At 36.8% G+C, this 72,089-nt stretch overlaps 2 protein-coding genes across 2 annotated transcripts; both read right to left on the minus strand.

The window, feature by feature from the left end:
• Positions 1 to 9,767: 9,767 nt before the first annotated feature.
• Positions 9,768 to 11,556, minus strand: LOC105438792. Its single transcript, XM_030978990.1, has 2 exons — positions 11,052 to 11,556; positions 9,768 to 10,142 (listed from the first exon to the last, which is right to left on the minus strand). Exons 1-2 carry the CDS (start codon positions 11,528 to 11,530, stop codon positions 10,001 to 10,003), a joined length of 621 nt encoding a protein of 206 aa, XP_030834850.1. The 5' UTR covers positions 11,531 to 11,556; the 3' UTR covers positions 9,768 to 10,000.
• Positions 11,557 to 14,262: 2,706 nt separating this feature from the next.
• LOC105438791 lies at positions 14,263 to 50,003 on the minus strand. Its single transcript, XM_030978769.1, has 15 exons — positions 49,940 to 50,003; positions 47,535 to 47,798; positions 45,408 to 45,488; positions 44,417 to 44,659; positions 43,792 to 44,009; positions 40,808 to 41,042; positions 38,530 to 38,706; positions 37,974 to 38,180; positions 37,428 to 37,706; positions 36,567 to 36,836; positions 18,377 to 18,715; positions 17,142 to 17,549; positions 15,707 to 15,796; positions 15,052 to 15,102; positions 14,263 to 14,288 (listed from the first exon to the last, which is right to left on the minus strand). Exons 1-15 carry the CDS (start codon positions 50,001 to 50,003, stop codon positions 14,263 to 14,265), a joined length of 2,952 nt encoding a protein of 983 aa, XP_030834629.1.
• Positions 50,004 to 72,089: the final 22,086 nt, after the last annotated feature.

Consider the following 72,089-nt stretch of genomic DNA (forward strand, 5'->3'; position numbering starts at 1 on the left):
CTGAATCGCTTAAAATCACGGAAATGTATGTGCAGTTGTGGCGTTCATATGAATATTGACGTATATGAAGTTTTAAATATGAAATAAGAAGTAGTATACAAAAGGAACCTGTACATTTGGCTGTAACACAATGATTTTAAACTTCTTTTTAAAACTTACCCTTTCCATTTCCAAGGAATAGGAGGTACATGTTTATAGGACAGTAAAGATTATGTAATGTTCAAAGTTTGGCAAGTTCAGATGGATATCCACTAGTGTCCACTTCTTTAATAATCAATCTCATATCACACACATTGTCATAATTTGAGGGTTCACCGCTTATATTAAAGGTCTTAAATCACGATACTTTTTATGAAACTACACTCCGTGCCCTGGCCCATTGAAAAGAATGTGAAGAAATGTAAAAGGTTCTTTTGTCTGTGATGATGCGTGATTACATAATCAACACTGTCGAGTCAAATGAATGTCCTCATCATCAGGTGGCGGTGTTCATGATGTGATCAAAGTGAGACTCTCATTATTTTTCGATCTGTAGTAGGGTCTATGCTTCAACAAAAGTATTCGACCTGATGTTGCATTGTTCTTGATTTTCTATATCGCCCGTGAGGTGGCGCCATTCAAAAAATTTCTCCAAGCCATTGACTAGGAGAGTTGAGCCAACCCTTTCCGAGTTTGGCACAATAAAGTGAATACTGCTTCGTTGGGTAAGCGCTAAACCAAACTAATATACATCATGTTGTGATCAAGTGAAAACAGGTTGGTCCAACTGTGTATATAGATGGGTTTAACCTCTTTACATGTTCATATAATCCCAAGTAGGAGAAATTGAGATGAAGAGAAAGAGAGAGAGAGAGAGAAATAGAGAGATAGGGAAGAACAGGATCCCAATTATTTTACAAATAAACTCAAGGGTAAATTCAATACCCTGTTGTACATCCCAAAGGAATGATATTCTTTACATGATATACTACCGGTCTCTTGTGATTAAAACGTGTAACTACTCATTATTCTGATTCACATATAAAACTAACGACTCGTATCACTATCAGTGCTTTTTCTTTCCCAACGTAAGCGCACGCGCCGCACAGTCACACAAATACACACAATCACACACACATATACACGCACACGCACACCCACATACATACACACACACACATACTCACAACAAACCTAATACAAACAAAGAAAAACAAAAATATATCAACAGACCACCAGTTTGTGTGTGTGTGATCGCGTGCGCGTGCGTGTGTGTGTGTGTGTGTATGTACATATTTTTTTTGTGGGGACATTTGTCCGTTCCACACCCAAGCTGTGGGGATTTCGTACAAAGTGGGTGATATCCCCACAATGAAAAACCGTCTAAAATCATAAAAAGGCAATTAATTTAATAGCGCCATCTAGTGACCTATCTGGTATTTTTGTTTGTCGCCCATAATCAATGTGTACAGTCAAAATGGAGTGTATACGTGTGTATGACATGAAATCGGCGGGCGTACGCAAATTCCTTCATTGTGGGGGACATTTGTCCCTTTTCTGTCAATTACACATCCTTATCCCAACGTTGGACCTTTAATCTTTACGTGTGTGTTTGTATGTTTGATGTGGGGGGGGGGGGGAATAGTATTTCATTTGGGCAATTGTCTTATGGGTAATTATACCATTATCCTAATGAGGGGGTAATTTTCAATAATTCTGAAAGTTCACTTCATATTTATATCAATGAACATAACGAATTATATTCAACGAATTAGAGTCCAAGCTCTATTCTTGAAACTGAATATTCTCCCAATATCATTATTACATATTACATTTTCAGCTCTGTGTTGTTATGTATTCATATTATCATAACCTACATGTATTACCAGACATTTGTTGTAATATAATTCAGAGCAATAACGATATGCATAGATATAATACCAGGACTTCAACAGACACTCATGTAATATATGGTCATGCTTCATTTTCAAATAGTATCTTTTTATACCATATGTACAATTACCCATAAGCCATAATAATTATTAAAGCATAATCTAAAACTTCACCTGATACAGAAATTTTAAATTTTGACAAACGCAATTTTTATGTTTCTAATTACCATTGTATTATTGTACACTGTCGCTCATAAAGGTGGAATTTTTATTTTTTTACCCCAATTTATGGAATTATTTTAAAAATAATTTAAAAATAATAGATCTAGATAATAGTATATATTCTCAGATTTCATTGAATGATAATTTGCCAAAGTGTGTTTTGCGTGACTGCTAAAGCATGTGTATGCTACTATGCTTATCAATTAGGGGACCTACGCCCTTAAGTCATAAATGACAGTAATGAGGATTAATGCCCCACACAAGGGCACTAATATAGCACATCGACACGGTTTTGATCCTGGGACCTCACAGTTACGAGGCCATTGCTTTGTCACTGAACCATCACTGTACGCAGCGGGAGCTAGGGTAGGGGGCAGTTTCCATAAATAAAAAAATACACAGAAAATGCAATAAATTTTCAATAATTTATTGTATTTTACCCCGGTTCCCAACATAAAAAAATCTTCTGTGTGCCCATGCCTTGGGCCATTATGCATGGCCGTCCATAGGATTTTTTTATGTTGGGGACCGGAGTAAAATGCAATAAATTATTGAAAATGTATTGCATTTTCTGTTGTTTTTTTAATTTATGGAAACTGCCCCCTATCCTAGCCCCCGCTGAGTACAGTCATGGTTCAGTGACAAAGCAATGGCCTCGTAACTGGGAGGCCCCATGATCAAAACCGTGTCGATGTACTGTAGTAGTGCCCTTTTGTGGGGCATTAATCCTCATTACTGTCATTTATGACTTAGGGCGTAGGTCCCCTAGTTGATAAGCATAGTAGCATACACATGCTTTAGCAGTCACGCAAAAACACATTGGCAACTTATTATTCAATAAAATCTGAGAATGTATATTATCATCTAGATCTATTGTTTTTAAATTATTTTAAAAATAATTCCATTAATTTGAGTAAAACTAAAATATTCCACCGTTATGAGCGACAATGTATTTTCTTTGTCGTTTTTTTGTGTGTAAATTTCTAGGATCATCTACTTATAAGTTTGTGTAACTTTTTTGATGATCCGACCACTTCATATTTCCTTTTAATTTAGTGTATTTTCCATTTCATTGGTTTATCTATGTTTGCAAAAAACTATTGTATTCTTTGCCTTTGTATGTTTTTATGAAAGTGGTGAATAAATTCAATTCAATTAATTTCAAACTAGGCTCTATCCTAAGAAAGCCGAGCTATATTCCGAATATGTTGATATCAATATCATTATATCGATATTGTTATTATTATTATGATTTTCATTATTATTATTATCATTACCATTATCATTATCATCATCAATATTATTGTTATCATTATTATTTCGTCCTTGTTTTCACGAAGTGACGGTAGTGAGGAAAATCGTAACGCAAAGTGAATGCAAATTTTTTTCACTACCGTCACTTCGTGAAAACAGCGACGATTTGTTTGGATATTGTTATTATTATTATTATTATTATTATTATTATTATTATTATTATTATTATCAAAACTATCATCAATAATAGTAAGAGCAGTAATAGTAGTAATAGTCGTAGTTTCATCATCATCATCATGAACATCAATCTTTTCTTCTCATCAATTTGTGGTTGAGAGCATTGCCATAGGTTGAAAAGAGTGAAATGTATCAATTCAGACTTTAAAGACACCTTTGTTCCTTAATTACCCGCAAGTAATCTTTGTTCGAATAAATGGCATTGCTAGGCCCGTAATTCCGATATCAACTCCTTACGCTGCCGATAATTAATTTAGTGTAACTGCTTTTAAAATATAGAAAGTATGCTATACTCAATTCGAACAAACGGAACAAACCATATGATGACATTTATTTTATTTTGAAAAAGAATATAATGTATGAGAAATTCATAAAACGTTGAAAGACATACGAAATAAAAATGAGTTGAATGGTTCAATCTGTCTGAATATTTCTGTTTAGACTTGAATCATTTTACACAGAAATCAGCAATTCACAAGTTTCAAAAATCTGATTATTAACCAAAAACCCTGAAATAATGATTAAAATGTGCATCGGAAGTTACAACACTGTGAAAGCTATTTTGAACCCAGATTTATAAGTTCGTCGTGGATTGTCATTTGCTCAATCGTTGTTTCAAACTTCATTTTAAATACTTTTTCTTACACGTGAATGTGATATATTATTTCCCATTGGTTTTTATAGGTAAGTTGTAACACTGTATCATTCCATAAATTACATGATATTTGATATATTTTCAAACATATTTCCATATAAATGGTGGCATTTCAAAGCTAACACTACAGAATCCAATGGCAATTAAGGACACATTTATTAAAAATTCACAGAGATTTTGCAATGATCTGATGATTTTGTCTGCATTAAAAGTCGTTTCCTATCGTGTCATTCTAAAACAACTCTATATGAAATTCAATATTTCATCGATTTGATGAAAGGTTTATAGAAAGTACCTCATTTCAGTTCATATATTGTTCCATTATGTTGTAAGTATTAATCTTAACGTTCATGATTTTATCCATATTTTGAACGTGAAAATTCGTAGTGAATGTCACTTTGTAACGATGGAAGTTGCCTGGAGTTTCCTATTCAGCAACTGCAAATTTCCCATGTACATACATCATCAAGAATGTGTGAATTCGTAACCGCCCGTAACCCACTTTTCTTTGATGCTTAACCTCTCTCAGCCTCCCCCCCCCAAAAAAAAAAGGTGGACACTATTTATAATTAAGATTTTCAAAAAAATATTTCATATATACGTATCTGTCCTATATATATTTGAAAAACAAGATTCGTTAAGGTGACGTGTAATTTGAATCATACCATTCACGCATGAGTGAGCATAACCATTTAACAATAAATGAATCTGTGGGGGAAAAGGGAAAATATGGTGCATTTGGCCATTCAAATGGTGATAAGAATCAAATTAAAACGATGATATAACATAAACCAATCACGAGAAACAAGAAAGAAGAGGCACCTTGACCCACATTGTCAAAATCATGTTGTTCGGACACTACACACATAGAAACCACGTTAGTATTATTCGTTTACTAGGAAATGTACAGATAATTAGTAGTAGAAGTAGCAGTTAACATTTGTATAACTCGATAGCAAGTGCATTATGTGACCCGAAAAAGATTTTACCAATTTTGTCGATCAAGGATATATATGCCTTTTGAAACTACAGTAACAATTCCGCCACCGTCGCTGTGAGATGGACCAGTTTACTAACAAATTCAAATTGTATGCATATTTTGTTAATTTAGGTTGTTCTTGAAAAATCGAAGGCTTGTCTGAGGCTTGTCTAACATGAAACAAAATAATTTATGCAGACTGGATTCCGAGTAATGTATATAGTACATTTATTGATAAAAGGTGAATAGTAATAATTTTTTTCACGAGGCCCCCAGGAGAGAATCATAGACACAATTTAGATACGTTAGTAAACTGGTCTATTGCCAAGTTACTGTCATCTGAATATCATTTGTTTTGAATCACATCAGTTAAGAAAATCGTATCATCATCCAATATATATATATATATATATATTCATAAAAAGGACTTTTAAAGAGAAAGAGAGAGAGAGAGAGGGAGTCGTAGTACAGAAATCGAAACAGAAGGAGAAAACTAATTTTTCACACGTCGTAAACGTAGCACAGTTGATTGATATTTGTATTTTATAGAACGAAGTTATTACGTATCTTAATTGCACTGTTATCTAATAATAATAATAATAATAAAAACGTTACTTATAAAGCGCTTACCACCGAAGTCTCTAAGCGCTATACACACAAAATAGACTGATATACAATTACATCTTATACAAAACTAAAAATGCAAATAAACCTACAAATTACAATACATATGGAATACACATCAAAGTGAACAGAGTTAATTAATCATCGAACGCAATTTTGAATAAATGTGTCTTGAGACTAGTTTTGAATAGGTTAACGGTTTGACAGTTTTTTACATTTAAAGGTAATCTGTTCCAAAGTTCAGCAGAAGCTTTGCGAAAGGAGCGATTACCATAAGAGAGAGTTGACACAGAAGTAGATACGAGGTTTAATTGTGAAGAAGACCGTAAATTGCGTGAGGGTTTGTATTCATCGATTAATTCTTGCAGATAAATTGGTGCCAATTCATGAATGCATTTATAAGTTAAAACTAAGATTTTGTACATAATGCGGTATGTCACCGGCAACCAATGCAATTCGCGAAGTACTGGGGCGGTGTGTTCACAAGAACGCGTGCGTGTTACAAGCCTGGCAGCAGAGTTTTGGATTCTCTGGAGTTTTGCAATGTGCGACTCCGGAAGGCCATAAAGAAGGCTGTTGCATTGATCAAGACGGCATGTAATAAATGCATGTATAAGCGTTTCGGTAGATTTTTTTATCAAGACAATTTCTAATACGACCTATCTTGTACAAGGCATATGAAGCTGAGCGACAAATATTTTTTATATAATCATCCATCCTAAGATCATTTTCAAAGATGACACCAAGGTTACGTGCACTTTTGACAGGTTGTATCGGAACATTAGCAATTTCGACAGATGGTAAATGGGAGGACTTTCTGAATCGAGATGTTACATGTATAACCTCAGTTTTATCCTCATTCAACTTCAAATCATTAGCAGTGGACCAAGCTTTGATATCATTTATACATCTTTCAAGTTTAGTAATAACAGAATGAGTGTTATCTTTAAAATTCGATATCAAATAGTATACTGTTTATACAATGACAAAGTTTGTTTATTTTAGCTGGCCTAACGTTATTAGTATGCTGATATTGCCTTCTGTCCCCGTCGAAATTTAATCAACATAGAAAAAATAATTTTGGACTGACGTGAGTAACCGACGAAGCCTACAAGAATATTTGATACATAATTATAATTATGAACATTAGGAAAATATTTGACTGTTTCGTTTGTTCTTTTGCGATTAGACATTTTGTTTCGAGATTGATCCAAGCATCTTAATGTTTGCATATTTGTATATCCCATTTCATAAACATTTACACAAAGTTGTATTCATCTATATTTGTTAACTTCTAATTAATATATTATGTAGATCTCTGCCAAAATGAATTGAGTATTATTTACAATTTTGATAGTATCACAACTTTCAATTTTTCACAAAACAGACAAAATTAAATGGCCGGGGAGGGGGAGCTTTAAAAAAAAAAAGGAATTCCAATATAAACATGAGAAGTGCGATGAGAAGTTTATAGAATGGGACATCGTTTTCATTGTTTTTGTCCTCGTTTTAGGATGAGCAACGGGTAATCATAAAAAATTCATTTGAAATAACATTTGTAGTAATTATGTACCTTTAATGACTTAAATGATTGGTCGGTGCTCGAATCCACGACCTCTTCAAGTCCAGTCATAATAGATTAATTCCATCGATTCAAACACACTTTTTAAAATAATTATCTACTATTCTTCACAGTCTATGTCCATGACGCCAATTATTCTTTCCGTGAAGTTAAGCCTAATATGATGTCCATCTCTCTAAACGAGTACGTACTTTTTGCTCTTTGGTAGGCTGGTGGGTTCGACATGCTTCACATGGTATGATCTCTTAATCTTTGCTCCCTGTTTGGAAAATAGATAAATTATATAGACATAAATGTATAATATGTATAACATAAATATATATATATTTTTTACACACACACACATTAAAAAAATATATATATTGAAACTCAAGTTTGATCGACTATAGCTCTGTTTTTAATGGCATTATCATCGCTTTGATTATTTTCATTACAAAGTGTCTTTATTCCTATTTAAAATTATACCATATTTTTATGATTTTTGCAGCCATGGAGTGAGCAGTACATCAGAATAAGAGATAGGGTCAGATATGAAAGTTGCAAGATATAAGAAACCCATTTTTTAATAATACTTAATAATTATAGCGATGATTTTGCTATGACGAGAGGGATACAATTGATCATACCTGGGTTTCAGATTTCTTTTGACGGCTTTGTATAGGTGCCGTGGATTGTAAGTGATAAAAATGACACAGGTTAAACAATTAGAGGTACAAATGCCAGAGGGAAAAAAAAGTGTTATCACTGTTCTAAATAACAGCCCTTAGCGTATTAGCGACATAGCTTCATAGGCCCGAATTAACAAAGGAGGTTTGTCGACAAACCGAGGTTTATGTACGTCATATGACGCGTTTTTTTACAAACCTGGTTTGTAAAAAAACAAAAGGAGGTTTGTCGAAACAAAAGGAGGTTTGTCGACACACCTCCTTTGTGAATTCGGGCCATTGTGTCGAAAAGGCCGGAAGGGTATGGCGTAGAAACGCTAACACCTAGTGCAGTGGTCTTTTCTCAATTATAATGTTTTTTCGTTTTTTAAATTGATCTAAGAAAACGAAAGATGAAATCCAAATGACAAACACGTCTGGCAGTTCTGGCATTTTATTTCTCCATGGCATTTTTACCTTTGACAGTTTTCCGTCAACTTTCACCTTGCCTAGGTTAACAACTGTTGATAAGGTTCGGGCAGTAGGGCAATTTGAATGAACAGTCAAACAAGAGCAGTGTATTTTGAAGCTTTTAACTTTCGACCTTGCCCCCTATTTTTAGCTCCTGCACGTTCTGAAAAATCATTACAACTGGGTGTCATTTTAAAATGAAACAACCATATTTGTTAGTGATACTAAACCAAGCAATGATTATGCCATGACAAGATTGATACAGTCAATCATACTTGAGTTTCCAAACTTTTTTAAAGCAATTATACAGTATATGTAAATATATATATACAGAAATCTGAAGCTCTGTTTCATTTTGTGCGCATAATTTTGAGTAATTAGGTATGGTTACTGGCGGGTATTGATGCGTGCAACAGTTTCAAATGTCAAACATTGCTATGAAATCAATACGTCAAGTGTATACCAATTAATGCACTTTGAAATGTTTATGCTCGCGTTTTTCCGTCGACGTGGGCATACACACGCATTAAATAAAATGATTTGGAAATTATAAACATCAAAGATTTGTCAATGTAATATTGTATTAGATATCTCTTATCACGCCAGAGGGCTAATCCCCATTGTACCAAGCCCGAAATCCCCCCAGTGCCAGCTTTATTTTGAGCTAATCTGATTAACGCGAAGGTTCTATGAATAGCGCATGCGAAATACACAGCACAGTCCAATGAGCATGAACAATAACTGCTATGACGAATGCGTGCAAAGGCGCACATGGCAGTGAAACAGTGGTTTGCTTGCATGTACAAAGCACTATATAGGTAGCGTGCATGCAGCCTTATGGCAGGCTATGAGATATGTAGGATCATTGACACGCGGAAAACTTCAAGTTTAAAATCTCTTGAAATATGCCCAAAGTGGATTTAAGACCATCAAGAACATTTTGAAATTGTCTGCGCCTCATTTTGCTTACGCAAACATCACCTTGTTATGTTACCATTTTCCATGTCAGCAGTATGGTTGAAGCTAGATATTTTCAAATAATTAACAAATTAATCCCAGGTGGCGTACAATTCTCTGATTGTGTTGATAGTGTTGCAGTGCCGAAAAATAAATAGCTATATCTTTGTGCCAATTTTCATGTACACCTTGCTAGTTTCATAGAGTATTATACATGTTATTAACAATAATGCTTAGTCTTAGTAAGCCCTACAAAATTTGCCGTCAGATCACTTTAGATTTAAATGATGACTAGCAAGATATGATACTAATACTACCAATACTAAGCTGCTGTGGAGTTTAAAAAGTAATTTAATATGCCTAACCCGGCACATAAATTCATAAGACGCCAATATGTATGCTATCTTCTAGCACAGTTCTGATATTGAAATCCAAAATTCTGGATATTTCTTGATTCTGTATCTTTAATTTGATAATGTCTTTGATACCAAATGATGTATGAATCTATTGTTTCTGCAATGGTGATAATACTCGTACATATTCTAAAGAATGGTAGACAGTGATGATAATTCCACCTCCAACTTGGCATAAGCTCTGCAGAAGGGTATCAAGTGCGCCACCGACGCGGGATCCACAAAGTCCGATTCTAAAATTGGAAAGAAACATTCAAGATAGCCACGATGATTCAAAGCACTTATACAAAAATGGCGCCAATTTTCTGTGAAAAAAACATTTGAAGACGTTAGCATTATATTCGTATCGTTTTATACTAACTCATCTTTTAACGCTTGACAAAAGGTGCGATTTGGTGTTTATTCAGGGGGTCTGACATCCTCTTCCGATGAAAAATTATGAGGAGTTTTTTATTACAGTTGTATACGCTCCTTCGAAAATGTTTAATTAAGTGCATTGGCTAACTGGGGTGAAATATATATATATATATATATATATTTTTTTTTTTTTTTGGGGGGGGGGGGGAGGGGGGGGGGGGTAAGAGTGGGGAGTGGGTGTCTCTCCCCAGGGACTTAACTTAAATACGGTCAGCCTGGTTGATTTTTACATCGATTTATATAGTCTTAGCAACGTTAAGTGATCAAATTTTCAGTGTTTGCTTCGGTGACTATTTCGGGTCAGGTATGCAGAAAACAAAGACAAAATATTTTATGTAACATAAAAAAAAAAACATACGTTTGATGACAACCCCAACGTGAAAAATCCATAAATCAAACCCAACACAACATTCCTTAACAGTTGAATTAATCGGAAAGGGTAACTACTTTTTAATGTTAAGAAATGGTTTTCATCATTTTGCTCGCAAATCGAATGATAATGATAATGTCAATGTAATAATAATAATGACAATAATAACTATTTATGACAATACCACTCGGACCCTCTTGTATATCGCTCATGTCCGTCACGCTATGACGCTCCTGGCGAATCAACATCTCCCTGTTTTTCCATTGTCTTCCCGAATTTCCATTGTCTGAAAATCGTCCGTAAGGCGTTCGTAGCAGTTCGTAATGGCATTTTTACCGAGGCTTTATTCACTAACCTTATTTCCTTAATGGTGGTGATCTCCAGACATTTCTCCACGATGGCGATCAGCGCTTTCTCGTTCATGTCCACCCGACACAGTTCCAGCACCTCAAGATGAGGAAGATATCCAACCCTATTAGCAAGCTCTTGACCAGTTTCGAAGGAAACTACCCCTGAACCAGCATATCCATCTACGGTGAGTTCTTTCCATGCGACCTCAACTGTAGTGAGTTCTTTCCGTGCGTCCTCAAGTGATTTCGCGGCCGCCACGATTCCTCGCGCTATAGCACCCACAACCCCATCGCGCTCGTTGTAACCCATGCCCACGTTAACAGTTGTGGCGCTGGGAACGAAGCCCAAAGCCTTGGAGTAGGACATGGTATCAGCCATGAGGTCGATACTGAAATGCCTGACGGAAAAAACTGGGGGGATTGTCGATGGAAACGATGCCCAAATAATCAGTACTTCCTTGAGGTGGTCCAGGTGTTCCAGCATAGTTTGTGTAGCAGTCAAAGACAAGTAAAAACTTCTGATACTCAGTTTGGTGATCTGTTCATGATTGAGACATAAAGCACTGGCATAAACATACGTCCTACGCATTGCGTATATAAACAAGAGTATACCCAACTTTGGTAGATTATCTTTTAAAAGTTAAAAACTTTTTGACCTTGAATTCAATTAACTTTTAAAGATACTATGTCCCTCTTGCAACCAACATCAAATTCTGTAGAACTTTACAGGAATTATGAATATGTCATGTATGTCCTATCTGTCAAATTTAAACATTAGCTTTCAAGTTGTCGTGTGGAATCGTGCAATGGACTAGTAAGCAAAAAATATATCTTAAATATCATGAGACAAGAAGTTAGTAGGCTGTTTAAAATAATTTAAGATATTCGTGCGGATTGAAACAAACGTGAAAGCCTAGATACATTGATCACTTTAAACAATGAAGCACTGAAGCATGAAGCAGGATTTAGAATTTAAAGGAATTAAAGACCAAGATAACATGTATGGATATTTCCTGACCCATATTGGAGCATCAGCCTGTTACAAAGATATTGTGACGACACTTTAAAACAAAACATCTGGTGCTCAGTCATCCGGGCGGACAAAATAATGAATAATGTATTATTAAAATCAGGATTGCACCCAACTTAAATTGTGTTGGTTAACATTGCAACCGAAAGAAAGTAAATCCGTCCCGTTGATTGGGTTGTGAATATTTTAAGTTTATAATATTATGAACGAGAGCTCTAGAGTTATGAAAGAACAGAGATACAATCGTGTTAAAACAGTATGCGTGCATTCTCGCTTATTACAATTATTTTCCAACTTTCAACGCATGAATAACCAAAGCAATTGCACGGTCCTAATATTTTATTTTAGTAGATAAGATCACTTTGACCATTCAAATCTCCACGTCAAATTTCAATTGGACCAAAAAAGTGAAACATGGTGTATAAGCTTAACGTACATTCCCAGCTTTATTGAGGAAAACGTCTTTGACAGACGTTTTCTATAACGAACAATAATGTAGGATTCACTGAATAATTTAATTGATTAGATGTTGATAATGGTTGTGTATACCTTTTTGTATGTAGGCCTATCCTATGTTCACTACTTTAGGAAAAAGGTGATAATGCCTACAAACCTTTTGGTTCTCATACTACATACCTTTGACGTTTCTGGAAACTTCGTCAAGCCCGTAATAGCATGCTGTGAAGTCCTTTGAAGATAAAGAGTCTGGTCTTCGAAGCACTCCTTCATACAGTCTACTATTCCCTGGTCATCTACATTGCCTTGGCGTTCCGCCAGGAGGTTAAGCATGATTCGATGGAGTTTACTGTTTCCTTTACGTTTCCATTGTTTAAGTACATGTTCCATAATCATCAGACACGACTCAGTTGATGATCCGCAAGCGAATCGCAGGAGCGTTTCATATTCCATACTTTGCTCCTTCGTGGTAATCGTGTTGTCAAGAAAAGCCTGCAGTATCTCGGGCTCAGAGGCCAGGTACGCACCAGCACATTGCGAAAGGGCCAGTTCATGGTAGAATTGGTACGAGATACGTGACGTGTCACCATGTGCTGATATATCATTTAACAGTACTGTTTTCTTGGATATCAAGCCAAGGTCGCATGCTTTCCTCAGAGCCTGGATGATAGGTGGTTCTCTGCAATCTTCACTTGGAAGACTTGCAACTTTATTGTTCTGTTTCATATTTTCCAAGGCAACTTTCCCCAGAAAACGTGTAGTTTCAAAGAGTTCCGTAACCTGTATGTTCCGTGAAATTGTACGTTCGTGTAGAAATCTGGATAGAGCGTACATGTTGAACTTGTTGAATAGCTCTGTCAGAGAACCCACACTAGCCATTCTGTCAGCTTCCCAAAGAGCACAAACCACCATGCAGAAAAATGGAATTGAAATGATATTGCGTAATAGCATATCATACTTCAAATTATCTTGGAGACTCTTCACCTCCCTGCTATGAGAAAAGTATCGCCCAATGTAATCTTTGGAACCCAGGTCGCTAAAACCTTCAATCTGGACACTCAAATACATGCGGGACATTTCTGTAGAAGCAAAGAAGTCCTCGAGATTGTTTCTAGTTGTCACAATAACGAGACAGTCGGGGTACTTCTCTCCGCGCAAGATTTGCGCGATATTGTTCATGGCACCTTCATCTTCGACCCTGAATTGACTTTCGTCTAGTCCATCGAATAAGATGGCACAATTCCTCTGATTAGCCTCGATATATTCCTCAATATTTTGTCCAGTGTATTTATGACCTTTGAGAAGCTGACTCGCGATAGTATTTCCTACTGCATTCTCACTCAGGATGCCCATATTTAGGGAAAACAGGGTAGAAACACCCCATTTTCTAAGGCTTGACACTCTTGATTCCTTTGCCCAATCTAGAACCAGCTTGTTCAAGACTGTAGATTTGCCGCTTCCGGCTGCGCCTACGCAAATTATTCTTTTTGGCTTTGTGTCATTGTTCTCGACGAAAATACTATCAATGGATTCGAGCTGTTTTCGTACGACACCTCCGTCAACCGGATTAAGTTTATTCATGCTGATGACAGGGCTAACATATTGGTCCTCAAAAGGTCTGGTGTCGTTATCATTCCAGGGCCTGATATGAATCTTGCTATTGTGTAATACGTAACGCTCTCGCAGTTGCCTCTGCATTGTTTCTATACGGAAAATTAAAACAAAGTGGTTCAAGGCTTAGCCACACAGAGGATTTCTTATGTTGGGGATTGGGGCAAAATGCAATGAATTATTGATAGTTTATAGCATTTTCTCTGTTTTTTTGTGTATTTTGGGGGCGGCGACGTATTAACCTAGCCCCCGATGCGTACATTCATGATTCAGTGGCTAAACAATGGCCTCGTTACTATGAGGCCCCACTATCAAAACCGTTTCGATGTGCTTTATTAGTGCCTTTTTGTGAGGCATGAATCCTCATTACTGTCAGTTATGACTTAATGACGTAGGTCCCCTAGTTGAGCATAATAGCACATACATGCTTTAGCAGTCACGCAAAACAAACACTCATACATTATTATTCAATAAAATCTGAGAATTTATTCTATTATCTAGATCTCATTTAGGAATAAATCATTGTCATAATCATTCTATAAATTGGGTGAAAATAATAATTCCACCCTTATCACCAACAGTGTACTATATTATAAAATGAATGGAGTTCGTTGATTGGTTAAATTACCGCACTTGATTATTTCTAAATCACCCAAAGTCACTTCGCTATCGCGAACCATGATTTTAACTAACGCACTCACATCCGTGAGTATAATGTGCATTTGTATTATCATATTTAAGAGTGTTATAATTTACAATAACGTTACTTTTCCGTTTATGCCATATCACCTTAGGAATATACTAATAATGCAATTTTCTATTCTAACAATAATCACCAAATTTTATTTCTATGCTTTGCACCTGGATTGGATTCTTAATTTTGTTCATGATATTAAAAAAGGAAATACCTTCTATTTGTGGGTCTGGACGTAGCGGCATGGATTCCGGGTCGTCTTTTTCTGTAGGGAAACAAAGTTTTAGAGGAATACAGCTCGAGATATTTTCAATTGAATCTATTTTCCTTAGGGGCGCCCTACATGTTGTATCTTATTCCTTGCAAACGGCATTGAAAGTAAAACATGATGCGATATTTAAAGGTAACATTCCTTTTCACTATTATTTGTCTATAGTATAACATAATTCGCAATAACTGTACAATTATTTCGCGCTGTGCGATCTTACAGTATGAAAACGCTTCAAGAGATTTCTCTTTAATGTATTCCATTGTATAGCATTGTTTGTTGGGTACTCGTGGAAGTTTAAGTACTTCACTTAATATGTGTTGGTCTTTTGATAAGTTGTTTCTTTCAGATTTATTACGTGATGATCAATGGTTCACCAACTACATCGTAACAGCTTAGGATATCTCTGCAGGTTTCAAGCTTCGTCGCCATATTAAATGACAATATAGTCATAGCAAAATTTGAAAATAGGGCTCCATAAAAAAATGAAAAATTATCATTCGTTTTTGCAATGGGGTATTTTCTTTTCGTTGAAATACCGATGACGATGAGTGTTCATAACTCAACCCAGTGATTACGAGCCATATGTATATAAACATACCTTGATTTCTCCGTTGTTTCCTCCGACTCCATAATATGATGACAACACAAGTCGCAGCCAATATAAGAATGCCAACGATAACTGGTACAACTACATTGGATTAAAGAATATAATCAGCGAATTTAACTTCTCGTCGTCCTCTTTTCTATGCATGGTGAGCGTTCAAACAACAATTATTTTGTTCGTATGTTGTATATCCTGCTTATATTCAGTCACATGCAATGTTAAATCAATCTGAAATTAAACTCAATGTCTGATATTCAACGTTTGCATTTTTGTAACGGGGGAGCTAATCACAATTATACAATTATGACGTATATCCTAATGGCCCGGTCCCACTGGCCGATGGACACAACACGTATGCATAAAGGACACAGCGGACGAGCAAAATTTCGCGGGTGGCTCCATCCGTTTTCATCCGCTCCAGAAATGGACAAAATTTGCGAAAATTTGCGAAAACAGAACGGAAAATAACGGACGTGGGTAGTATGTAGCGGGGATGTTAAACGGATGTTCATCGGGAGCCTAGCGAATGAAAGCGGATGGAAGTGGATGACAGCTTTGAAAACGTTATATACGAGATGCATACGCTTACATCCTTTCTATTTCCATGCTACTAACGATGTATAGACGTTCCGTGTACCTTATCTTTCCTCCCTCTTTCCGTTTTCAGCTGCAGCGGATGTGAGTTGCGAGGATGCCCAGAGGATACAGCGGACGTTTAACGGATGATAACGGACATAGAACGTTTGTTGCTCGTATTTGTCGCGGATTTACATCGTACACGGCGGAAGTTCATCCGTTCTAAAAGTTGTGTGCAGCTCAAAACTTTTTGCGCGGATGAAATCACAATGGACGGATGCTCGATGGATAGAGCGTATGAAACACGTATGCAATGAGTACACAACGGATGCATAGCGTTTTCCAACGGATGGCAAGATTTTGTTACGCTTTACATCCTCTTTGCATCCGTAAGTGCAGTGGGACCGGGCCTTTAGCAAATGATTGGTTGAGGGCGGACTTGTGACAAAACATCATTTTTTTTTCCTATCGAAAAAAAATGCTAACCATCCGTCATTAGCATTTCTTCCTGATTGGTCGGTTATTTGTCTGGATCAAAATTTGCTGGTCGACCCAGGACCTAAAGAAATTGGTATGAGTGCGATTTCCCAAATCAAAATGAAACTATTCCCGCTCTCCTTTTTCTTAAAGCACATGATACACATGATCCTGAACTAGGATACATCAAAAATCGGGACCTTAAAAACAGTCCAAACACCATCGGCTAGTTCCTTGATGTTGGAAACATTCAGAGGTACCTTGTGTGGATAATATTTACTGATACCCAAGATTATAGCAGTTGTATACGATCTATCAACTTTCGAATACCGTTCGAACGAAAAGACAACAAAGATAATTCGTGGGAAATTCTTACCAACTGTGACTACAACCCCACTCGAACTCGTAGACAAAGTGGTTTGATATAGGGATGTTGTCATGGCAACAGACGATTCTAGCAAAGTCACGGTGACGGTCATTGTTCGTTGGGCTTGCGATCCTGGGATATCAGAAGCGACACAAACATAGGGGCTTTCGCTGGGTTCAGCGACAGTGGAGATTGATTTGTTTTTCGTCCCGTCCATATTTGCATATTCTGTGATATTTGTTGCACCCATCTTTTTGGATTCGTATAAGAAGAAGAGATCGATGTCTGGAAAGTAGCTTGATGCTGAGCAGGTGATGGTGATTCTATTAGAGGTTGAAAGGCTACAGGTTTGTTCAGCATAGCTGGGAAGTATTCCTCGACATTCATCGATAAGGGGAAAGGGTTCCACCGGAGGAGCTAAACAATGAAATTGACTTATCATGTGACGCATACAGCTATATCCTTAAATTTCAGCTTTTAAATTGAATACATTAAACAAATATACCATGAGCTGAGAGGCTCTAGTTGAAATTATGGATCGAGGAGGCAGGAATAGCACTATTATTTGAGGGGCGTAGCCCCGAAGAAAATAGTCAAATTATGTTATGTTTACCAATCGATGAACAGGATTTCATTGATCAAAAATAGTGCTATTTCTGTCGCCGAGGAATCCATATTTTCACTAGTGGCTTGAAAAAGTGCATTTTATATTTGTTTTATATTTTTAAAAACCAACCTTCATACAAAAATATTAATAATAATGTGAACTGTCACTGAAGTAATGTAGTACAGGTGCTATGGCTGGTGAGAGCACCGCAGGCGGACAAACTGCGACCGCGACCGATAGCACATTGATCTAGATCGATCGCATATATATGACGTCATCCATGGTATAGTGCCATGGTATAGTGCACTATAACATGGGTGACGTCACGGTTACATTATAGCAATGTTATGTTGGGTCAAATGATGCTATGTTGACCAATCGATGAACAGGAGTTCATTGATCAAAAATATAATAATATCTATATTAATATAATAATACAATTAAATGAAATAGTATAGTAAATATAAAAGCAATATTTGTTCATTCTTCATGATTTAAAACAAATATGCATTCTAAAACTGTTAAGATAAATATAAAGGTAGTATAATTTTATAGCTCGAAGATAGTTATTAAATGATGTTCGTCAGGGTTAGTTCTCAGTCATACTGTAACAAATAAAACATAATTTTATACTCACAAAAAACGTTTACTTCTGTGAAGTTGTAGATCAAGATCCCTTTGTAATTCATAACTCTGCAGGTATATGTTCCTTGATCTGAAACTGTAATGTTTCTGATGATGAGAGAGAATTCATCGGTCATATAGCAAGATCCTTCAAGAACGCATGGCCCGGAAGTGAATCCCCCTTCCACCCACTTGATCAGGTTTGGTGGCTTCGTGGACTCACCTCCTATCTTCCAGTTAACGACAGATGGCGTTCCATAGAATTGGCATTTCAGAACAAGCTCATCTCCTTTCTCCGCAGTTTTGTGTAAATCGGTATAAACAAGGCCATCTGGTACATCGCAATTCACATCTGAATTAAACAAGAAAGAAATATTGACATAAAGACTGTGGTTTATTTAATTCGTGACGTTAAACTGTTAGTCCATACAGTAATAAAACTAGCATACTTACAAAAAGAGCACATGGGTGGTCTACCTTGACTGCAAAGTATTTGCAACCGCACTGATGTGAAGCAGTCTAATATAAGCAAGTTTGCCTCGTAGTTCATTTGTTCAATCTACGTATATTTCCGCTAATATTTTACAATAATGAAAGATTTTAACGATTTAAAAAAATTAGTTTGCCATGATAATTTGTTTTTCTCTAATATTATTTAGCAATCCCTGATTATGTCAGGGTGTTAGAGCAGATGATGGTAATTATGCCACTGACTTTCGAGATTTGATTTTCTGTTTTTGTAATATCTGAAACTGTAAAACTTCTGATAATGAGAGAGAAGTCAACGCCGATTATAGCAGGACCTGTCACTAACAAATATTGTTACCAAATATTGTTAAATGCGTCATGTTATTAAGCATAACAGGAAAAAAATACCTTGATATTCATTTATAATCTACAGCTAGATACACTTTGATCTATATTATTGTAATTACGAAGCTATAAACCCATTTTCTCTTTGGGCACGTTAATTGGGATTGCTTGTTCTCACATTCACAATTCCTTGGAACCTTTCCTTGCTCAGAAGATTTGTGGATATACAGGGTCATTCGTATCTTATTTTAAAACTCAGGGAACTATTGATACTTGGGAATCAAAACCGAGGGTCATTTCCATGGTTTGAAGAAGTTGATTTGAACGTGAAGGGATGAGTACATTTCTTGGCCTCGCTACCAAAACCCCAGTGATAATAGCAACTCCCTTCGCGCTCGACGGTCTTGCTTTTGATGCGATATTTGCGCTTTAATACATGTCTTGCATTTTCAGGAAAAGAGTAGGGTGTAAATGAAAAGAAGAAAAAGAAGACGACGAGGAAGAAAACAGATTGGAGATAGGATGACAATTAGATGGAGAATTTGTCTCGTTTATTTTTACGGCTAAATCAGCGATTTTCCCGATCTCCATTGAGTCCCGAGTCGATGCTAAGATGAGCTTAACATTTATTTTGTGGGCAACCTCTGGAGAAATTGCTGTTTCAGAATGTTCTCCCTCAAACTTCTCCGTCCAGAGCAGTTTTCATCTTGCAAAGTAACCGGGAGGGTTTGCGATCTCTCAACTCTTCATACATTAGCACCCGATGAAGGAGTTTTTTTTGCTCAGAAGCGGAGGTCCCCTGTATCAATTGTGCTTTCAGTTTAACGTAGGGCTATTCTTGAGGAAGAGAGATCAGTAAGTCCCGAATTTCTTGGCCATATTCCGGCTGCAAGGAGGCGACGACGTTGACAAACTTTATTTTCTGTTGGGTGATGCCTCAGGTCATGAATTGTGCCTGAACTTGGGCAATCCAAATAGTAGGATCATTGTGCTAGAAAGGAGGAAGTTTTAGTTGAACATTGGAGACAGATGAAGGGCTAGCAGAAGTTGAAGAAGTTGACATATGAAGGAAAGTGAGACAATAATTGAAACAGTTTTGATGAAGGGTGTCTGTCACTCAGCACGTTGGTAGCGTTTAGATCACGTCGAGTCACCAGTGAAACGATGCTCTGCAAATGCGAAGGCGGATGAAGCAAAAACATTGACAGCAACGACTAGTAGAACATAATGCTGAAAATGTATGGGCACAGACCAAGATTTAAACATAATATATCGAGAGAACTGTTGTGCCCAGTTGAGCTTACTGACTATATAACCGGACACTAACCATGACAGTAATCACTTCTAACCAAAGATTCCATATTGGAACGCCTACATTGCCGTTTTAGATTTATTTGTTGTGCCCAGTTGAAGTTTCTGATTAAATAACTGGACATAAACTATGACAGTTATCAATTCTGACCAAAGATTTAATATTGGAAAGCCTGCCTTGCTTTTTTGTATCTGTCTTTATACACAATTGTGAAACTGTAACTATTTTAGATGAACAATATGGAATAGACAAATCAAGCAAATTATGATTCTTTTGGCGGGACACCATTCACTAAGAACATAAATGAAAGAGAGAATAAAGCCAACAGAAATCAAGAGGGTTGTTTTAACCCCGGCCCCCCCCCCCCACTCAGAGGTCGGAATGACCGCATGCGTGTTGCCAAAATGTCCGGTAAAGGGGTACTTTTCGTGCGACAAAGTCCGGCCCGAGAATTGTAAAAAAAGGGGTGTATTTGACTTTTCACCCGGAGATTTCTTTAAAAAGGGGGTGTTTTTCTTTTTTTCTCTCATCTCTTTGGACTCCTGAAAAATTATTCCGAATTTGGGGGTACATTGAGCATTTTTCCTGATTTAGGGGGGTCTCCAAGGCAGGAAAAGCCTGCGAAAAGCCCGCGAAAGGGGGGTTCGGAAATGTTGGCAGTCCTCAGATAGGGGGTGCTTTCAAAAAGAGGGTACGAGCATATGCGTACCCTAAATAGCACTGAGTGGGGGGGGGGGGGGGGGGGGGTGGGGCCGGGGTTTTAACATACATGTTATGATTTTATGGATAGATAATATAACCCAGGTAAAATGACATTATATCAGTTCATAACAATTCATCAATATTTATACCACAAAATACCTATTGTTGAAGCCATGCCCATTGTCTATCATGTTTTAACTTCGTAGACTCAAAATTGACAAGAATATTATTTCCATACGATAAACAGAACTGACTAAATGTTAATGCATGGCTGGGATGTATGTGCATGTGTGTGGTGTTCGTGTGGTGTTCGTGTGTATGTAACTAGGGTTAACTAATGTATGTCAGTATGTTTATGTGTGCATTTTAACCATTAATATAACCATACAATTAGTTTTTATCCAAATACTACATCCCATAAAAAAGAAGAATATTTAAGTATACACATCGTCGCATTTGCCCGTATGGCAGCCATATTGGATTTGATCATTGTAACCGCGGCAAATGAGACCTTAAATCTATGACAGAACATTCTAACCAGATTCTCTGACCACGAAAAACCCATAAATATATTAACTTTTATCATCCTATCACACTTGATCTTTAGCTCAGATGGCGGCTATTTTGGATTTGACCAATATGACAGCCCCAATGAGACCTCACTATGGTAACATAACACGATAATCAGATTCTCCGACCCTGAGAACCCCATATATATATATAAAGACTGTCATCATACTAGCCCTTTTTCTTTTGAAGCTTCACTTCTTTAGCTCAGATGGCGGCGATTTTGGATTTGCTAAATATGGCGGTTTCTTGGCATTTTGGGCTGTTACAATGATCATATCCAATATGGCTGCCATACGGGCAAATGGGACGATGTGTATACTTAAATTTTCTTCTCGTTTGTGGCCTTTTTTGGCGCCCGGCAACAATCGTAATAGTATAGTATGAGCCACCTTTGGGCAAAATTTGGTGCTTTTAGAAAAATCTGCACCAAAATATTCCTAACAGCTCCGACTAAAATAAAGCAATTGATAAAAAGTGAGGACATGACGACACAAACTGAAAACAATATTGGCAATTTGTGTTGTGATTCTCATTGTTCCATAGTTTTTACATACTTTTTCAAAAATTCATAACTTTCTTATTATATATCTGATTTTGCTCAAACTTTGTTTGATTGGTTTGTCTGATTTTTCTGCTTTCATTGAAAATAACTTGTTTGTTTTAATAGTGGACTTGCCCTTTAAGTTTAAGAAATCACACTTAAAAACATAACATTTACAAGGGTTATGAACAATTCTGTTGTTAACTGTGAACGATATGTACATCTGATAAAAGCTGATAAGCTGAGCCTTTTCATTGTAATATTACTAACAACCAGAGTAAGAAGTCTTTTTAGACGGCAAATGAATATCCATCCATGGCCCAGAAAGGGTTTTAGGTCTGTGACAAACTGGAGACCAAGCGATATTTCTGATATACTTTGCACACGCGTTTGATAGAGAGGCTTTGACCAGCAGAATAGCTCATATATAAAAAGTAGGCCTATGATTCCCAATGAATATAACTGTTATAATTAAGTATGTGTACGAACAGTAGATTGCCCGTGGTTGGTCAGATTTACTTGTACTTGATTTATAAACTAATGCCATGTCGTTATTGTAATTTATGCTTAAACTCTTTGAGCGTTTGCCAGTAAACCCCCTGTGTGTTGCATTAATTTGCAGCATGTATGCATAGCACGTAGTGTGATTTGTGTACAGATGCGAACGAAAAGCAGGGCCGACGGTGCACTGGGTCGAAAAGAACGCATAAAGAGTTAAAATCTCGACATTTCGGACAGTTATGGAAAAAAATTACCCACCTGAAATGAAGCAAAGAAACGGAACAGAGAAGAACAGTATCTGGATAAACAGAGGCGCTCTTGGATTCGCCATCTTAATAGTTGCTGGTCTTAGATGTCTGTCATGTCGAACTTAAGCAAATAGTGATTGATAAGTGATTGATAATAGTGATTACACGCAATCCGTATACCTGGTACAAAGGTTTCGCCTGTGTACATTGAATATTAATAATTAATTTTCTTATAACGTGTTCAAGCCACTACACTTATTTTTTATTTTCGTTAAACTTGTAAACCGATGATTCCGGCGATGAAGTGTTCAGATCCAGGAATCTCAGGCAGGGAGGTGAAAAGTCTAACAATTCTATGACAAGGCATTTCCTCCCCATTCCCAATGAAAACAACATGTAAATAAACACAAATTAAAAAAAGAGAGACCCCCCCCTGCATTTTCAGTTGGCTCTGGGGATGCTAATTTCCCGCATTGGGGGCGGGGGGGGGGGGGGAGTACATATTGTTCCTGTATACTTCATGCGCAATTAATATATGCCACAACAAAATTGGCCTTAGGAACGTTCACCACTTGGGGACCGCTTCCGACAGTACACCAGTTTGTAATTAAGGGCACAATTTTGTACTGGGATACGGATGCCGATGTCTTTTGCCCAACTCCTAACATTCAGTCTCTATTCCCAATTACTGCAAAAGCGAATTTTCATTTTTTTAATTCCTTGTGATTAAACTATATATAATAATGAATTTACAAATACCAGCTAATTTCAACAAGACAATCACTCCAGTGTGCTAGTAAGATATAGGTCTCACAAGCGACACTTTTAGGTTTGCACTTACTCCACCCCATAACGTCATCAAATCAGGCCTCAATATTGTTGAGAAACTTGCGATCAAACATGTTTAAGATAAGATTTTCCAATTAGCCGTTCTTCTAAACACAACTTTTTAAAGTGATAAACTAAACGATATTGTTTTGTTTTTCATTGACTAAGCTTGAAAAGGGTGAATACTGATTTTTTTCTTTCGGTTTTCCCCTTTAAAACATCTATTTTTTCCTATATCAGGACGCAAATTTTAAGATTCAGAATAAAAACATGCGAGGGGGCGAAGCGACAGAGTTTTAGAGCATTCTGCATTTTTAACCCACATCATTTCATATCTAATGCCACTTACCCGGCACATTGTGGCGAACATAATCGTAAATATAACCATATCCTTTTCTTTTCTCACTCATTTTTTTTTTCCATTTAGCTTTTTGTTTTGCCCCTCTCTCTTTTTGCATTAGTGTCGCTCCTCCAAGTGCCGCCAGGGGCATATGTCCCCTCTGCCCCTCCCCCTTAGATACCCTATTGATACTATCCGAACTTTTGCATTTGCCTCCGTTTTTTAAAAAAGATAGAGAGAAAGAGAGAGAGAGAGAAAGAGAGGGAGGGAGAGATAGAGAGAGAGAGATAATAGTTAAATCTAGCGTAATAAATTCAACATGAAACCATATCGTTGATTTATTTATTGCACCTGCATAGACACTTGAACTTGACACCCACGTGATCGCGGGTAATAAGTGTCAATGATTAACTTTATTTGCTCACATCATTCACTGCTAGATCGCAAGTTAAAATATGAACCCTACGAACAAATTCATGAAAGGGCGTTTGAATTGCATTGTTTATCTAAAGTGCTTTAAAGAAGACAATTTGTATTAGATACCCGGTATAAAGGCATCAAACAAAATACTACTTTTCTTGCCACGTTGGGTTCATTCATCTTGTAAAGGAGCCTAAAGAACACCCTCGAAAAGTTAAACTATTATACTAAGCAGAATGAGACGAGAATTCGTCTTGGAATTCTGTATTCCATACTCTAAGCACGTATTTTTCAGCGGTAAGTTCATATTGATACTTTGCTGGTTCAATCACGAGTAGAATATTGAATGAAACAGATCAGTGCAAATTTGAGCAAAATCCGACGAAAAATAAGAAACTTGTAAATTTGAAGGACTAATAATCGATCGAAAGCAAAGTGGCAACTCCATGACGAACCTTTTGCCCCTCTCCCACTTGCTTTTGTATTGAAATTGTCATAAACTTCCATTTTCTTAGTTAGATAAGGTATATTTATGTAATGAGTTGTGTAAAATGAAATGTGCAAATTCGGCATACATGTGTAAATAGTTTTTGTCGCTTGCACGCGCCTCGTATCTGGCTTGCTTCGCTCGCCAGAATTTACGGACTCCCACCAGCGACAGGGTCATCGACAAGACGCTAGGCTATTTGAAGTCTTGATACGGCCAGGGAGGGGGGGGGGGGCATTATGCCCCTCCCCCCCCCCCCCCCCCAAGATCTTGGCCGTGAAACGGCCGATCGCCTCAAAAATGTGCACGCATGTCAAGTGAAGTGTATAGAATACTATGGTAAATATATTTTTATTAAAAAAAATCACTTATTTGCATATTCATGGTAATTTATGCAATTAAGGTCATCAAATTCACCCTTTTACCCATTAATCATATATTCTATATATTTAAGCATTCTTTTTACTACAGTACATGTATTCTTAAGATAATTTGAAACAACAATACGACAACAGAAATTGGAAGAGCTAGGTTATTCCTTATGTTATTTTGATGTTGTTTTGGTAATTTGATATGTATTTCAATGTTTTTTTCTACTTTTTTTGTAAATATATATTTTTTTTTTTCTAACTACAATTTAACTATTTTGACTCCCAAAACAAACACCTAAACTTTAAACAAAACCAAATAACCAATATTTCATCTCTTTTTAGTAAAAAAATGACATTTCCATATGTTTTGTACACAAATCACGAAAATGAGCGATTATCGGGCTGACATGCAAAGACAAAAGATCACGTGACCTTGTAAACTTCACCCCCGATTTTCATTTTTTTTTTTTTAAAGATGTGCAAGACTCGAAAGAAAAAAGTCAGCGAGCAGCGGGGTGCTATCGGTATGCGTTCAAGAACAATCAGTAAAATCGCGGAGGGGGGGGGGGGGGGGCATAATGCCCCCCGGTCTTATTAGGGTTAAACAGAACTGGCCAGGGCTCCAATATAATCGAAGCTTGATTGCCTTCTGAGCCCGGAGAATCAAATACATGTACAAGCAAAACACATAATTCAGGGGTTCCTGGTGATGCAAAAGTTTAGCAGCGAGAGGACATTACACTGTACTTATAAATCACATCATAGAAAGTCATCTTTGTCAAGTCAGGAGAGAAAATATTGTTAAGTTAACGTATATCTAAGACTTTTGTCCTTTATTAAACGCTACTTTAAAGGCATCGTTTAACAATTTTAAATCTGACATGCACGGCTCCACGAACTACCAGTGTCTGTGATATGGTGTAATATTGAAGCCCTAAAAACAAAATTGCGCTTCAAAATGATCAAGAAGTGCCTCAAAAAGTAAAAATCTTTAAGTGACCGGTTTTACCATACTCGTTTTTGCCAATAGACTGTACTGTTATGAAAACCGTTTGGCAAACGCAAAATTTGGTTTCGATTTCCAATCATAAATATCTTGATAACCATAAAGGCGATCGGCTTGTAAAAGTCACGGAGTTACTGTCAGACGTAAATGTTTATAATTATCATTGCAGCATAAGCTAAATCCAGGATTTTGTTTCAGAATCTGAGACAAAGTTACCGGATCCCTCTAAACCAAAGCCTAAACCCAGCGTCGGATTTAAAGAGGAATTCCAATCTGATATAGTAATAATATCCAGTTAGTTTTAATAGAAACATGAAGATAAGAGAAAGTGGTCAGTTAAGGTTTGAAGAAAGTTATTAAATTGGCCACTCTTTGACATATCTTGCGAACTCCGCTCCAATTTGCCCTAAACTAAAAAGACAACAACAAAAAATCACTTAGGAAATGTTCAATCATACATGCACCCTACATTTGCAATGATTACAAATATGTTTTCATATAACCAGGCGCGGATCCAGGATTTTCCAATAGGGGGGGGGGGGGGCGGAAATTAAAAAAATTGCGCAGACCGTTTTTCAACTCAACATACCAATACTGACAAGGTCATATTAGAAGCACCATACCGGTATTTTTTGTTTACATTTTCATCGGGGGGGGGGGGGGGCTGAAGCCTCTTGCCCGAAAAAGTAATTTTCTGGTTTCACAATTTGGCTAGTGAGCGAAGCGAGCGAGCAAAAATTTGGGGATAATATGTATTTTGTGAAAGTGTTATTTATTACCAAAATATACGAGAAAAGAAATAACAAATTCATATTCGGGCAGCTCGCTGTTCCCCTCCTACCCCCCCCCCCCCCATTACGCGCGAATCGCAGAAGCTTTGTTTCGTGAAATTATTAGAGAAAGAAGAGGATTCGTTGCACCATTCTCGACTCCTAATCCTTGTCTGAATTTAGTTCCTCCTCCCCCCTCCCGCGCGAAGCGCGGAAGTTCTGACCTTTCATTAATTGATATTAGAGAAAGAAGACGATTTGTTGTACCATTCTCGACTCTTATTCCTTGTCTGAATTCAGTTTTCCCCCTCCCGCGTGAAGCGCTGAAGCATTGACCTTTCATAGTTTAATGAAATTATTAGAGAAAGAAGATAATTCGTTGTTCCATTCTCGACTCCTAATCCTTGTCTGAATTTAATTCCTCCCCCCCCCCTCCCGCGCGAAGCACGGAAGTTTTGACCTTTCATTAATTGATATTAGAGAAAGAAGACGATTTGTTGAACCATTCTCGACTCTTATTCCTTGTCTAAATCCAGTTTTTCCCCTCCCGCGCGAAGCGCTGAAGCATTGACCTTTCATAGTTTAATGAAATTCTTAGAGAAAGAAGATAATTCGTTGTTCCATTCTCGACCCTCAATCCTTCTCTGAATTCAGATTCCCCCCCTCCAGCGCGAAGCGCGGAAGCTTTGACGTTTTATTAAATTATTAGAGAAAGAAGACGATTCGTTGTTCCGTTCTGAGTTGTTAATCATTGTCTGAATTCAGTTTCCCCCCTCCGCGCGAAGCGCGGAAGCTTTGACGTTTCATTAAATTATTAGAGAAAGAGTACCGTTCTGAACTCTTAATCCTTGCCTGAATTTAGTTTCCCTCTACAGTGCAAAGCGCAGAAGCTTAACGTTTCATTAAATTATTAGAGAAAGAAGAGGATTCGTTGTTCCATTCTCTACTCTAAATCCTTGTCTGAATTCAGTTTTCCTCGTCCCGCGCGTAGCGCGTAAGCTTCTTACGCTTCATTAAATTATGAGAGAAAGAAGATGTTTCGTTATCCTATTCTCGATTCTTAGTCCTTGTTTGAATTCATTTTCCCCCTTCCGCGCGTGGCGCGGAAGCTTTGAACTTTCATAGTTTAATGAAATTATTAGAGAAAGATGATAATTCGTTGTTCCATTCCCGACTCTTAATCCTTCTCTGAATTTAGTTTCCCCCTCCAGCGCAAAGCGCAGAAGCTTAACGTTTCATTAAGTTATTGATGATGATGATTTGTTGTACCGTTTTAGACTTGTCAAAAATGTTTCTTTGTCTGTTCCTTTTTTCGTCCTATGTCCTCTTACTGCCCCTACCGCCCCTAGCTACGCATGCTTTAAAGGGAAAATGAAACAATCATGATTGTGATAGCATACAATTAGGTCAGTAGAAATGAAAGGGGAAAAAAGATATATTTATACACCAACCATGAAATAATCGCGACCGGGAGCGTCATATCTTAGTTTTGTATTATCGGGCGAGGGCCGGGGCGTAGCGACCAAGCGAGATTTTGCAATGTAGAATGCTGAAATTATGCATTCTAGTAAAATCCTTTAGTCCAATATGTACGTTCTTTCCGCTACATGTATATTTCTTTCTAGCTATATATCTAAATTTCCGGGAGACGTGTCCCTCTATCGGGCCCAGGATCGCCGCCGCTGTCCGTTATCACTACCAACATGAGTTCAAATATAAGCATAAGCGAGTTGGTATGAGCTGAATCCAAATGAAGGGCAAAATAAGAGTTGTGAAGCGGCCCTACCGTTAATTTAAATATTGACTGTTTAGTATATAGCTTCTATTTGAAAGACATCCAAAATATTGTGCCCTTTTCAATTTTTTCAAAAAGCAGGGGCTGTTTATAACGTTTAACTTTGAATCCGTGGCTCGAGATTTTATGCGGCCGGCCCGGCCCCCTCTATGCAATAACGTTTCCCAAGCCTTCTGGAATGACCCCAAATCTCCCGATTACAGTTTTTCCCTTATTCGTCGTTACTGTCACTTAGCGCCATTTTCTTGTCTTTCCCCCTTTCTCACCCTACTTTTCTCTTCCCCCCCCCTCCCCCCACCCACTCAGTGTTATCTAGGGTATGCGCATGTATGTTCCCTTTCTTAGTTTGAAAGCACCCCTTTATCTTCGGTGTGTAAAGTCAGTGCGGGACGGATTTGTGTGTATTACGGGCCGGACTTTGTTGCGTGAAAAGTAACCCTTTATCGGAAATTTTGGGAACACAAAATCGGTCCCTCCGACCCCGGAGTGGGAGTGAGGTGGGGGGGGGGGGGGAATCTTCTTCTTCTTTTTATTTCTCTTTCTCTCTCTCATCTTTCTTTTCTCTTCTCTTTTTTCTTTTCTCTTCTCCTTTCTTTTCTCTTCTCCTTTCTTTTTCTCTTCTCCTTTTTTCTTCTCTTCTCCTTTCTTTTTTTTCTCTTTTTTTTGCGCCGCCAATAGGGAGGGCCGCGGCCGTTTCGGCCCCCCTGGATTCGCCACTGATATAACCCCTGTATGAAACAAATCTATTCCGTCACCAATAACTGAGCAAATGGAATAGTTTATGTACAAAGCAAAGTGGAGAGGAGCTTGCAAGAAATGCTACACTGTTGAAAATTTGTTTGGCACTGATGATAGCTTCGAAAATTTATAAGTTCTATTTTAATCGGGTGTTGGTCAAACTTTCACTAATTTTTTTCTTCTCATTTTCCTGATTCTATTAAAACCAATTTAATATCACAAAGAACTTCCCCTTTAAATTTCGGTAGAATACGGGCCGATATCATTAAGTGTGTGTGTGTTTGTGTGCGTCCGGGGGGGGGGAAGGATCTTTTGTGATGAGAAAATGTAAATTGAGAGATCTAAATATTACAAACTTTCAAAATCATCTTCACAATTTTACCCCTGAATCATGTGAAGCAAGCTAGTTTATTAAATATCAATATGACATAGTGGTTTGAAGTGCTACGCTGATTATGTGATTACGGCCTTTAATCACAACTTATTCTCTTATAGGATTCGTTCCCAGACCACTCAACAAAACGTGATGAAAATGTCATCTGAGAGAAGGAACAAACTGCGCTTCTTGCATCCATCGATAACACTAGTCGTGCGATCAATATGTTGGTTCACCTTTATGGTTACACGTGTTTATAGTGGGAACTACTTCCCCCTGTTTATTGATTGACGGGTTTTATTGAAGACAATTCCAACTGAATTGACTTAGATAACAACTGAATAATTCACACTCCTTGTAAATATGATGTGTTTCGAGTTTTGTGTAACTCAAGAATGAAAGGTGGACCGGCTGAATAAGGGCCTTTGCTAAATACGTGTAGACGCAATCTTTGATATGTCACATTATCAACAAACATAAAAAAGGGAACAAATAATTGTTTCTACACGTTAAATTCTGAGGTGCATTGCCCTACGTGTTATCACCAGGGCTAAAATTATTTTTTTTGTCCACGGGGGCTCTTCCCAAAAAAGAGCCCCCGTGAGCCTAAAAGCATGCTACTGCCCCCTCAATAGCATGGACCCATGCTACTTTACTGTGTATATTAACATACATTATGTGTAGAGGCAAATTGGCATAGAATCGCGCTTCTTTCCAGCTGAAAGGATTATTGCATACACACAAATGAAATAGGATATGTATTGAAAGCCCCTCATCTCGTGCATGCACGCTTTGCAACTTGGGAGCGAAGTCCACCTCTTCAGTTTTCGCGATGTTTCTCTCATTAAGTTGGCACATCGCCCAGTACACAAATTAATTATACATCGCCCATGCATTTCACGCGATATGATTATATCTACAACATTAATTTTAAAATGATGTGGACATTATTACATGTATATCATTCAAAAACATGTTTATGACACTGACGACATATTGCGCTCACTCACCATAATGCACACTGACATTAAAAACAAGGGTATGCAAAACGGAACTGATTTAATTTTGAATCATAGATTCAAACTAACAGGAATATATGATTAAATCTAATTGATGACAAATTCTTCATTTAATAGGTTTATGTATTGAGTGGGACCATTTTAATTTAAGAAAAAAAGAAGAAAGGGAAAAGAGGAAGAAAGAGATCACTTAACTTAAAACTCTACAACTTCTGTTTCCAAGAATTCACCGAATTTTTAACACATGTTTGTATGGAAAGGAAAATTTAGTTTTAACACTTTTAACCGTTAGAGAAGAGGTCAACCTATATTTGAGATATGGTATAGTTTAATTCGGGTCAAAACTATAACATATACACAGATCAAAATAACAAGCTTGTTATCAATTCACCCTGTACCATGAAGTAGTTATGTCTTCTGTCACATGGTAACTCAAATAATTGCACTTACACAAATGCTATTTACCATACAGCAATAACCTCACTTTATTCTGGGTTTAAAACACATACACCATTCCCTGCTAAAGCAAAGTCAATAAGTTCTGACATTTCAACAATAAAATATAAACAAGGCCCAAATAAAAATTCATCAAAACTTAATCTCTAGGGTTACACTTCACATAACATCGAAATCAGATTATCAACTGAAGACTTGCAAGTCTAAGCACTTCTACTTCTCCTCTACTCCTTCGACTCTCTGCAAATTGGTCCTGTAATTGACCAATTTTCCCTCACACTTCTCTAGCACCCCTATGCATGTGTCAAACATAATTCAATTCTTTGAGATTAGGTCCTGAACTACTCTAGCAATATCCCCTATCAATTCAAGTCGCATCCTTTGCCATTTTAACATGTACAGACCTGAGGAAGGTACATATCTCAATATTAAAAAACTGTACCTTCTGAGAACAACCTTTTTTCAACCCGAAAAACTCTGCTCCAGAGTGTCTTTAAGACATATTTCACATGACACTCGTTAAACTATGTTCAAGTCAGTCAATTGATGGCTATCAAAACACTCATTTGGATGTATTCCGAATTATTCGTACGACTTATTCTAAATATTCAATGTGACATCTTTTAATTTTTAACTTTCTTGTCCATATCTCCATTCACCTTGTCTTAGTCAAATTGCCCTTAATTAAGCATTCAAAGTATTAACTTATACCTTGCACCAATATTCAATACATATAAATCGAGGGAAACACACATGTAAAATTAATGTCCTGCCAAAATAAAGTATGTCCGCGACTATGCTCATATGGCAAACACGATCCACCATATCAGAATGCAACATATGATAGCAATGCTTTTCACAGCAACAGTCGTTTATTTATTTAATGTCAATTCAATCCGCCTTAACGCTTAATATACTCTCAGAACTACGTGCTCTTTTCGAACTCCTCATGGATAGACCAATCTCCCAGGGAATCTAGGGTACACAAGTAGCATGATTTTCTCTGCAAGTTAAACGAAATCCTGTCTTAAAATGTTCGGTAATTCAACGTTCAAATTCTGGTCAGGCTGGCGGAAACGTGAAAAAATGTGCGTGTATGGGACATTGGCCAAACGGTGAGATTTCATTCTCACCATCAGTAAGAATTACTTTCTTATATCAGTGTATAACAGGTAATGTTTACAATTCAAGAAGATAGTGTGGAGTTCGGAAAGGAGAATAATACGTTAGTGTTCGGAGGAACTGGCAATAGTTACTATTTTTTCCTCGGAGTCAGTCCCTCCTCAGATAAATAATTACATTTCAAGAAGAAAGTGTGGAGTCAGGAAAGGAGAATGATTTGTTTGATATAACTTCAATTTTGACACTTAATACATTATAGTACGAATCATTAAAAAACTTAATAACAAAGTCTTAAACTAAAAAACAATGTATAGACAATGTTTACCATAATACACTGTTAGTGGATCGAGAATCCACTAGTAAAACGATTTTGAGTGTCAAGTCTGTTTTGAAGTATTTTGAGTCTTTTCAAAGTCATGGAATCCACTTTTATCTATACAGTGTTACAATAATAGAAGTGAGGTTGAAATAATTGCTCTGTATAAAATAGCTGCTGTCTATGTATGGTCTTACTTTTCTCAGTATACTCAAGTTTAGAATTGAGGATACGTCCTTGTTAATCATGTTCGGCATATCCGTGTCTTTCGATGAAACATGCAACAAGTATGACGAGGACAAAGTGACACTTTTTGATTTGTATAGTTTTCGGAAGATAGTACATGTAAAGTATAAAGAACAACGGCCCTTAAATACTTCACCTGTGCAGTTTAAAAGTGTACAATTGATTCACACGATACATTAGCACTTATAATTGCTGTTAAAGATTTTACTAAAACAGAATCTTTGACCCAGCATGCTGAAGATAATAGTTAATATAAAATTCGGTGGAGCCAAACGAGTATAGTATAGGCCTACGTCAAGTATAAGCTTACAGGGTGCTGCATTTTGTAAATTTTACAATAATAACAGTTGGGAAGTCAAGTGTAATACCAAATACTAGTTGAAAAGATTATAACTGTACAAAGGCATACATTTTTTCTTCTTCTGTGGCGGGTAAAGTATTTGCGGACAATGTCTAAATTACTTCAGTGTGTTGTCCGCAACTATTGACGGCTGGTGCGCAGTAGTTTTGATCTCTTGTGATCTCCTCAAGCACACCTGCTTAATAACATCCTCTTTATTTATTCTGTTTAAGTTTTTTATTTATATCTAACCAGAAGAGAAATCCATATAACAAAGGTTGGCCTTTTAGGTGGCTCTAATAAGCATCACAATTATACACAGTGACAAGGATAAAATACAATCAACGTAATATAAATAGAGAAAATAAAGTATTACACATTTAGAACAAAGTCAATGAACTTGTACACAGTCTTAGGGATTTTATCTGTTCTAGTGTCAAGTTTATCATGGCATGTGCAACTCGTTTTGCAGCACTTTTTTCTATTAGTGTAATAGGGCCCATATCAAGTTACTTTGTAATGATTTATTGTTCTATTTGGAGTAGATACAGATGGTAATTATGCAATAAATACCATAAACTACAATTTGAATAGTACTAATTTTGATTAAATTCCTAGAAATAATAATAATAACAGTGATAATAATAGTTTCATTTGTACAGCCAACACATCCTTCCTACGTTACACTATTACTATAATTACTATGTCTTTAAACAAGCTGCCCTTGATAAAACCTTCAATTACTTACCTTGCGTACATGTAGTGATAATGTAACACAAGTATTGCTAATTATATGACCATAGTTTACATTTTCCCATACAATAAGCTCAAATTTAATCCTATTACGTTAATTAATATACACAAGACTATATTAATGTTATAACTTCCGGAGCCTATTACTTACAAACATCCGCTGTCTTTAGGCTCCATCATTTCTCCCTTTATTTAACTTTCATTTAGTCGCATGTATTATTCTCGTCGTTTGTATAAAACAAAAATGTAACATGCCAAATGTAATAATGTATTATACAACATTTGAAATATGAAATAAACTGAAACTGAAGCTGAAACTGAAACATTCCACCATCAAGACCAGGCCTCGGTATTTAATACATATGAATTGAGGGTAACAAACATGTATATTCATGTCATGCCAGAGTACATTATGGCAGCGACTGAGTCTCAAATCTCGAACTAAATGATCCTAGGGAATCTAGGGTACTGGAGTAGCATGATTTCCTCTGCAAGTTCGACAAATCCTGCCTTGAAAAGTTCGTTGTTCTCATGTTTTCGAAAACTGAATTCGTTCTGTACTATTCCTTGCAGTGTAGGAATTTTGTCAAAGCGTTTCACACAATTCCTCACCCACTCCACGACGGTCGTTATTGTAGTGGTTCGATCCCCCTGACCTTCCGTTTCATGTAGTCCTAGGTGTTCATATAGTCTGTGCAGTTGATCGTCCTCGAGACTGTTGCAAATGTGTATTCCTACTGCTAGACTCATTTTCATCATTTGGTACAAACCTATTAAGAGAAAGAAAACACTTAAATTACTCACCTCAGACGGTTATCACGTTTAAAACCAGATTTAAAATACTTTATACAGAGCGTCCTAGAGAAAGTGCCCTTTCATAAACTTGAATTGAATTGAACTGGTTGATTGAATACAAACATACATTCAAAATAGAAAGCAAAGGCTAAAGCAAATTGAATACACACATGATAAATACCCATGCATTACAAATTGGCTAGATACAATACAGTAATATACACAATGGGAATAACATTGCATGAAAACTCAACAAGGAACTGGGAGATAATAAGAAGAACAATTACTAAATAAAGCTTGGAATAGAAGAAGAGGGAGAAATTTAGGAGAAGAAATGGGAATAATTCTCCGGATGAGGCAATATAAAACAGCATCGTCTTGTTTTTGTTGCAATTGCTTCACTTAAAATTACAACACGAGGGGCATTTGATAAATAATTGTGGTTTATGTGAAACGTGAGCGGAGTATTGAACAAAAATTAAAAAAATGTTATAAAATTGAAAGTATAACTCGAGGTGTTGTGCAAACGTTCAGCAAAGAAAAACGAAACTTCAAGTTTTGAAAAAGAAAAATTAGCATGAATCACTGTAATACCTGACACAGATTAAAGAAAATGGGAGACCTCAAACAAATATGAACACATGTATGCTGATTCTGATTGAGATTAGAGAATTGATATGAGCGTAAAAACAACCCGTGCCCTGTCACACAGTTGACCACTGCAGTTGCATTTGGTGAAAATCATGACCTTTATTTAACTTTCATTTAGTCGCATGTATTATTCTCGTCGTGACCGGCCTGTAACTAGAGGAGGAGGAGGGGGAGGGGGGGGGGGGGGTATGGTGCGGTGCACACCCAACAACCGCCTGGATAGAGACTAGTGGTCCTCTTGATGGTATGATCTAGGCTATTATTGCTTTGTCCGTGTGTATGTTACATGTCAGATATCTTAATCTAATACATTTGGTTTATTGTAATGTTTCGCTGTACCCAAAAGTCAAAGAAAGGTATCATTGAAACCTTTTTGGTCTTCAACATTTTAACTAAAGCGCAACTAAAACGTGAGTAACTGATAGAAAGATGTCTAACATTTCTCAACCTTGTTGTAATACTACCCCTCCCACCCCCGCTAATTTCAAAACCTAGGGAGAGCATCCATGTCGCAGGCTTAACAACGCCATTTTCTGCACAAAGTGTCTATTGCCCTTTACATTGAGGTCAATGAATCGCAACTTTGGAAATAAATGTCAAAACAACAATGCCTGCAACACGGAAATTTCGTTTAAATGCCTTTTTTCTGACGTGTTTTTCATTATGGCTTGCCGATGCGTCACGTACCTCCAATGACTTCATCTGCAATTCCTGTTCGCCCAATTGCTCGAAGACCGTGAACGAGCTTTGAGCTGTGGTGGAAAGGTTCTGGTCTGAACTGATTCCTCCATCTCTTCATAAGCGTCAGGTTGTCGTATGTCCACCCGCTTTGCTCTCTTGCCGGACCTATGGACAGGACTGCTCTATCAGAATCAAGATGCTTCATCAACATTTCCATTTCCTGTTGTGACAGGTTTGAAGTAACGTTGTAGAGTACACTGAGACTTTCATCGTAATCTGTATGCATAAAACAGGACAAAAAACTACAATCATTTAATAAAATCATTAGCATACCGAAGGAATAAAAGAAATTTCCCATCAAAACCTTAGAAATATTGTCACAGAAATATATAAAACTCTATTACTTCTATTTCCTGTAAATTTGAGGTACTAGATGAAGCTGTTTCCATAGATCAGGTATAGATTTTTTTTTTTTAAATCGAATCAAATTTACAGATATCTTTTTACAGAGTGGTTGTTAAGGCGAACTATTGCTTGTACGTACCTGATTCGAAATAACTTTATACTTATGATCATTAGACCTCTTCATGTTCGGAGAATCTTTGGAATGATGATATTTATGTCATTTTCGAAAAAATCCTATACTTGCACTGATCACAGGGTTGGATGGGAAGAATATCTTTCTTTTCATTTACCGTTTATAAGGTCAGGCGTAAACATTAAATAATCAGCGCACCAACTGAATCCAGTCCCTATATGCAGACATCTTATTTGTACTTCGCGTGAAAAATAAATAGGAACACTTTGGTTAATGATATCGGACAAGCGGCTAAAAACAAATTGCCCCCACAATGTATGTTTCCTCACCGAAATAGGCTAATCGAGCAACATCCAGATAGCCGAGATCTCTAATGGCGACACAGAAATCACGGCGGCGATTTGTGCCGCTATTCCTCGATCCTTCCAATAGTTGTAGTAACATACCTACAGTTCCTTTCTGGGGTTCTCGCACTATTTTTCCTTTGCTCGTATCCATGTCGAGAAGTGCAGCCAATGGTCCAACGTCAGTACATAGCATACTGAACGCTAAACGTACCATCTCAGCTTTGTACACATGTTGTGGAGGACGCCGATTAACAATGCATCCTAGAAGATAAAGGAGTAGACTTCAGCATTTAGCTCGGTAGTCATTATGCTACAATTATGTAAATCGTGTACTGAGATTAGTTTGAAGGCAAAAGCCCATCTAACTTGGGATGCGTATTAAAGTGTCTGACTTGTGAGACTCTGAAGATTCTTATATTGCAGAAAATGTGTGATGATCTCTCCTATAATGGGTATTCGTTTGACATGAATGTTTCTTGATATCTGCATTGTAGATTGAACATTGCCTACTAATGTTTTTGTACGAACCTGGTAATTTCATGTCATGGAGTGTTTTTCTTAGAGTTTCTCGTCGTTTCTCCATGTCTTGGCTATCCCTCCATTCCTTTAGATCCTGCAGGGTCAATGACTCATCTTTGATATCTACTCCAAGCCCTGACGTTAACTGGTCCATCTGTTTTCTTGAACAGATACTTGAAAACACGTCCTCTAGTTCCTCATCTGTTAAGTCGAGTACTTATAAAACAATTGATTTACAACAAACACTTACATACAATTTGGCAGGTGTATGCGGAAAGATATTTTAACTTTCCTTCTTTTGGAGCATATTATGATGTATGAAGCAAGAATACATTTATTTTCTTGTCACTTTAAACAATACAAATGGCAGATAATGGAAACTTTCGGTTTAAAGTACTGCTCTTTACAGCTTTAGTATTTGGCCGCCGCAGTGTTAGGCGATATATTTTCCGGAAGTGAAAAAAAAAATCATCTTTATCACTACTTTAGATTCATCGATACAAAAATAAATTTGGAAGGATAAGTGAATGTTTTGTCGTGTTGAATGAGGACAAAACATATTTACCATTACTGTTGTTCGTCTTGTTCAGCGCATCTTTGGGAATCAAAACAAGTTCCTTCAGAGAACACGCTTTAGATCCTCGGAGATGTTCATCTCTCCAGCCTCGCAGCTTCTCTTCCACATCGTTCCTATCCTCATCAATTGAGATACCAAGCCTCTCAAGTAACACCGATATCTCAGCTGTTGGAAGATGCTTCAGCAACGCATGTAGATCATCATTGAATATGCTAGTACTATCTGTGTGCAAAGCAAAGGTCAGTAGTCACCGTAGTAGGTTATAAATGCTAGGATAATAAATGTTCAAATATTTATGACGCATTTTATACGTTCATTATTTGTCGATACTTTTCTGAGCGTCGGAGGGTAAAAACCAAGTGAATACATATATGGAGTGATTCTAATCTATGAAAACATTTGTTCAATGATCTTTTTCAAGACTTCCATTTGTTTTGTAAGATTAAGTTTTATATCTGAAAACTTTGCTTACATGACAGTTACAGTTTTTCGAAGACCAGTGTACTGTCATAAAAAACACATATGTTTGTCTTTTTGTTTTGAGTGGATATGTGCGCCATATAAATATACAATATTATTATTATTATTATTATAATGAATGGTTATGAGTTCAATAGTGCTAATATTTTCATGAGTTGAAAGATTAACGTTCTTATCAGCCGAGTTGAACAGAATTAACATTAATCTTTCAACGAATGAAATTATTCGCACTATTAAACGAATGAAAAACATTTATTATTTGATGTATACAACATCGAAGAAGATCTAATAGAACGTTAATCAACAAATTATGCTTTACTCCTCACATTAAAGATAAATTAAAGTTGGAGTGAAGCCTTCTCGATTACATTCAGATTGCCTTCGCGTCAGATAAACGCAGGGATACGCGCACGGCAGAGAGGTACGCAGTCTGCATATAACAATAAATGCACGGCGCATATAACCAAAAATGCACGCGCGTGCAATATAACATCTATGGAATATCATGTGACCAACAATCCTCCAATCAAATGACAAGGATCCACGTAGGTGATATATAAAACACGATTATTTGACAATCATGCGTATTTTGTTTGCAAAACAAACGGAAAACTACAACTGTTGACATTGACATGTTTGATTAAATGAATAGAAAGTTTGGCTTACCAGATGCCTGCCTAAGTTTTCTAAAGTATGTGGTGCAAATAGAGCAGTTAAAATTTATGATTCTGACAAGAACGAGCCTTTTTCAGCAACGGGAGAAGTCTAGCTTCCAATATAATTTTGCTTATAACAATTGTTAAAGTCATAGGATAGGATTTCCCGGCGAGGGGTGTGAAAGTACTTCTGTTCTTCTTAAAATCGGAGTCTATGTATTCATTATATAGATGGAAAGGTAAATAAAAAATAAATAAATTGCTATTTACTAGAAAGAAAAAAAAGTAAACTCACTGAAATTCTTTGCATCGGGATGTGGTCTTTGTACAATACCCCCCGTTTTTACACGATGTGTGGTCGTCCCAAATGAATCTAAAACATATAAAATGAAATCAGAAAAAGCTTATGCCCTTTCGAAAAAGGTAGTCTTTTAACAGACATAATGAATAATAAAATGTCAAAACAATCACTATGAATATTAACCTCATGCACGGCTCAAGAGAATATGCTCTTAAGCTTTAAAGTTTAAAGAACAGTATTTGATGTAGTGCAAGATAAAAATATATATATACAGTTTTGCTGAATACGAAAATAACTACAATAATGACGAATTCACTGCTTAAGATGGCTGTCCGGTTGGATCCGCATGGTCTGTTCACCTTATTTTCTTATTGAGACTAATTACATACTGATATGTTTTCTTTAGGATAGAACTTTGTTATGGTTTCAGACCATTTGTAAAACTTGTTATAGTCATGATAACACTTTTCATGTAATTTCGAACAATATGAAAATCTCGCCGGACATGATCGTTGAAATATGTTGATGTATGCCTGGTTAATTTATTCATTGTCAATTTTCCTTATCTCTATTAATTGTAATACTACTGCTACAACTACAACTACATATACTACATCTGACACCACTACTATTACTATTATCAATGATGATATTATAACTAATATGAATACATTTGGCGCGCCACTGCTATTATAAATAGATGAATGGATAAAAGGATAAATAAATAACTTAATCAACTAATGAATTGTATAACTTATTGAATTAATTAGTTGATTAAGTAATGGATATACGAAGGGGTGAATAAGTAATTACAAAAATACATACATACCTGTCATGTCATGACGACCAATTTTGATGACGGCATCATCAAGCCTGCATCTCTTCTCGAAGTTGCAGCATTCCTGTCCGTCTACCCAGTCATTGATCATTGATTGAGTGTCAAACAAATCATCATTATTTTCATTAATGATGGCGGCAATCACCTTCTCATCAGTGATTCCTACAGCCTTAGCAAGCCTCTTGCAATGTCTTCCTGTCAGTTTATAGACGAACCCTTTTACCTCCTGCGGGGATATCACCTTCATGAGATGTTCAGGAATTACGAACAAACAATAATAATTCGCGAAATGCCCAATATGTGTTACAAAATACTTCTGCATGATTACAATGATTAGCACTTGCACCCATCAACGCAGGTACTGGCCATGAAAAGGAAAAATATGGAAAATATGAAGAAGAGTGATGACAAAAGAGGAGGAGAGTAAGAACATGATTATAAGATAACACATCCTTTATTTATTTATTTATTTATTTCACATATTTATACAGGGTATCTCATTCAGATTAAAAACTGGTCTTCCATAAGGCCCTGTCTCAATAAAAATACACATTTATACAAATTATCAAAACAAAATCATACATATAACAGTAGGAAGAAAAAGATAAATTGAATACACAAAGCATATTGAAATCAAAGCACAATGATAAACAAGTAAAACTAACAATATGAAATAATTTACGATAAAGAACAAAAACCTGATCTTTCATGTTGCCTTGCTTTGTAAAAATGCAAATAGCTATGCAAAATGTTTACATATTTAATAAAGTGAGAGAAAAATAGAGTATAAAATCAAATACGACGACAAATATATATAGTAAAGGTGAGACCATATTAAAGGTAAATAATGATACAATATAAGAAGTTAAAATGACCTTTGTATTAAAAAAAAAAAAAAAAAAAAAAAAACAGGAAGTGAGACACCGCTCATATTATATTGTAAAAAGGCAAGAAAGGTCAGATTTTACAATGTTCAGCAAGATACAGGATTTATGATAAAAATGACAGAGAACCTATAATTATCCCAGATCCAATTTAGTGGATACAAATTTAAAACGAGTTTAAGAAAATTTAAAAACATGTTACTTCTTTGATATCATCCGTTTAAATACATTGAGAGTTAAACAAAGTCGGGCTTCTACTGTAAGTTTGTTCCACACTTTAACGCCATAATTCACGAAAGTGTTAGCATAAAATTCAGTATTGCACTTAAAAGGTTTCAACAGATTCTTATTACTATTTCGAGTTGTGCGTTGCATAACATCATCTAATAATACAAATTTATCCGACATAGCTGGAGGTGCTAAATTATTAATACATTTAAAAACCAGACAACAAGTGGCCTTATCGAACAATTCATTAAGAGTCGGCCATTTTAGGCCATCCAAGACCTGTCGCGACGGAATGTGCCAAGACTGTCTAGAAATAATATAAGCTGCTCTTTTATGAAGTTTATTTAGCATATCGACATTGTATTTAAATCGACTAGACCATACAGTGCAGCAATAAAGAGCATGCGGTAATACATAGCCCCAGTACAATTGTTTTAGTTGATATTGCGTTAAAGATTCACGGAGCCTGCGTACAATTCCCAGTTTCTGTTTGATTAAGAGGGAGATATTTTCAACATGTTTACTAAACGTGAGATTTACGTCAATAGTAACACCTAGACATTTATAGGCTGAGACACACTCCAGTCGCTTACCGTTTACATCTACCTTTAAGGTCGCATCATCAAAAGTACTAATCCTTTGGTGTGAACCCACCAACATGACTTTAGTCTTGTCTGTGTTTAAAATCACTTTGTTCATCAATGTCCATTCATGGAGTTTACACATTGTGTGATTCAGTTTATTTTGAATCTCTTGGATAGATGTTCCACTTACAGACAGTGTTGCATCGTCTGCATACATATACACACTACATGAACTTAGATACTGGGGTAGATCATTAATCAGAATAATAAATAGAAGCGGCCCTAATACCGAGCCTTGAGGCACGCCTGACCGAACATCCCTCTCAACCGAGGATTTATCTTGGATGGTAACAAATTGCTTTCGATTGACTAAATAGGAGTGGAACCAACGTATGCTCTGTTCAGAACAACCATATTGAGTAAGTTTATGTAGCAGAATTGAGTGATTTACCGTCTCGAAAGCTTTTCTAAAATCAATAAAAGCAAGACCATTAACATTTCCTTTATCTACATTGCTGGCCCAATGATCGATCATGCATAACAATGCCGTTTCACAAGAATGTCCAGGACGAAACCCGAATTGGTTTCCACAAAGTTTATTATTCTGTAATAAATACTGGTACAGATGCTTGTGAACAGCCCTTTCTAGTACCTTTGATACTACAGAGAGTAGAGATATCGGTCTATAATTCTCAACTTTACTTTTGATCCCAGACTTATGGATGGGCTGGATTCGAGCTAATTTCCAGGATTCGGGCACGGACTGAGTTGATAAAGATAAATTAAATATGTAAGTTAGGCTTTCAATCAAAACCGGGACCTCACATATAAGTTTAAGTAGTTTAGTTGGCATACCGTCAGGACCTGTTGCTTTCTTAGACGACATTTTAGATAACTCATTAAAGACAAACTTAGACGTAATATATGGGAGATGAAATTGATCATCGCCATCAGGTTCTGCATTTGAATCATTATACAAATTTTGACTCTCATTTCTTCTTACTTCCTCCAGGTTCTGTCCCTCACATGATGCGCCTTGAGTGTTATTGATAAACCCCAGAGCATTACAATTAGTCTTAAAGCTCTATTGAGTACTCTTTTGTTATCTTGGTGAGCGACAGGACAGTTTTAAAGTCGCAAGAAACGAATACATTCATTTGATCACAAATGAATAGCATCATTAGAAACCTAGGGAAAACACACGAATCTCACCCTTGAAGAAAGTCCTATCAAGCGGCTTGCACTTAGCTCTTTCTAGAGCTAAACTTAATTGAATGACTTGGTTTTTAGTCTGTGCTTTGTCACGCCATTCCCTCAAGACCACCATAGACTCCTCGATGACGTCTCTTTTATTTCCTGAGACACTGGGTCGAGTTTTTCGTTTCTCGGTGATCAGTTCACGAAGGAATTGGTGAATCTTTGTTTCATCACCAATGCTCCATAAAACATGATCCAACAGTTCTTCAGAAACCGCAGACATTGCATCATATCTCCGTTCTACATAGAATGAACAAGGTCGTAATCATACTCGTAAATCTACTACAAAACATTGAAATCTATTAGTTTGAATGTCTTTAAAGTCCTTATGACACTTTCATTTCCATGTATGTTTTATACTTAAAAATATACAAACTCCAAACTATACCTCGTTAAATATTATAATTCGAAATGTTGCAAATTGTATCTAAACTCCCTTTTTCATCTGTTTTTGTCAATCTGCCAATGCCATTTAATAGTCCAATGGTAGAACATTGGCTACCTATCAAAAAAGTATCGGTTGGTTTAGCATTTACAACGTAAGAGATCCACAATGTAAAAACAAAACAAACAAATAAGTAAAATTAAGTATAAAAAAACCCCGGTACACTGTGGATCATTACATTTAGAAGTGAATCAATACCTACCACACATCTCTTTCCAGGAACGGCCAAGTCCATGTCCATTTAATACATTCTTCAGCCTCATTCCTTCATTGTCAAGTGTATTTGTATCCTTCCAGTCACAGAGTAGGTCATAGGCCTTGTCTTCAGTTAGTTCTTCCTCGACACTAGGAATACCAAGATCGATGAGGGCACCCCGTATGATATTTAACTTAGTCTCTTCCATATTATGTACCAGGTACCACAGTTCAAAGAAGGATACTTTCCCTGAAAGGAATTATAACCCACAAATTGTTGAGTATTTTTTCGTAACCATGTCAGAAATTACATAACAAATAAAGAAATATGGTATTTCATAAAACTTACACTGAAATAATGTCAGCACTCCCTTATATACGCAATATCTTATCGTTTAAAAAAAAGAAAAAAAAAGAAAAACAATTACTCTTAATACAAATAGCAAGGAATCAAGTATTGTTATATTAATATATATATTTGTTTGTATATATATACACATATAATAAGTGATATTCTGAATTATATCTTCGTAAAATGTTTCCAAAGCAATTTGTTAGCGATTAAATCTGCAGGTGGGAGGGGGTATGTGTGTATATTTGTATGTGTGTACGTGTGTGTGTGCGTGTGAGTGTGAGTGTGTGTGTGTTTGTTTCCACGCTTGTGCATCTGCGTGTTAGTTTGTATGTGTATCTACTATAAATAACTTGGATTTTTAAAATTTTAATAAAAGATAAATATAAGGAGTTACCGTATATTTGTGGGTCTGGATGTAGTAGCATAGATTCCTGGTCGTCATTTTCTGTGCGGAAACAAAAAAAGTTGTATAGGAAAACGGCCTGACAAATTATAATTGAATCCAGGTGGCCAAAAGTCTCAATAAAACAAAAATACTTTTCATTCGTTTCTGCTATGAGCTCCATTCTTTTATTTGAAATATTGATGATGATGAGTGTTCATAACTCAACCCAGTGATTACGAGCTATAAATATAAACATACCTTCATTCCTCCTTTGTTTCCTCCGACGCCAAAATATGATGGCAACACAAGCAAAAATGACAGCTAATATGACTGGTACAACTGCAATAGAAAGAGAAAAAAATTGCATGAAAAGGAACATGTACTTCTTGTTTCATTTTTCTCGCCTGGACATGTGTAAGGTCAGGTATTTTAAATGAAATATCCTAATTGCCATGTAGGCCTACCTTTTTAAAAGGTATTTAAGCATTTATAACACATCCCTTGAAATATTTTTTTGTTAGCGTCCAATATTAATCTTAATTCCTTTTATGTTATTTTTGCTATTTTTGAAATAATAAAATGGAAAAATACAAATGTTTTTACCGACTCTAGCTACATCTCCATCTTTCCTTTCAATCGGAATTGTGGTTCCAGTAGGCATGGGGGAAGAGCTTTCTGGTAAGTTAACTAAAACAGTTGTTGTTCTCTGCTCTTGCAATCCAGGTATATTAGACGCAAAACAAACATAACTGATTTCACTGGCTGTAGCGATGACGAATATAGTTTTGTTTTTTGTCCCGTCAAGATTGGTAACTTCAATCGTTTCCTTCGTGTGAAGACGTGTGGATCCATATTGAAAGTAAAGGTCGATTTCTGGGAAGTAACCTGAAGCAGTGCAGCTTATCTCCACTGAATGGTTCGTTGAAATGGTACAGGCAGGTTTAGTGTTGTTCGGAGAGTTCATTTGACATTCATTGATGATTGGAAAGGGTTCCATTGGAGGAGCTATAATGTAATCAGAAACAACGTTGCCATTATATTTTTTCTGTGAAATAGGAACTACAAACAAGAAATATTTCCTTACAAAATATCCGCAGCAATTTTTAACGTGATATTTCTAACTTTGCATGCACGGAATCTGATAACATATAAATAGTGCTTTCTGAGTCCCTATTTGCTCTCTATCGTTTTGTTTGAGTATTTGTTAAAATGAACCTAGAAAGGATTGATATACATCAGATAAGACTGAGCTTACATAGAGTAAACAATAAAATAAACGTGCGAGGGAGCGTAGCGATTACGCAAATGAATGAACGTTATGTTGTACAAGGGTAGGCGTAGCATTGGATGAAGGTGTGACCGACTTTGGTACAATGAAAATGTTTATGTTCATTTATCAGGCTTTATTACTAACAACTAGACCTGGACAGTTATTTCTTTATGAAGGGAAAAGCTAAATCAGCTTAGAATCGACTGGAAAGTCATATAGTCAAAATATCAGAATGTTATTACACAACTTTTTACCAAATGGGTATAATTTATTCAAATGGAAATTGTGTAACAATCCCTTATGTTTATATGATGATCAGTTACACGACAATCTCCATTTATTTGTAAAATGCAAGCATACAAGATTGTTTTGGTTAACATTTGGAGACATAATTCGAAAACTTTACAATTTTAATTTTTCTTTTGACAAGTTCGTTTTAATTGAAGGTTATAACTTGAAGAACAAAATATTTAAAAGTTTACATTTTCTTATCATATATGCAAAAAAGCAGTTTATCTAACATTTATGCAAGCAGAAAATCGCAAACTCATGTTTCATGAAGTCTTTATTCTTTGTATTTTCAAAAGATTAATCCACAGCCGAAGAAAGATCGAAAGGAACTGTGAAACAAAAAAGCTATGCATTTTTGAAAACACTGTTATTCAGGAAAACGAAACATGTTTTATTTGAACTATGTTAAGATGTTACGATGTTATTTCAATTGATTGTGTATGATTGTTTGATTTGTTCAAAAGCATATATTTATCAATAAATTCATTAAAAAAAAGAAGAAGCTCAGAATCGCAATGATGTCAGACCAATAATGTGATTGTTCACGATTTCAGGACGATACAGCTTTTATTCTGACTAGAAGATTTATATGCAACAAAATTCCGGTTGTTCATATTCAGATTAATATTTAGAACCTAAACACAGAGACTAGTGGGTGTTTAGATATCTATGTCTAATAAAATCGCCCTTTCAACGAAATACAGATCGTAGGAGAATTGTGTAGGGTGCGGCGGGCTCAAAGCATTACTCACAAAATACACTGATGTCCGTAAAGTTGTGTTTCAGTCCCTCCTTGTATAATGATACTCTACAGATGTATCGACCTTGTTCTGCTATGCTGACTTCCTTGATGACCAAAGAGCGGTCTTCATTCATCTCCATGATCTGATATGGCCTTTCACCTTTACACAATCCTGTCACATCATCAGTTGGAATCCATGAAACAAGGTTTGGTGCTGTTCTTGGGTTATCCCCTTTCTTCCAATAGACAGCTAAAGGTGTCCCACTGAACTGACATGTCAGTACAACGCTATCTCCCTTGTGTGCCGTTTTGTGTAAATCAGTGTACACGAAACCATCTGGTACATCTGTATCAAGACAACAATAGTTCCAAGATATATTAGACCCACAGATATAAATCAATAAAATAAAAAAAAATAAAAAAAATCACATTTCATTATGATACAATTGTGTAGCGTGATTTGTTAAGATACCTACTGTAAAGTTTAATATACAATCATTCGTTTTTAGTCTTAAGAATTATTTCAAAAGGCGAATTCAAATTATAAGCTACATACATAAAAAAATAAACATGCATGTTTTGTTTTTACACACACCTGCAACATCATCATATTGAGTGTAGAAATAAAGCATCCACTTGTGCAAATATCAATATTCAAATGTTTTGAAGAATTTGTTTAGCATTACTACATCTGATTAGTTACACCCTTAACCCTTTTGTTTAGGTTTTCCAACTTACTCACCCAGGGTGCCGTGTTTTTTTTATTTTTTCAATGTACAGTCAAACGAGAGGTCATTTATAGATTCGGGTATCAATCTTGTCCCTGCACCAACATGGGATTCATCAGAGTATGATCAGGTTCATATGCCTGCTATAATATTTTTCACTACAATAGCTCGATACTAATAATAAACATGCATTTAACTTTCACCTCAATTGGAGTAGACTTAGCCTGAAGCGAGCAGACATGAAGTATCATGCATACATTGTATGACATGCAGAGCAACTATATGAACAATCGGGCTGCCATTTTGTATTTACGAGACGGAAAGGATCCGAATCTCATTTTACCAAAGCATTAATTTGAAGTCAATAGCAAACTGTACGGGTTGGGATTTCCCATATAGACGGGTCATGCTTCAATTCCTACATCACACGCATGACGACAGAAAAGTGCGCGACAAGGATCCACAGCAAACTAACGGTTTGGGATTCCCCATCTTGGCGGTTCATGTTTCAATTCCTACAACACATGCATATATGACAACAGAAGGGCGCGCGTCATGACGCGTACTGTCATGATGCTGTCAACCTACCATTCTGTAGCAATAGTCAGGTGGCTTAGCGTCAAATGTATCGATTATCGTTACAGGCCGGATACAATCGCCATTTTTCGTACAGGGCTTTCTTAGGACCTACTGAACGATATTAGGGTAAGAGCCCCCGGCAAAAATGTCAAATAGGGGTGTGGTGGGCGGGGGCGTCATCCCGGAGCCCCAAATTAAGAAATAAGGTAAAATAACATTGATTTGTTGTTGTACGAATGCAATTTTTGGTACATGGCTTCCTTAGGACTTCTGAACATTGTGAGGGTTGGAGCCCCCAACAAAATAGTTATAAAGGTGCAATTTGGGGGCGGGGGCGTTATCCCAGAGCCCCCAAATAAGAAATAAATTAAAAATAACATTGATATGTTGTTGTAATAATGCATTTTGTGGTACAGAGCTTCCTTATGACCTTCTGAATGATGTAAGGGTAGGAGCCCCCGGCATAATATTCATATATGTGTGAAGGGGCAGGGCGTCGAGCCAGAGCCCCCATGTTATATATAATGTAAGATCACATTGGTTTGTGATTATACGACCGCCTGTTTTTGGTACAGGGCTCTCTTATGACCTACTAAACGATGTTAAGAAAGGGATACCTGAAAAAAAAACATTCATATAAGTGTGAAGGAAGCAGGGGCGTTGTACCGGAGCCCCCACACAATCACGTTGATTTGTTTTACCTGAATACTTTGCATATTCTGGGGTAGAATATTGTGAATTGCCGGTAAATAGTCCTATCCAAAATAACAACAGAACACGGTCATCATACAGTAAGTTAAGGTAAGTGGGGTGTAGCCTCACAAACTGATCTACATGGCAATACCACTGTATTATTACATGTTAAACATTGAAGTGTGATACTAAATCACTACCTTATCTATTTGACATGGATTTAAAAAAAGAAAAATTAATTCATGATGCTTGCGGAAGGGTTGGTTTATACAGTTATAAAAGCCCTCCTCCTAACACACTCTTTGCAACATTTATTGTCCAACCAGGGAGGTGAGACTTTAACTCACATGCCCTGGTCCAACCAATCAAAGGCATAACCCCCTTATGACCCCTCGCCTGTAATTCAACAATTTGCGGCAGGAGGTTTTCCTGCCAAGTACAGGCCCCAAGGATGACCGATCAGCCACGGAGTGGAGGGATCACATGCTGAAGAAGGGCCCTACTTTCTTGTTCTCGGACCAGATCATGAAATATGAAGCCCTCATACTCATCTTGAACAGAGCTCACAGAGAGAAAAACTTCCCACTGTATGTGAAGGTATTTCGCTTAGGACCATGTGAACTATTCCAGGTGAACGCCTGTCCACATTCAAGATATGAAGTCTTTACCAGCCTCTGTCAAGAAGGAGATTGATCAAAACTCACACTGTGTTCTTTCCAAAACATCAGACAAGCTTTCTTCAACCCCTTTTTACCAGGCCCATGAGCGAGAGAACAAGATTTTGAAAGGTACAGATGGCGATATTGGACTCCTGGTAAACCCCGCTGCTCTCAGACGATGGATGATCTCTGAACCAGACATGACGAGAATGCTGAAAGAGTTTGAGGAAGAATACTTCACGGTAGATAATCGATCCAGCACCATGAGCAAGGTCTCTCATCATAGAGGTCGTTTCAGAAACAATCAAGCCCTTTCTACAAGCATCAGGCAAACGGGTAGTCCATTTTCGGATGAGTTTAATGATCTGGTAACGCTTGCCAGTTGCAAATGCACAGACAGGGCCGTTGTTACCACAGTCCACACTCTGGAGGAGACTAGAAGGAAACAGAACCAAGAGTTTTTCAAGACTGTGCTTGATGAGCGTACCCCCTCAATCCACGATCCAATCAAGAAAAATTCACTGGCTCTCTTCAGAAATTCGCACTGCAAGGTAGTTCAGAAGAAAGACAAGAAGATTGATTGAAGTGCTTCATAGCAATTTAGCACTTTTTGGCAAACTCTACACGGCTCTTCTCTCTCAGACTTTGGTACTGATCTTCATTTACTAGGTATAAAGTCTGACCTGCTGCATTGCCCTGAGCAGCCTGACCAACCAGGGCCACCATTAGCATATTGCTGTAAAGTATTCGATGGAGCTGTCATCGTCCTCTGTCTGCCTGTTATCGACATCAGTACTTTGATGGGTACGCCAACGAAGTCTTCATTCCATACTTCGAGAAGCAACTGCAGACTACCAAGAGATTAGATCTTGTGTGGGACCCTTACATTCCTGACAGTTAGAAAGTCAGAGTCTACCTGTGAAAAGAGAGGAACTGGCAGTGTCTTGATGTTGTAGTCATCCGTGTCAGCAAATTCTATGATCTCCTCAAGACTCAACTGATACCTTGGTAGCATAATGTATGGGGAAGAAATACAGATACTTACACATCAATGCCATATGTGGGAGTTTGGGAGAGCCAAAGTCACGAGCACTTCCTGTGTTATATCCATATTTGGGTTGCGACACGACATAAGCATTTCATGGCATGGGAAAGAAGTCAGTCTAGCAGGCTTGTAAAGTGTACCATGATGCCACAGAGACATTTGCTTATCTAGCCAAGCATCCTTGTTAGAAGATGACCGTTGACTCTGAGCCTTTCAAGACCGACCATTGTCTTGTAAGACAAGTCGAGTCCATCAAACTCTATCAATGAGACAAGAATAAGCCTCCAGTACGACGCCACGCCCCCAAATCACACATATATGAATATATTGTTGGGGGCTCCAACCCTAATATCTTTCAGTAAGTCCTTACAAGCCCTGTACCAAATATGGCATGTGTACAACACCAAATCAATGTTATTTTAAATGAATTTCTTTTCAGTAGTATTCAGGTAAACAAAAACAAAATCATTGTGATTATGCACTGTATATGATGTGGGGACTCTAGAACAACGCCCCTGTCCCCTTCACTCTTAAGTTAATATTTTAAGTTAATATTAGGGGCTCCTTCCTTAATATCGTTCAGTAGGTCAAAAGGAAGCCCCGTACAAAAAATTGCGTTTTTACAACAACAAATCAATGTTATTTGACTTTATTTCTTATTTGGGGGCTCTGGGACGACGCCCCATCCCTCTCCCAAATCGCACCTTCATAAATATTTTGTTGGGGGCTACTATCATAACATCTTTCAGAATGACCTAAAAAAGCCCTTTACCAAAAGATTGCGTTTGCACAACAACAAATCAATGTTAGTTTACCATATTTCTTATTTGGGGGCTCTGGGACGACGCCCCCGTCCACCACACCCTTATATTAATTTTGTGCAGGGGGCTTCTATCCTATTATTTTTTAATAAGTCCTAAGAAAGCCCTGTGCCAAAATGTGCATTTGTACAACAAATCAATGTTATTTCACTCTGTTCTTATTTGGGGCTCTGGGACGACGCCCCCACCCACCACACCCCTATTTGAAATTTTTGCCGGGGGCTCCTACCCTAATATCGTTCAGTAGGTCCTAAGGAAGCCCTGTACCAAAAATGGTGCTTGTATCCGGTAACGATAATTTTACTAAGCCACCTACAACGGCGTAGATCGATGGGCGGTATAGATGGATGATAACACCCAAAGGCCCACATGTAGTGAAAAATCTGCGCTTAATATTAATGAAAACTACTACGAATTTATCATAATAATCTACATACTGTTTGGTGTCTTAAATGATTGTGATTTATTACATACATTTTTACATACTATGTACCAAAATACTTTGTTTAGCTGTTTAAGGGGCTAGGCTCGACTATTATCTGGCCCCTTTTACCAACCAATAGTTTCTCTTCCTGTATATGTAAATTATTGTATGAAATGTATGAAATGTATTGCTGTTGAAAAAAATAAAAAATAAATAAAATAAAATTGAATATATATTAATATAGCTATTAATATTATAGTACAAGTAAATGTTGTCTTATGGTAAATATAATAGTAATACATTTTCTTTTTTGTTTGTTTTTGTTAAACATTCTATAACTATAAGTATTAGGTTAACATGTAGCAGTAGTATAATTCTAAATCATGGAGATAGTTATGAACAAATCCTCTTTAGGGTAGTTCTCAGTCATTCTATAAAATGTACACATTACGATAAACTTACCAAAAACGTTTACTTCTGTAAAGTTGTGGATGAAGATCCCTTTGTAGTTTGAAACTCTGCAGATATATGTTCCTTGATCTGAAACTGTAATGTTTCTGATGATGAGAGAGAAGTCAGCGCTCAAATAGCAAGACCCGTCATGAACGCATGACCCGGAGGCGGATTCTCCTTCCACCCACGTGATCAGGTTGGGTGAGTTCGTTGGGTCATGTCCTTTCTTCCAGTAAACGGCGGTTGGCGTACCATAGAATTGGCATTTCAGAACAAGCTCATCTCCTTTCTCTGCAGTTTTGTGTAAGTCGGTATATACAACGCCATCTGGTACATCACAATTCACACCTGCATTATAAAGATAGGATATACTTATATATAAACTGTGGTTTATTTAATTCGTGACGTTATAAGGTAATTACATAAAGTCAAACAATAGCTTACTTGCAAGAAAACCCACATACAGATGATCCACCTGGGAATTAATTTGCAATGACACCAAACAGTATCGAAGGTTCTTAAAAGCTTCGTGCTGTGTAGCAGAATAGGAAACAAATACATTGATGTACATTTGTAATCTAGAGTTAGATATATTTTCGATATGTATCGTTGTAATTATGAAGCTATAATACTTCCATCTCTTTAGGCATTTTACTCGGCAGTGATTATTCTCACAAACACAAAGTACATAGACACTTTCTTGCTTAGAACAACGAACCTCATTCTCTGGATAGACATGGTTAATGCTATCGCTTTTTGTTTAACAAGTGAAGGGGAAAGATAAACATTGGCAAAAAACATATTAACTTTAAATTTAAGCCAAGGAGTAACTACATCGAGCAAACTTCATGGCGAAACTATTCATTCTAGATCAAACTAAGATAACTGAACGTAACAATTAATTCACAGGAATGTGTACTTGACATGATATAAATTAATGAAACAAGACAAATTCAAATGAAATATCATTCTATTAGAATTATGTAGTGTCAGGATTAATTTTACCATCATCTCTCACTAGGCCAGCAGTGGTATTGTTAGAACAAAATACAGAGAAGGAAACACTCTCTTCGACCATTTCCGGGTGTACTCACTTTCACTTTCATTAGTGTTCAGTATACATAAGACGATATACCCTATATACTGCAGTAAGACTATACACATTGCGAACTATAAAAGTAGGCAGCATTTATTAAGATTTGGCGAACATGTTTATTTCTTTTTATTTCATTCATTTAAATCGCCTCTTTACACAGAGAAGCCTGTTCAGCGGGCAAACAATTACACAAGAACAATTACAATATAAGACATTATTTAAAATGCATTAACAATAAACGTTCGAAACATACAAATGCTGGTAAACAAAACAGCTATACTTACATTATCAAGAGGGAAAACAAATGCATACAGCAATAGCATACACAAACTAAATGTTTAATATTTTAGTGACAAGAATAACACACTTTGGATGACAAATCAGAAGAGTCTGAAATCAAATTTGAAGAGTGTTTATTGGATTAAAAACCCTTGTCATGACACGCATACATTAGGGTTATCAGTACGTGTTTGATCCACACATTTAACATGCTTAATCGTTCGTTTCCGCCATCGCATTCGTTGTATGAACAAAACATCAATACAGAGCAGAATAGGTGTGTTATTGTTTAAATATTTAGAAGTAATATTTTTTGCAGAAATCCATCTAATGGTTCCACCCCTTTTTCCCGGATATCGGAACCAAATAGAGTCTATCATATCCCTGCATCAAATGGGATTCACCAGAGTATGATCAGGTTCATGTCCCCGCTATAATATCCCCCGCCATCCCTAAAGTCTTTTATTTCATCAGATTGACGCACTGGATAGCAGTATTTCATTTCGTTATCTGTTCCATCATATTCAGGCCTACATACATACGTTAATAGGTGGTAAAGTCTCGCTATTGATATTATTATATTGTGAATGACGAGAAGGGACTTGTGAATAAATTTTACATGCAACCTTGCTATAATAGGTAGATACGTATAATATACATGCAATTAACTTGCATCTCAATTGGAGTAGACTTACCCTGGAGCGAGCACACATGAAGTACCACGCATACATTGTATGACATGCAGAGTAACTGTATGAACAATCGGGCTGCCATTTTTTATTTACGAGACGGAAAGGATCCGAATCTCATTTTACCAAAGCATGAATTTGAAGTCAACAGCAAACTGTACGGGTTGGAATTTCTCTTATAGACGGTTCATGTTTCAATTCCTACATCACACGCAAGACGTCAGAATGGTGCGCGACAATGATCGACAGCAAATTCACGGTTTGGGATTCCCCATTCTAGCGGTTCATGTTTCAATTCCTACAACACATGCATATATATGACAACAGAAGGGCGCGCGTCATGACGCGTACTATCATGATGCTGTCAACCCACAATTCTGTAGCAACGGCGTAGATCGATGGGCGGTTATACTGATGGATGATAAAACCCAAAGACCCACATGTGTGAAAACTCGGCGCTTAATATTAATGACAAATACATATTTGTTGGTGATTTATTACATTCATTTTTGCTCATGAGATAAATAAATTATAACATAACATAAATTATATCATAGTTTATCAATGATGTATAATCCTTTCATACTAACACTAGCGTATACAAGGGGTGGGGGTATCCCAGATAAAATAGGGACTTTTAGATTTGCGTGGACTGATACGTGTGACGTCCATTCAAGGCAGTGCATTAAAAGGACGTCGATCGTAGCAATCCCCATTGTCTTCGTGCGAATATGAAAGTCCCTACTATCATTTTCGAAAACGGATTTTGATATAAAAACATAAAACGTATTACTTCTTTGGTGGAATATTATTTTATTGTATTTTTGGTTGTTGTTGACAGTATTGGTTGTAAATAAAAAAAAATTAAAAATTAAAAAAAAAAAACAAAGGGGGGGGGGGTGGGTGGGGGGTTTTAGGTTTTTTTTAGGGGAGTTTACACACGTAAAAATACCAAAGGGGGGGGGGGGGTTAACCCCCCAAACACCCCCCTGCGTACGCGCCTGACTAGCGTACCTATGGGGGGGAGGGGCCGGATTGGCCCCCCCCCCCCAACGAAAAAGAAAGAGAAAGAAAAGAAGAAAAGAGAAAAGGGAAAAGAAAGGAAGGAAAAAGAAAAAGAAAGAAAAGAAGAAAAGAGAAAAGGGAAACCAAAGGAAAGAAAAAGAAAGAAAAGAAGAAAAAAGGGAAAGAAAGGAAAGAAAAAGAGAAAGAAAAAAGGAGAGAGAGAGAGAGAATGAGAGAGAGAAAAAAATGAAAGAAGTAGGGAAGGAAAGAGGAAAAGAGTGACGCATTTGCCGACAGAAATTTTGAAGGGCTTCATAAGCCCAGTTCCTGTCACTGTTGAGGGAAAAATCAGTTCGTAATGCCTCGCGCTCGCATGATTATTTTTTATCGCTGATATGTGGATTCAGATACAAAAAGGGGGCTAATTACTTTTTTGTATTTGTTTTCAGGTCGATCACGATGTAGAAACAAATTAGTTGCATGTTTCAATATTATAGGGGGTAATGATTACTTCAAAAGGTTTTTTAATTTGATAAGAGCCTAATTAAACCATGGAATAATTAACATTTAGGATAGGGAAGGAGGGTGGTATATGCTATGCATTTGTTAATCGGCAAATTTGGATGACGTCGCACCCTTAAAAGTTGGCAGCAAATTTGGGTTTCACACCCCTAACCCTAACCCCCCTCCCAATAAAACAATCTTTTTCGAATTATGAAGACTTTTCAAATCAACAAAACATAAGTAAGGTACGGGTATGCATGAAATCGTGCGATCGCAAACATCAAAATACCGTGGGAGGGGGGAAAACCCTCCCCCCCCAAAAAAAAAAACTTTACTATGGGTCTTGGGCAACTGGGTTGGTTCGCCAAATCATACACCACACCGACTTAAACAAATGAAAACAAGAGATGAGTAATTTACTGTTTGACGATTATGTTGACTTGAAATATCTGCCACACATTTTGATTGAGAACAAATCCTACCTTTTCTTAATCTCTAAGACCTTTTCAACGTGATAACAAATACCATTGATATGCACCAAAATGCACGATTACAAACATCAATATGCTAAATGGGGTACACCTACCCAACACCCGTACCCTCGCTCATGTCGCTCCCTCACTTGTCCCACTGCAAGCTGCTAGATGCCCCACTGCTAGATGCCCCAACTGTTTTGATTAACATGTGATTTTAAGCATTATCCAATCTTATAAAGGGTATGATAGAAATGTATTCTCGGAAGTAGTTAACTAGCAAGGGAGTGAGTTCATGATTAACGGTGGCAAAGTTAAGGCAATTGTTTCCAGTTTACACTTAACTACTAAATTATTTAAATATTTGCGTAACTTTATAATCCTTGAAGTGTGTGTATAATTGGTCTGTTCCGATTTGAGTTGTTTGGAGAATGTTTCATATCTAAGCTTACATATAAAAGTATTAAACAGAGGCCTTCATTCATCTAGTCGAACTTAAATAATACTTAAAACATAACAATTCACAAGGGGTATGAATGATTATGTTGGTAACTGTGTATAATGTGTACATTATGAATGATAAAGTCTCATCAGCTGAGCCTATTCCTTGTAATATTACTTAAAACCACAGTGAGCAGTCATTGCTATTTTCTCTGTCTTTATATTTTGTTAAATTACATGTATATTATCCAATCTTTACAAGTGTTATTGTCCTGTTATTGTCCTGTGATTTGTAATAGTTGCTTCTCATTTTTGCAAGTGAACGTGAACAGGAAAATGCGTGGTCTCGTGTGTTGAGATCCGGAACACATTGAGAAGTATTTAAGTAAACGACCGTTTCCTCAGTACATTCACACATAAGCATAGTATAGAAGGACCATAGATGTAGAATGAAAAAGAGAGAGTGAGAGAGAGAGAGAGAGATGTACAATCATGAAACCTTTTGTACATGCATGGTTACGCCAGGTGATGCCCTCATCATGTAAAGCACATTGCGATTTCAATAGGGTTATAACAGAGCGTGTTTTGCGTACAAGGGAAATCATGCCATTCAAGTAAAGGAGTCAAACAGGAAGATTGCCCCGGTGTGGCCCACTCGGTTCGGTACAAAGTTCATGTTCTTCACCGACAAAAGTATTTCCATATTTTCAAGGAGGCGGGAAAAGTCCCGCTCATTCATTATTAAATTAGGATGTGCACTGCCTGTTTGCCACGCTTAAGCAAGATAATTTGCCGAAATCGTATGCAGGTCATGCGAGTATTAATTAAATGGAACTGTAGAAGTTTATGTTATTCACCGACAGATGCCATTCCACGTATTCCAGGAGGCGGGGAAAATACCGGCTCATCCATTGTTAAATTAGGCTGTGCATTGCTTGCCCGTCACGCTCAAACAATGCTATTTTTGTCAAAATTGAATGCAGATGATGTGAGTACAGAAAAAGCGTGAACGGAGGGATACCATGCGTGTTCCCAAACTCTCCGGCTCGTAACAAAAGAAAAAGGTCTACCCGTATTGACTTTACACACCGGAATTTTGCTGAAAGGGAGGAGGGGGTGCTGAAAAAGGCTCGTATAACAACAGAAAGTTCGACCCGTATTGACTTTACACACCGGACTTTTGCTAAAGGGGGGGGGGGGGGGGGGTCGCATGGAACACGCATATGCGTACCCTAAATGACACTGAGTGGAGGGGCCGGGATGGTGACAATGATATTTTTCTTTCTTGCCTTTATCATTCTCAACTACAATTTTGTTATTTCTCTTGATATGGCACGGATTTACAAATAATGTTCCTCATCTGAATTGTTCTATCTCGTGATCTACATGTATTTACAATTTAAAGAACTCTCCTTGTGTTTTATCCACCTTTTATTTTAAACCGTGAAGTGTATCTTAATGTTTACGTATACTCATTGTGGTTTTTACTCATTTTAATCAGGAAAATTTTGAGACACAGCTTTGGTGATCATGTCTATCCTGAATAAAAATGTTGAAATAAAAAAAAAAAAAAATACAAAAAAGAAGAATGATAGTTACAATGAGAATGATAATAATAATAGTACAAATATTGGTATATGGATACAAATAAACACTTTTGAATATAATCTGGCCTTCCTAGAATACTCTCGCAACGTTTGAGTATATTTTGTAAGTTAATTTATGTAAATATGACGTTCAATTTCAGAATTAATAACACACTTGACAGATTCAGCAGGTTTAGTCGTTTTTATGAAACTCAGTGGCCCGAATTCACAAAGGAGGTTTGTCGACAAACCTAGGTTTATGTGCGTCATATGACACACATAAAACTACGTTTACCTTGGTTTGAAACGCGTTGAAACGCGTCATATGACGCGCATAAAGCTAGGTTTGTCGACAAACCTCCTTTGTGAATTCGGGCCATTATGTTTTGGTTACACCGACTGATGTGTCGCAATGTATATTTCGAGCTGATGTTGCATTGTTCGTCAGTTTCTATATCGCCCATATAGATCGAGGTGGCGCCATTCCGAAACCTTTCGGTGACCCATTGATAAGAGAGTTTTGCCAACTCGGTTAAAGTTTGGCACACTATAGTGATTATTGCTTTGCTGTGCAATCACAAACCAAGATATTTATAAGTAATGCTGTGACCAAGTAGAACTAGATCAAAATGTATTTACAGATGGCTCTAACCTTGTTGAATGTTCATAGAATCCCAAGTACGACAAATGGAGAGGAAGAGAGAGAGAGAGGGATATATATATATATATATAGAGGGTGGGGTGGATCTAGAAGAGAGAGAGAGAGAGAGAACACGATCGAAATTGTTTACGAAAATAATGAACTCGATCAATGGCATTTCCAATACCCTTTTGAAAATCCAATCATGTTCATTATATGACATACTACCTGTCTATTTGTGAATATCCATGTAATATACTTACTTTCATCGTTCTGATCGCTTTGTCTTTCTTGGAGCCAAAGAAGACAGAGGTAGTGGTTGTTTACATAAAACAGGACGGCGCATATAGCACTTAGGGAAATTGCAATCTCTGGGCTACTTTAGATAATGAAAACCAACGATGTAAGCAAAAAAAGTAAAGAAGATATGAATAATATCTCAATTAGTTTTCCTCGTGTCTATGTTTGGAGGCGATTGCTGGACAATAAAGCAAGCAATGGAAAGGTATTATACTCATTTGAAACTAAATCAGTGTAAGCGCAGGATGTGAAGGATCTAATCTGCATGAATAATTCCCATGGCAGTTCATTGTAAATTCACATTCTGTGCAAAGTATTGTGTAGTATATTCGGGTTGATTTATATTGCTCGTGTCAAGTTGGCATAGATTAATGACAGTTACGTAGCTACGCAGCGCAAAGGACCGCATGTTCCCCTTCCACAATTGATTAGCGAACGAAGAAAAAATTGTGGAAAAGTATTAGGTTAAAGAGAGGAAGGAGAGTAATTGAGAAAATATGACCCTACTCCCCGACCGATCGCTAGGCGTGTAAATTTGATTGCAATATAGTCATTCACACTAGTGCCCTCCCCACGAACAAAACATACACTGCTGCTCCCTTAATGGCTGGACCCATGCTACTTCACTCTGTTTATTAACATGCACTATACAAAGGCAAGTTCGCTTAGACTCGCGTTTCTTTCCAATTGAAAGGATTATATCATACGCAAATGAAATGGGATCTTTATGAAAGCCCCGAGTCTCGTGCGTGCATGCAATTTGCAGCTTGGGAGCGAAGTCCACTCTTTCATTTTTGCGATGTTTGTCTCATTATATTGGCACATCGCCCAATACAAAATATTAATTGCACATCGCCCAGACATATCACGCGATATGATAGTATCCGCAACATTAATTTTAACATCGTATGGCAGTTCATACATCATGCAAAATGTGTTCATAAACTAACGTAGCCTTCCTTGCGCTCACTCATCATATGCACACCGAGACTGCAAACAAGGGTATAGACAACAAAACTGATTGAATTAAGAATTTTAGATGGGAACTTACAGGGAAATATGATTAATTCCAATAGATAACAGATTATAATTTAAATATATTTACGTAGGCGCGCGGTACTAAATAAAGATATAACAGTATACATGTGTGAACTGTTCCTCTAGGTATGTTTGAAATAAGAGACTATTCGGAGATCAATCTTTTTCATGCGAATGAAAAAAATAAAAGGAAAAGAGTGAGAGATTGAGAGAGAGAGAGAGAGAGAGAGAGAGATCTCACAAAACATTAAACACTTTTCACCGAATTTATTGACCGAATTTATCAACACCAAATGTATTAATACATGTTTGTATAGAAAGAAAATTTGAGCATAAACCCTTCTAACCGTTAAAGAAAATGTTAACGTATATTTTAAAAATGGCATTAGTTTAATTTTCGCCATTACTATAATATAGGCAGTGCTCAAAATAACAAACTGGTTACCAATTCACCCTGTACCACAAAGTATTATGTCTTCTATCGCATATGTTAACTCAAAAATGTGCACTAATACACACATGCCATTTACCATACAGCAACAACCTCATTTTATTCTGGATTTGAAACACATTTACCAGTCCCTGCGATAAGAAAATACGATAATTGTTGATATTTCAACAAGGAAATATAAACACGGACCAACACAAAACTCACTAAAAGTTAACCTTTAGGTTGACACTTCACATAACATCACATTCAGATTATCAACTCAAAACTTGCAAGTCTTATTATAACTGCAACTCCTCCTCTCCTTCTCTGACTCTCTGAAACTTGTTCCAGTAATTGACCTATATTTCTACACACTTGTTTAGCATCCCTTTTTATGTCTCACAATATAATTCAATTCTTTTAGATTAAGCAGGCTCTGAACTAACCTATCTATATCCCCTATCAACACTTCGCATCCTATGCTCTTTTAACATGAGCATACCTGATGAGAAAACACATCTCAATAATGAAAACATGTAACTTCTTAGTACAATTCCATTTAACTTGAAAATCATGTTGTTTTTACAAAAGAAAGAAGAACCAAAAATATGACCAACATCACTTTCAAAATAGGATTCAAGTCTACTCTGCTCCAGATTGTATCTAAGAAACATATGTCGCTCTTTAAATTAGGTTGAAGTCGGTCCATTAATGCAATCAAAATACTCTTCGGATATGATTCGAAATAACCGTACGACATTTTAACATAATCCTAAATTTTTTTTTTTTGTGCATTTTCAAAGTGATATTTCCTTTTACATATCTCCATTCACCATGTCCCTTTTCTTCTTATATCGTTATGTAAATGCGAATATATCTAGAGTATATCTCGAGAAGAAATATGAGAGTAAATGGTCCCTTTGTTATTGGCATTCGGAAACCACATATTTGATTTGAAAGCTACAATAAACACCTTTACATCCTCGCACACCATAGATGAACCGTCAATCCCCCAAAGCAAATAAACGTACGAATAGAAAGAAAAAATTAGCAATCGGAACTATAAACGCAAAACGCAAAATATGTAAAAACAAGTTTGCACTAATGTTGAGGAAAGACAGGCAATCCATCTGGCAATCGGCCGTATCAAGTAGACTAAAATTATTCACTTGACGAAAAGACGTAAACCGCTGGTCAGAATTGTGCATGTTTTACATACACAATCCATCCGCGTTTTGATCTATAAAGGTATGGCCAAAATTACAGGTTTTTTATTGATAATCGTCTCCTGACCAGAGTTTCCGATGTATCTAACGTTTTCCACAATCAGCAGTATTTTCATTTTCATTGCCTAAAATAGACATTTTACATGTGGATGAATCCTAAACTGCTTTTAAAAATATATACATTTGTTGGTGGGTATTGTAAAGACAAAGCTATAGGTTTCCTGTTTTTCATGGTTTGCTTTATGCTCTGAAGATCATGGATGAGTATTTTCATCAAAGTCACACTCTAAAACCAAACACTTAAAGACAAACAAATATCAATGTATTTTGAACGGATTACGAATTTTAAAAGAATAAACACGACCTTTTCCCCATATATATACCCTTTTTCCAAACATTAGATACGAAAAGGAAAAAGTATGGAACTAAGGTAATACAAAATCGTTAACTATGAGTTAGAATGATTTACAAAAAGGATAAAGTACGATTTACATACTAAATGCTGTATTAGCACATGGTTATCATACTTGCTAAAAATGTACTGACATTATCATCGTCACTATACAAGTGGATGCAGCAGTGTATAATGAATGTATAGTATATACAAATGAAAAAAAGAAAGCACCTATTTCTCCTCCTTTCCCACAACACATTTACATTACACTATATATATATTCCACACCGTGTTGATAGATGCGAAGGATTTGTGCGATTCATCGGGAGGAGTGGCCCTTCGAAGGGCCGTTTTTAGAAAAGTTTGGAGAATACTGTATTATATAGTTACATCGTATACAGGAAATGCTGCGTCGTTGAGATTAGTTTAAATAAAATTAAATACATAATAGTTCACTCTAACCCTCTTCATAGTTGTTTTCATTTGCATATTCCAAAAAAGCATGTAAACAAAAAACTATAACGATAATAAATATACTAAGGAATGTAGTAGTTGAATTTAAGATAAAGTTCTGTTCATTCAAAATTATTGTGAAAGAAACGTTGTGGAATTGATCCAAAAAAAGTTGATCATCTAGTATATAAGTATTAGTGTGTACTGCAAGGTTCTGGAGTCATCAAAATCATAATACATTTAGCCCAGTCTTAGTATAGTTACAAGCACTGTACACAGAAAGATATGGGAATACACGAACATGTGACATAAAATTCCGTCCCAATTTTTATGATGTTACATGCCATATTTATATTGCATTTGAAGAGCCATGCTTTTCAGGGAATATTCGTCATCTGACGTTCTTCCACACTTGCATAATACAATGATAACGCTCAAAAATCATTGTTCACCTCTTCCCAGAACTTAACATTCTCTTTAAAGCGCATGTTTAAATACCCAAGTTATTTGTCAAGTAAAGAACCAATCTGTGCAATACAACCCCAACGAAATTTGGCGCAAGCTATGTGACAATGCACAGACTTCCCTGAAGAGACACGAGATTGAGCATGCCAGGACTGAGCAAAACAAGTGCAAAACCAATACAGAGAGAATGCCGGCAGCATACAGCTCTGGTCACCATCTTCCCTACTGTTATGAATGTTAATAGTTTCCTAAATATAATGAATGTTGATAATTGTTACAACGTTGATATGCAAGTGAAGTTGTTTTTATCGTGTGTTCACTTAATATAGATCAGCCTAAGGACTGTCAGGTTCAGTATCTTGATAAATTAACCAATACATTAAACCAACCACCAAGACCAAACCTTGACGCACGTCATCAACGATTGCGTTTTGACAAGGTTCATAGGAGGCATCAAGCAACCTCATCATAGTATGTAAGATGACAATATAAAAACATAGTGGAGTCAAGTACATTATGCCACTCATGGCGCCATGTCATCGTTACAATGGCTCTAGCATGGCTGATATTACAGTGCTCGAGCATTTCAAGGACATTATTTCTGCTAGGTACCCATTTTCCTGCGACACGAATTCGAACCCGGCAATGTCTTCTCATTCTTCTCATTTGCTTGCTCGATGTCATATTCATGTATTTCCGATGTCTTTTCTCACACCTTATTGTACGAGTTGACTTCATATTCATACTTGCATGATGCTCCCGTCGTATTCCTCAATGTCCGGTATGATTACATATCCCTGGTCGCTAGCGTTATCCAGACACTTCTCATTAGCTGTCTTGTTTTCAGATTCTTGCGCGCTAGCGTGTTCCAGACGCTTCTCATTGGCTTGCTTGATATCAGATTATTGCTCCATAAATGCCAACTGATGTTCCTCATTGTCCGGTTCGACATCAAAATCATCCTTGCTTGGTGTCTCCTCACATGTCTTATCGGCTGATTTGCCATACAGAATTCTGGACATCTCGAGTAGCATGACTTCCTCAGCAAGTATGACAAATCCGGCACTAAACAGGTTGCCAATCTTCTTTCTCCTGAGGTCAATCTTGTCCATGATTATTTTCATCGCTGAAAACTTGTCAAATTCTTCCAACCAGTTTCTTACCCACTCCGTCACAAGTGTTGCTGTATCCGTTGTAGGACTCTGGTCATTCTGATCCTTCAAGGTAAGGTGTTCACAGAGCATTTTCAGCTGGTCATCCTCTAGACTACTGCAAATGCTTTCTACAACCCTGGAACCGACTTCCGTAGTGAGGTACCCACCTACAAGATTAAGGAAAATCAGAGAAATTCCAAGCGATGGTACAGAACCTACTTTATTTGTAAGATAGTCCCTGTATGGTATGTTTATTATGAAGCAGATATTTTAAAACATGTAGAGCATTCATAAAGCTGCCCCTCATCTACTGTATCTGTATCTCAATCTTCCTCTCACAGTACAAAGTTCATAACATGTAGGCCTAAATTAATATTGAGAATTTCTAACTATGTCCGTTAAGAACCCACTACACTATCCGATTAACATGGGAGGGGAAGGATGAGGTAATGGAAGAGAGGAGGGGAGTGGGACCTTTCTGTGTAGTGGTCAAGTGGTTAACAGTGATCACGGGTAACGTTCTTGCAGTGATTCCGCTTGCCCTCCCAGTCAGGTACACATGGCACCAAATACCTGCTAATAACTCAAAGCCAGCACATCAGTCGGGAAAAAGTAATCAAATATTTCAGAAATACAAAAACAGTTAAAAAAGTAAATTAAAACAAAAGGTACACATGATATAAATCAAGTGCATTATACATTATTCCTTTTTTTTTCTGTATGGTGCTTACCGGCGAGAATCCTACTGGCAATATTGGTTCTCCCAACAGCGCGAAGACCCAAAGCTAGCTCCAATCTGAAGTGAAGTGGCTGAAGTCTAAGCTGGTTTCTCCAGATCTTCATAAGTTTGAAGTTGTCGTATGCTTCTGTTGTGCCTTGACAGACTGAAAGAACATCTTTCTCCAATCCAAGACGGTGGACCAATCTTACCATATCGTCTTCTGACAATCCCGACGTCATGTTACAAAGTTCGCTGAGGCTTGCGTCATAACCTTCAAGCATGGATTTAAGAATTTTAAATGGGTAAGGAAAAAAATACCCAAGTATGGCAAACGTAGCATAGAGCTTGTAAGAAAGTGCTTTTTTTCGTGAAATATATCCAAAAGAGATACTTTGCTTACACAACGAGAGAGTGACTCGTTGTCTTAATCACTACGACATCTTTTTGACTATATACAAAACATAATCTCAGACATGAGGGAGAACAGATTAAGGTTTTGATGTCCTCTTCAGAACTTGATGAAAGATAATGTCAGTTCTAATAAGGATGTTAACAAAAATTCACGGAAATAAACGAAGGTCACACTCGTTAATTAATTTTACGAATAATTGTGACTAGGCAAACCATATAGTTAGAAAATAAATGATAGCCGGGAACTGAGCATCAACGAAAATCCAGGCATCTATTCAACGCTGAATCATTATTAAAATGCGTCTTTTATATTAATTCATAAATGCATTCATATTATATGCATGGAATTCTTAATTACCATAGCTTTAGATTAGCAAGTAAAGCATCCTAAATAGACCCGTCCGATATGCATAATCGTACTTGCTATAAGTGAATAAGAGTGTGCAATTTCAGATAATCTGAATGACAGTTTAGTGTCAATTAACCCAATACATGCCATATCGTTTTTTTTTTACCAGCTCCATATGATAATAATTATATTTATTTCGTTCTATCTCTATGACACAAAATTGTATTTTCCACATGTATGTATTTTGCGTTCCGGACATGTCTTTGAGTGCCAACAATCCCTAAGCTACCTTAAATCAAGAATGTTTCTTGACATAGGTAACATGTTAAATCGGTTAATGCTCCTTACCAAAATAGCCTGATCGAGCAACATCGAAGTAACCAAGATTTCTAATAGCAACACAGAAATCACGACGGCGATGCTTATCAAGACCCTTCGACTTCTCCAATAGTTGTATCAGAAGATGAACAGTTCCTTTGGTTTGTTGTTCCCCAAATGATTTCTCGTTATTCGTGTCCATGTCAAGAAGTGTTGTCAATGGCCAAACATCGATATAAAATATTTTCCATGCCAAACGTACCAGCTCAGCTTGGTAAACATGTTCTGCAGGAAGTCGGTCAAGAATGCTTCCTAAATGGAAAGCGACAGAAAGCGAAATATGTTTTAAGGGAGCATATATAACATGTAATAAATAGCGTTCTATGTGTGTTTGAACGAACTCGGGACATTTTGAGATCGGCATGTGAACGGTGTTTTGTTTGCAAGTTATGTTGTACAGTAGATACGGTCTTCCTAGTCGACTGAAAAAAACAGCAAGATAGAGCAGAGATAGCGACGGCCGTCTAGACCAGCAGCACACATAACCAACAAAAGAACAGAATAAATCGATATTAAAGCAAATAAAAAAAAAACAGTATCGTCCTCGTGGGCAGTTGATCTACAACAATTAGTGAACATTCAACATGTTAAAAGGCCTCAAAGATTACATCAAATAGTGTTACCTTTATATAAGAAATCTCTCGAGAGACGGGTTCAAAAATTACACATGTGTTGTAAACTGTTCATAATAATAATAATAAAAATAATGATAGTGGGTTCTTCTATAGCGCTCATGTCTGTCAGACTTGACACTCCTGGCGCTCCCGATTATTACCCTGGCTTTAGCACGGCTGCCATTACGGCGCTCAATCATTTTCAGGATTAATTCCTGCCAGGTACCCATTTACATTACCCAGGTTGAGTGTGGCAAATGTAGATCAATGTCTTGCCAAAGGACATTAGTCCGGTGAGACAAATCTACTCGACCACGACACCTCTACATCAAATGAATGTGTGCCCCTGTACATTGATGGGAAAGCCATTCAACAGGTGGCTGAATGCAAATACTTTAATAGGAGTTGTAATTGATAACAAACTGAAGTGGGATAGTAATACCAAGGTAATACTAAGCAAGGGCAACCAGCGTATGTATTTTCTAAGAAAGATGAAAGCATTACATGTGAAAAGTGATACAATGTTCCTGTTCTACCAATGTGTCATACAGTCAGTCATATGTTTCTGCTTTCGAGCCTGGTTTAACAGCCTTAGTGGGAAAAACAGAGCAAAGTTGAATAGGATAGTGAAACATGCCAGCAGAGTAATTGGGGTCTCTGTGAAAGAGCTGGAAGATGTTGCAGAAAGGGCATTATTGGCTAAACTGCAAGTGATTGTGAAGGATTCTAATCACCCTCTGCATAATGAAGTGGTTTTCAATAGATCAGGAAGAATTAGGTTACCAAGAATAAGAACTGATAGGTTCGGCAGGTCCTTTCTCCCAAGTGCATTGAAAGTGTTTAACAACAATTTCTGTAGATGAATGACCCTGTAAACCCCTGAGTACGATCCCCTACCCTCTCATTCTATCTCTCCCTCTCTCTCTCCTCTTGTCTTCTGCTCTCTCTCTCTCTCTCTCTATCCTACATATATCTATCCCTCTCTCTCTCTCTTTCTGTCTGCCTGTCTCTCTCTCTCTCTCTTCATATCCTGGAAGTACAGGGGGTGAAGATGGGTCAGCTTGTATAAGGTCAAGGGGGAGGGGGTCTTCCCTGCTGTTATGGTTGGGTGGTTGGTAGTGTGTAAGTGACATGTGGACTCATCAATTCAGTTCAATTTATTTCAACAATATTTTCAATATCTCACACTTCACTTTCCTCCTTTTCCTTTCTTCCCTCTCTTTCCTTTTCTCCACTTTTCTTTCTTCTTCTTCTTCTTTCCTTCTTGTCTCTCTTCTAGCCTCTTCTATCTGGCATCAATTTTCTTCTTTCAACTGTACAGTGTATCTACCATCTATATGTACTGTACATGTACTAGCATACAGTTGTATTTGTATTTGTTGGCATGCATAGCAGTGTTTCATAAATGTAACAGCACTAAGCACAGGTGCAATATAAATAATGTCTATTACAAAGCAATGTTTTGAATGAAACTGTATATGCATTATCTCACACTGAACTGTTCCTCTCTTCTACTCTCTCTCTCTCTCTCTTTCCCTTTCCCTTTCTCTCTCCCTTTCTCACTTCCTTTCTCACTCTCTCGTTCTCTCTCTTGTATTTCCTCTTTGCCATCCAGTATGATGTACTTTTAGTTTATGTCTGCTACTCAAAATAAACAGTTTTTATCTGAAATTTTTAACAATTGATGCATAATGGATTTTTAGATTGTGACTTGTTATATTGTGACTTGTTATATTTATATGTTATATGACATTGATTGTTGTCATGTTCATTTTCTAATATTTATTTAAGTTAATATTGTCTGTTGGGAGCCAGGGGAGTACAAATAATCAAACAATTCCTCTGGCTCTCAACAGAAAGGTTAAATTACATTACATTGTTATGTTATTTATGTTATTTGTAGTTACTGTCTATGATATGTTAATGTATTGTTATATTTATACAAATGTGAGCTGTAAAACGATTTTTATGCCTTCATTTTTTTTTGTGCATGACAATAAAGAAATTCAATTCAATTCAATTCAATTATCAATTGTGCCATCCAACGCAACCTAATCTAGTACAATTCACAAATTATTTGCTGTAGCGCCATTTCCTTGCAATCGTAAAGGGCTTCAGAGTTTGATCCACAACGTTGCAGGGTGGGTATAGAGCGGCGATTGAGAAATTGACATTGTCCCGTGTCTTTTACGGTCAAAAGGTGAGCTGAACTACCTATTATTAACAAATATTATGATTCAATTTTTTTCTTCTCTCTTTTAAATTTCTTCCTTGCCCTGTTTTGTAAGGTATATTTTTTTCCAAGATATTTTAATAGTTTGACTTGTCAGGTGGGATGTGAAAAGAACGTACCTGATAATTCCATAGCATTGAGTGCTTCTATCAGCGTTTTACGGCGTACGTCCATTTTACATCTATTTCTCCATTCTGTGAGATGAAGAATATGTGATGGCTCTTCGTCGTTTTTTATCCCGAGTCTTGAGGTGAGTTCTTCCATCTGTTTCATGGAAGTCATGCTTGAAATCACGTTCTCCAGTTCATCGTCGTTCACGTCAAGTACTTTACAAAAAATGATAATATTAAGTATACATAACAAATAATTATAGTAAGAAACACTCGTCGCAAATTGTACTTCCGACTCTAAGCAGCTATTACTTTTGAAGACTACTTCTATGTGTTCTTACGTAATCACATCAACTTTTAAATTGATGAAATATTAAAAGCAATACTAATCCTTTTTTGAGATATATTTCAATGTAGCATTCAATCCAATCGGCAAATAAATATTTAAATAAATATATATTTAAAGTGTATATAGTATCAAATATTTATAGTACTCGTTATATCTTGTACTTTCGACTGAAAGTAGACCGGTATTATACGTTATGAAGTTATCAATCCATATTTTATGCTGATGACATCAGGAATGCAACCCCGATTTTATGGCAATTTTCCATTACAATGCACAGTTTACATCATTTGAAAAATGAAAAATTGAAGTTGTTCAATGCGTGTTATTTCATAATAGGAATGATCGCTACAAGAACAATTATGATAATAAACAAGAACAACATTATAATTATGATAATAATAATAATACTGCCATAATTGTACAACCACATCTCGCCATGTTTAATTATGTTCTTCGTGAGGTTCATCAATCATACTCTTACAAGGAATATGTTGTTAGTACCAACTTTAGCTGAGTTACTATCTTATGCGCTCAAGCTGACAAGGTATTTGCTTCTCCTGGGTGGAGAGTAGATTATTTAAGTAGATAGATATCTTTTTAAATGTAAATGATGTTACTAATAGAACCGTGACACACTTTTCGAAGGATGTATCTAGCCAGAGGTTTTGATTTGGTAAAATTCCTTTGGCCTATGAGAAAAATGTTTCGTATTCGAGTGGTTTATCCGATTAACTGGAAAGCAACAATCGTGGTTTCGAATCCCGGCACGGTACGGCACTTATACATTTGTGCAAGGTACGTTTAACTGCATTGCTCCTCTCTGCCCGTTTGTAGGATGCATATTGTTTCGATTAGCATGTGCGTGTCTGTAAAAAGGCGACTAATAACTTAAATGCTCCGCATTGAGTTTAGTATGTGCCATGAAATGTGCAGGATAATAATTGAATCCATTGATCGAAGTAATAATAATAATGTTAGCGAATTGGTCAGTTTATGGCAAAATACATGTTTTAACAAATTATTACCCATTACCTATTCCATATATAATACATTTATTTTCAGACAATTACCATGACTGTCGTTCGTCTCGTTCAATGCATCGCTATGGATCGACACAAGGGCCTGCAGGGAATATCTTTTAGATTCTTTGATATTCTGGTCTCTCCAACATCGCAGCTTCTGTTCCAAATCGTCACTTTCCTCGTCAACTGAGATGGCTAGCTTCCCAAGAAACAACGGTACCGCACATTTAGGCAGATGCCTCAGCAAAGACGCCAGATCATCATCGAATATACTGCTGGTATCTATGAGTCAACCAAAATCAAATAATAGCATAATAGGATTAGAGTGCTAGATTATGTTTCTATCTTTTGTCACAACAAAACAACTATTGATAAATAAAGGGTACACTACCTTTTATATACAATATACAACTAAAATCAAACTCACTGAAAGTCCTGGCATCAGGATGTGGTCTTTCAAGAATAAATCCTGTCTCAACCCGGAAGCTGGTTGTCCCAAATGAATCTAAAAAACAGAAACAAAAATAATGGTAGTTCCTACATAAAAATAATTGTTAGAGCTATTAATAACGTACTTGAATTTCAACAATAAGTATACATACATACCAGTCAAAAGCCAATTTTATATTCGTTTATGTAATCATTACCCGTCATATCATGGCGTCCAATTTTAATGGTGGCATCATCAAGCATGCATCTCTTCTCGAAGTTGCAGCATTCCTGTCCGTCTACCCAGTCGTTGATCATTGACTGAACGAGAACAAGATCTTCATTGTTTTCATCCATGATGGTTTTAATTTTCTTTTCATCGGTTATTCCTACGGCATTAGCAAGCCTCTTGCAATGTCTTTCTGTCAGTATATCGACGAAACCTT

This window comes from Strongylocentrotus purpuratus, unplaced genomic scaffold (assembly GCF_000002235.5).
Source record: "Strongylocentrotus purpuratus isolate Spur 01 unplaced genomic scaffold, Spur_5.0 spur5_scaffold_1, whole genome shotgun sequence".
NCBI lineage: Eukaryota > Metazoa > Echinodermata > Echinoidea > Camarodonta > Strongylocentrotidae > Strongylocentrotus > Strongylocentrotus purpuratus.

Coding starts and splice junctions, on each gene's coding strand:
- LOC105438792 (XM_030978990.1), bottom strand. CDS start 11,530: ATGCTGGAACACCTGGACCACCTCAAGGAAGTACTGATTATTTGGGCA. Junction 10,143..11,051: donor ACCACCATTAAGGAAATAAG/GTTAGTGAATAA, acceptor TTCCAATTTTAG/AATCGGACTTTGTGGATCCC.
- LOC105438791 (XM_030978769.1), bottom strand. CDS start 50,003: ATGAGTATGAGGGCTTCATATTTCATGATCTGGTCCGAGAACAAGAAA. Junction 44,660..45,407: donor GAAACAAAGGAGGAATGAAG/GTATGTTTATAT, acceptor AATTCCTTTCAG/GGAAAGTATCCTTCTTTGAA. Junction 15,103..15,706: donor GAAACAACGGAGAAATCAAG/GTATGTTTATAT, acceptor GTTTCCCTACAG/AAAAAGACGACCCGGAATCC.